This window comes from Macrotis lagotis, chromosome X, assembly GCF_037893015.1.
Source record: "Macrotis lagotis isolate mMagLag1 chromosome X, bilby.v1.9.chrom.fasta, whole genome shotgun sequence".
Lineage (NCBI taxonomy): Eukaryota > Metazoa > Chordata > Mammalia > Peramelemorphia > Peramelidae > Macrotis > Macrotis lagotis.
This window is the reverse complement of record NC_133666.1, coordinates 450,362,424-450,434,512: the sequence shown is the minus strand read 5'-3', so window position 1 is coordinate 450,434,512 and position 72,089 is coordinate 450,362,424.

The window sequence follows — 72,089 nt, the reverse complement described above, 5'->3', positions numbered from 1 at the left end:
GGAAGTTAATTTCAGGGATTCATGGGTAGGGCTTTACAATTATCCCTATTGTCTTTTCTCTTTTTAAATTTGAACCATTTTTAAATTCTTATGCCATTGACAACTTTTTGGATTCTCTTTCCATTTTCCAATGTGTTAGTTATCTCTCCCAACTTTTTGTTAACTGAGAGTTTGATAAACATATTACTATGCCTTCATTAAAGCCACTGATAAAAAATGTTGAACAGCACAGGACTAAGGACAGCTCACTTGATCACTTCAGCGAACACTTCCCTCCACTACAGTCTTGTCCTTCTGGCAAAGATGCTGTAGAATCCTTTATTTAAAAAAATATGAACCCCTTTTTATTTTTTCATTAATATTGGAGTCTTGACCTAAAGTAAAAGTATCTCCTCCAAATGTAAGATTGAATTTTATGACAAACCCTGGCAAATAAAAGGTAGTATGAGACAGGGCCTAAATCCATGATTTTCTTGATACAGGGATCTCCTTGATAAGGTCAGTACTTTTCCTAAAATTTATAGAATTAGATAACTACATAGATCTCTGAGAAGTTAAGTGATTTGCCCTCGTCCATGAAGTCAATGTATATCAGAGACAACTTTCTATTCACTATGTGAAACTATTTCTATCGGAATGATGGACTACAATTCAATCACTATTTATTCATCATTGACTAAGTACAAGACATTGTGTTAGTTTTGGAGACTCTAAAGATGTAATAAGGGACAGATTCTGCCTTTGAAGAATTTATGGTTGAATAATAATGTTACAAAATGTATACAGATAACTTTGATAAAAGGTAGAATGAAATAAATGTAAAGGAATTCACCAAAGTACTATGAGAAAATTGAGGGTTGAGAGATAACTTTCAGTTGAAATGATCAAAGAAGACTTCATGGTAGAGACAGCACTTTCACCACATGATCCTGAAAGAAAGGAGAGACTTTAAAAAAGTAGATATGAAGGAGAAAGGCAAGTAACAGAGAGATATCTTTTGCAGGAATGAGTAAAGTTGTAAGTGAAAGCAAAGAGCTAATAGCACAGGGTGTAAAGGGAAGAACATAGGATTTTATAGTAGGGCTATCAGTAGATATGTTCACAATATGTGAACCAAGAATTATTAAAAGATCAGGCTGATTTTCAAAGAGGCATAGGAATTAGAAACCGAATTGCCAACATTTGCTATATTATAGAGAAAGCAATGGAAGTTTTAAATGCAAATGTGACATGATGAAAAAATTGCAAATGCCAACTTTGGTTACTAATATTTGAATTGCTTGAGTGTAATGTAATCAAATTTATCATTCAACTTTAGTTTTTTCTTTTAACTTTTTAAAATGTAGTATTTTAATATAAGTGCTGTAAGTGACCTTGGAGATAATATAGACCTATCCCATCATTTGACAGATAGAAAAACTGAAGTCCAGAAGGGTTAAGTAACTTGACAAAGATCACAACTGTGAGTAGTAGAGGCAGACTTTAAATAAATCATCTTCTAACTGAATCCCATAATTTGCTATCAGAGCACATTACTAACACATAAGATTTTTTTTGAAATTATTTGTCTCTAAGGAAGAAATTTTAAAATATTCAATAAAGTTCAAAGACTAGATTGATTCATTTAGAACAAATATGTTATATTAAAAGTATTTGAGTTTATATTCATTATCTCTAATGTGAGGATCTGAGAAGACAAATTTAACTAACTTCAAATCCTCACAAATCTTCAGAGATTTTAGTATCTGAATGATGGCTTTGTCATCCTTCATTTACCATAGGATCATTAATCATGAGATAGGGGGGATTTCAGAAGTCATGAAGTCCTATCCCTTTCATTTTTTTTTCAGGTGAGAAATATGAGGATCAAAAAGATCAGTTGAATTGTTCCATGCATATAGTGGTCTGAAGTTAACATTCAAATCTAAGTATGTACATTCACATATGTATATAAATTATATATGTCCTTAACCCTTTTGTGTACCTCTATATTTCTTTTATCAATTTGTATTTAAATTCATTCTTCTTACCTCCTCCACTCACATTTTGCTTTGCTCAATGAAATTTACAATAATCTTCTTCTCCACCAGTTTACCACAGAACAGTAAATTTGTCGGGGGTCTTCACTGCGCTCTTTTCAAAGACCTAGGCCAGACTGGAAAAGTGGTGAGCCTTTGATCAAGATGACAGGAACCCATGGATTCCTGCTGCTGGCTGGAACACAGTCTCAATGACATGTATTTGGTGTCATTCTGATGTAGATTCTGACAGAGGGCAATTTATGGTCCAATTTATGTCCTGACTCTCTTACGAAGGCCAAGCAAGCTATAAAATGTAATAAGAATTTCTTCAATCAATGTCCAGAGGAAAAACAAATCACTCAGTTACTGACACAATATTGCATCAACACTCTGGTAAAGTTCTCACAAGTGTGTGACATGCCCCCAAGCTACACAGACTATGGAGAGGAAAGAGTCTGGCACTATAAGATCACATTTCTAACTCAGTGCCTCCTAAACTTTGCAATAATTGCCAGGTGACTTTTTTTTTGGAAAAAAGAGCAGCCAGTGAGATTGTTACAATTCAACAATTTTACATAAATAGCCAACCTAGGGACTCCTTATTTCCTTTTTCCTTATTTTCCAATTTATATTTAAATAATCTCATCTCTGCTACTCTACTGTGCCTCTCTTCCCAGTCCTACCTCCCAATGTTTACCCCTCCCTAGAACCTTCCACAGAACATTGTCTAAGAGGCCCTTGGCAGATAATTCCAATTTAGACTCCTGATGACATAACTACAATTAGTCCCTGATCACAGTTTCTATCCAGCTAGTCATGGCTTATGTATTTTCACTTCTTTTAGGTATTTTCCATCCAGTTGCATACCATTAAACTCTACTACAAGCCATTGTAGTGTAGATTTCCACAGATGAAAGAAGAGTAGATGGACTATCTAAGAAAACTATGAGAATTTCCCCATTTAACTGGGCATCATGGATTGACAGTTATGCTATTAAATAAATGAGTTCATGTATCATACAAAAACAAAAAAGCATGCATTTATGTACTATTTGGTTTCTCATGTTTGTGCATTGATTATTGGTAAAAGAGAAAAATTACTAGCTAAGGACTTTATATTTGAAAATATTTTTGCCCACAGAACCTTAGCAAAAATATGAGGCAAGTGAGAATAAATGGCAATATAGTAAGATGAAAAAATGGCTAGATTTTATATCAGAAGGTCTACATTTTATTCTTGTCTAAAAAAAGACTTAGAAGCAGCTTAAGCAGCCACTTAGAAGCAGCTAGATGGCTTATAATCAGGAAAAACTTATCTTCCTGAGTTCAAATCTGGCCTCCGATATTTAATATCTATGTGATATTGAGCAAGTCACTTAAACTTATTTGCCTGAGTTTTCTCAACTGTAAAATGAGATGGAGAAGGAAATGTCAAACCACTCCAATATCTTTGCCCCCCAAAAAAACCCAAATGGGGCCAGGAAGAGTCAGAAATGATGCAAACTGAACATACACAAAAATCTGCTACTTGCTCTATGTGATTTTGGACAAATCCTTAACATCTCTCAGCCCCAGTTTGTTCATCTGTAATATTAGGGAGTTGGATTAAAAATGACCTCTAAGATCCCTTCCATCATCAGATCACTAATGGTAATAATAGGAAAAACATTAAAAGAACACATTTGTTCCTTCATTGGGCAGGAAACAAATGAATCTTAGAGCTAGTCCTCTAAGGCAAACAAGTCAAAATTGTATTTGAGCAATTCATCATTCTACAAGTGATCTTCCACGTGAAGGTCATTTTCAGTTGGACCATTTTAGTTATGAACAGTTCTAAATGTTAGGAAGGCAGCTAAGTGGCACAGGTGGGTGGATCAACATTTTTATCAATGATTTGGATGAAGGCATATATGAATGCAAATGAAAAGTGCCCATCACAAAAAAATGACATATATCCGACATGATAAATGTCAGAATCAGTATAGAAAAGAGCTCAGTGGGTATGGAAAAGATCTCAGTGAGCTGGAATGAATAATAAAACAAATGTAATAAGATGACATGAATGTAATAAGAATAATAAGATGTATTATGAATGTAATAATATTGAGTATGTGATAAATAAATGGAAAGTCCTACTTTTTGACCCAAAAAATCAATTTCAAGAATAAAGCATGGAAATTATTATAAACTAAGGAATATCTAGGGGTTTTAGCAATGATCAGATGGGCAGCTAGATGGTAAGGTGAAATAGAATGTCAGGCATAGAGTCAGGAAGACTTATTTTCATGAATTCAAATTCCTCTTTGAAATAGACCACCCCTCTGAAACCAAGATCAAAAGAAATTTAGTAAAGTGGGTTATAACTAATATTTCTGACAAAGGACTTATTTCTAAAATATATAGTGAACTGAGTCAAATTTATAAAAAAAATTAGCCATTCCCCAATTGTCAAATGATCAAAAGGATATGCAAAGGCAATTTGCAGATGGGGGAAATCAAAGCTTGTCCATAGTCAAATGAAAAATTGATCTAAATCATTACTGAATAGAGAAATGCAAATCAAAGTACCTCTTATGTACCACTTCACACTCCTCAGACTGGCCAATATGACCAGAAAGGACAATAATCAATATTGGAAAGGATGTGGGAAATCTGGGACATTAATACATTGTAAGTGGACCAATCCAAACTTTCTGGAAAGTAATTTGGAATTAAATCCAAAGGGCAATAAAAATGTGCATATCCTTTGATCCAGCAATACTACTGTTGGGTCTATACCCTGAAGAGATCATGAAAATGGTACAAAAATATTCATAGCAGCTCTGTTTGTGGTAGCAAAGAATTATAAATCAAGTGAATGTCCATCAATTGGGGAATGGATGAACAAACTGTAGTATATGTAAGTTATGGAACACTACCGTTCTATTAGAAGGAGGGATGGGATTTCAGAGAATCCTGGAAAGACTTGCATGAACTGATGCTGAGTGAGATGAGCAGAACCAAAAGAGCATTGTACACCCTAACAGCAATATAAGAGTGATGATCAACCTTAATGGACTTGCTCATTCCATCAGTGCATTAATCCGGGACAATTTTTAGGGTATCTGTGATGGAGCATACCATCGTATCCAGAGAAAGAACTGTGGAGTTTAAACAAAGACCAAAGACTATTACCTTCAATTTTTTTTAAAGTTGTCTTATGTACCACATAATTTTGCTACCTCCAATTTTTTTTCCTCAAGGATATGATTTTTTCTCTCAACACATTCAATTTTGATCAATGTATAGCATGGAAACAATGTAAAAAATATCAGACTGCCTTCTGTGGGGGGCTGAAGGGAGGAAAGGGAGGATAGGGGGAAAATTATAAAATTCAAAAAATTACAAAAATGACAGGTAGAAACTGTTATTGTATATAATTGGAAAAAAAATGAAATATTTATATAATAAAAGAAATAGACTACTACTACTACTACTACTACTACTACTACTATTTCTACTACTACTACTACTACTACTACTACTAACACCACTATTACTAATACTACCACCACCACCATCATCACCTCTACCACAACCACTACCACTATTACTATCACTTCTACTACTACTACTACTACTACTACTACTACTACTAACTACTACTACTACCTACTATTACTACTACTACTACTGCTACTACTACTACTACTACCACTACTGCTACTACTACTATCATCATCATCACCTTGGTTTAAGGTCCTTACCATCTTTTGCCTAGACTATTATAATAAAATATGAATTAATCTCCATGCATTTAGTATCTTCCCCATTCAGTCTATCTTCCTTATAGCTGATAAATTGGGTTAAAGTATAAACTCTTGCATTTGTCATTAAACTCTTTTCAATCTTTCATTTATCTTTTGACTTCTTCCCACATATTACACTTATGCCTTTGCATAACCACACCCTCTTCACTTCTGCTTCTTTGAACCCCAGGAACCCTTAAAAGTGTCAGATGATACCTCCTTCAAAAATCCTTTCTTGATCACCAGTTATTAGTCCTTTTGCCTCCATGAATAACTCTATGTGTATATAGAATTTATTTATCTAGACAGTATGATCCTGGGCAAGTCACTTAACCTTTGTTGGCCTCAATTTTCTCATTCGTTAAGTAAGATAAGAACACCTAAATTCCAGGGTTATTGTGAGGATCAAAGGGGATAACATAGTAATTACTATATAAATATTAGCCACCACCATAATCATCATTCTTTATCCTTCCCCTCCCCAAACTAGAAACTCCTTGACAAAAGTGACCACATTACTTTTGAATTGATTTCCCCACTGCCTATCATGTAGGATGTAGAAAGGTTTAACAAATACTTGCTGATTGATTGATTGTATCCATAACATAGTAAGTAACAGTTCTATTCTTATGTAGTCAGAGAATGTTTGAAGTATTATGTCCAGATGTCATTTTTTAGGAAGAATATTCACAAACTGGGAGAGCATCTAAATCAGGGGTGTCCAACCTTCTAGCTCTTCTGGTCTGCATTGCCCAACAAAAACCCATCAAGTGTCACCTGCAGAATTCAATACTCATTCATGAATACATTGCAACCCATACCACCAAGGAGCAGAGTAACAAATCAACAGGCTGAAGGTGGACATATCCGATCTAGATGATGAAACCGAAATACTTAGGAGACAAAGATAATTAGGTTAGAGAAGAAATGAACTAGAAAAGTCATAGGATAGAAAGGACATGAAAACCCCCTCGTTTTACAATTGAATGAATGAAAAATCATTTATTAGGAAATTTCTATTGCCAAGCACTGTTCTTCACATTGGAGATACAAATACAAAAAGTGAGATAGCCCTTGACCCAAAAGAGCTTCTTTTAGTGGGGCCAGGACAGAAATATATTGGGAAATGTGACTAGGGAGAGCTGTTGGTATAAAGTCATAGGAATGGTAAGTGAAGCATTTGGAGAGTTGATTGACAAGACCTTTCTAGTAGCTATGGCAATATTGATTTGATTTCCTGAGCAAGACAATAAAAGGGGCGGATTAGGAACAGAGGGAGAATGGGAGGCAGAAGTACATTCAGTGTAGCAGGGTAAGAAGATGGCCTGGGTAGAATATGATGCATGCTGAGGTCAACTAGATACAGTAAGCCATTTCATACTCATTCATTTACCAATCCATACTGCATGAACCCCAGGGTGGAACTGAGTTCTTGAGAACTTGTGACTCAGATTTTGAAGTAGAATCAGGATTTGAACTTAGGTTTTCTGATTCAAATTCCATTACTTTTTCCAATAGATCTTTTCATAATAATTATATTCAAATACTTGAAGGGCTAATGTGGAAGAGGGATAAGATTTGTTTAAGTTGACCCCAGAGTATGTAGGGTAGATGACTCTGGTTGAATGGCAATTGGAGAGAGGCAGAATTCTGTTTGATTTGAGGAAAAACTTTCTAATAATTGAAATATCCAAGAATGGGAAGAATTACCTCAGAAAATAGTGGATTCCCTAAAAAAGAGATCTACAAGAAGAGGCAAGGTGACTACATGTCAATTATATTATAGAAGACCTCATGTTCAGTTATAGATTGAACAAGGTACTCCCTGGGGACTCTTGCAACTCTAAAATTATGTGACTCTAACTTTTCAAAATACCCTCACACCCTCAGATAGAATATCCATGTCTAGGAGCAGGAGTTATAAATTCCCAACCAATAAGAGACCACTCAGTGTGTCTTCATGTCACCATTATGGTCCCCTATCCATTCCTTGGCCTTTAGGGAGAAGGGGCATGATTATATGATATAGCCAATACTGGTATTTGTGTCTATGTCAACATGCATGTCTATCAAATCTTAGTATCATCTTTTAATTCACTTCAAATAATGCATTAAGCTGCTTTAATAAATGTTAAAATAAAATAATGATGATGAAGATAGTGATAAATTAAAATTTTTCAGTCCACCTCTGAAGTCAAGCCCAGATTTAGCAGATAGAAAGGACAATAGATTCCATTAAAAAGTACCTGGAGAAATGACTCACTCACTTAATTGGAATGATGGCCAAGGGAAAAATTCAAAGCAGAACATTTCAATGACTTTAAACAATGGATAAATGCTTCACTTAATCCATTTCAATGTCTTGCCTGCTGTTGTCCAGAAGACCATTCAAAGGAATGCCCCATTATTATCTTAGGTTCAAGTGAAACTGTTTCTTTCTTTTTATGAAAAAAATAGAAACTTCAATTTCTGCATCTTTTACAAAAGCTTCTAGAGGTCATCTTCATTTTCCTCATTTTCTTTTATGAGTTTCCAAAGTTCTGGCCAATGCTAACAAAACATGGTTGTACTTTAAATATTTCTACCATCAGGTATTGGGGTATGCACAAGAGAACATTCAAATCAATCATATCCAGTTCAAGTAGAACAACACAAATTTATTAGTACCTTATCTGCCAGCCAAAATAAAATAAAGAAAAACATGAAACCATCTTTGCCCTGAAAAGGCTTACATTTTATTTGGGGATGCATGAACATAAATAAGAATATACAAAAAAATACATAAATATAATGTAATGAGGAGGGAGGCATTAGCAACTGATGGGGATGAAAACTAGGAAAACTGATAGAAAGATTGTATTGGATTTAGCTCTAACTAGTATTCCAGAGTCCATTATTAAAATTTCAGGGTGCATATTTACATCTCAGGAATCAAAAATTGCTATAAATTAGGACTTGTTTTATTGTTTTGTTGATTATGTAGACTTAAGAAAAATATAATTCTCATTAAACTTAAAGGTATTAAATATGCAATATTATTATTAGCATTTACATAGTGAATTTTTTGCAAAATATTTTGCATACTTTGTCTCATTTGAGGCTCACAACACTCATGGTTTTATGTAGGGACTTTGAAGGAACCTAGGAATTCTAAGGGGTGAGAAAGGGAGAACATTCTAGGCATGAAAGAAAACTTTTGCAAAATTATGAGATTGGAAATGAAATATCATGTGAGAGAAGTACTAAGAAGGTCAGGGGGAATAATATGTGATAAAGTCAGAAAAGTTGGATTTAATTTGATTTATTGTTAATTTATAATTAATTTTTATAACATTAATTGAATGTATTAGTCCCATTTTACAGATGAGAAAACCAAAACTTTGAGAAGTTAGTAATTATCAGGCAGGATGGAAGAATGCTAACCCAAATAGTCTTGTCTCCAAGCCGAGTACTCTACTCACTATATAGCACATGATCTTTCCAAGGATGGTATAGATGGAAACCTGGACTCTTAATTTAGGTAGAAGATTTAAAGTCATAAGATCATTCTTGACCTCAAAAGAAATAATGAGTTTGAGACATGTTGAATTTGAATCTCAACTTTGTGTGAGCTTTTGTATTTTAAATATATATATATATATATATATTACATATATATACATATGTAATATTTTTTAAAAATTTCTGAATTACATACGAAGGTAGTTTTAAACATTCATCCTTTTTCAAGCTTATGAGTTCCATATTTTTCTACCACCCCCCCTTCCTTTACCCCATCCTCATGGCAGGGAATAATCTGATATAAGTTGTACATGGACAATGTGTTTAACATATTTCCATATTAGTCAGCTTGAGAAAGAGTAATTTGAACTAAGGCAAAAGAACGGGAACCATGATAAAGAAAGAAACAAACAAAAAAGAAATTTTAAAAAAGTGAATTATAGTATACTTTGTTCTGTATACAGATTCCATAATTTTTTTTTCTCTATGTGGATGGAACAGGTCTCTCAGTATTGCTCTTGGTCAATGAACTGCTGAGAGCTGGGTCCACCATGGTTAATCATCTCACAATGTTCTACTGGTTCTGCTTACTTCACTCAGCATCAGTTCATGCAAGTCTTTTCAGATTTTTCTAAAATCCAGCTGCTCATGATTTCTTACAAAACAATAGTACTGCATCACATTCATATATCACAACTTTTTCAGCCATTCCCCCCATTTCTATCCCTTTCCATTAATGAGACATGCTGTCAATTTCCAATCCTTTGCCGCTACAAAAAGAGTTGCTATAAATATTTTTGTACATGTGGGACTTTACCCATTTTTGTGATTTCTTTGGGACATTGATATTGCTGGATCAAAAGGCATGCACAGCTTTATTGCCTTTTGGGCATAGTTCCAAATTACTCTTCAGATTGGTTGGATCAATTCACAGCTGCATCAGTGGTGTATGTGTCCCAATTTTTCCACATCTTCTTCAACATTGATCATTTTCCTTTTTTTATCATCTTAATCAATCTGATATGTGTGAGGTGGTACCTCAGAGTTGATTTAATTTGCATTTCTCTAATCAATAATGATTTAGAGTATTTTTACATATGACTATAAATAGCTTTAATTTCTTCATCTGAAAACTGCCTATTCATATCCTTTGTCCATTTATCATTTGGAGAATGATTTGAATTCTTACAAATTTGGCTCAGTTCTTTATATATTTTAGAAATAAGTACTTTATCAGAAACACTAGCTGTGAAAATTGTTTCCAAGATTTCTGCATTCCTTCTAATATTGGTTGCATTGTTTTGTTTGCACAAAGAGTTTTTTTTTTTAATTTAATGTGCATGAAATTATACATTTTGAAATTTATAATGGTCTTGATCTCTTCTTTGGTCATAAACTTTCCTTTTCCATTCTGAAAGTTAGACTATTCCTTGTTCTTCTAATTGGCTTATAGTATCATCCTTTATGTTTAAATACCATATTCATTTCAACCTTATCTTGGTATAGGGTGTGAGATGCTGATCTATTCCAAGTTTAGCATATCACTTTAAATCCCAGAACTTGAATTTTCTCTATTAAATAGTGAGTAGATTGGACTAAGTGATCAAAGTTCCCTCCAGCTTTGAATGCCTGTAGCCAAGTATATGAAGAAAAGGAAGATAGAACTGATGTCATAGATAATGCAGTGGTAGAAAAGACAAATCATGGAAACTGATTGGATTTGATGGGTTCAGGGAGAGAGGAGTCATAAATGTATGGTTCAGTGGAAAGATCAATGAATTTGTATTCAGAGAACCTAAATTCAAATCTAAGCACTCCTTAAAGGAGTGTGCAAGCAATGCAGTCTCATATTCATAAGTCTTAAACTTATCACTCAATTTGTCAAATGAAGGCATTAGTTCAACTAATTTCTAACTCTAAATCCTCACTTGTGACTCTAAATTAAAAAATAGATTTAAAGCTGAAAAGGAAATTGGAGCATTTTCTCCTATGACAGATAAAAATTATGTGTCTTGAACAAGTCAACAGAGGCAGCAGATAACAGAGCTAGAATTGAAATCCACATTCTCTATTTCTGAATCCAATGCTCTTCCAAGCATGGGTGACTGATTGTGAGGATATTGATGTCTCACAAAATTGTGAGGACATTGATGTCTCACAAACACAACAAACAGAAATGGGAAATTTGGCAGAAGGGAATGTGTGTATTTTAAAATAAATGTGGAATACAGAGCAGGCTAGATCAGAGACAGACAGACAGGCAGACAGAAAGCCCATTTTCTCCCACCAGAAACATTTATTTCTGCGTGCACACACACACACACATACACACACACATGTGGAAGAGAGTTTAATCATGTACTTAATAAATAAGAATACTCTTGGTCTTTACCTTGCTTCTCCATATCCTTTTCTTTGGATGAATGGACTTCAGGAGACTTAAATGAAAATGTAGTCATCCAGTCTCTAATGGCATCTTTTAGAAGCACCCTCACCCCAGTGAGGACCTTGTCCATCAGAGGGGGACACTTTGAGATTTAACAGTAATTTTAAAGTCAGGAGGGATGTTATGGATCATCTATTCTAATCAAACCCTTGTGAGAATAAGAATCTCTTATAATTGTCATCTAAGTTTTGTAATAAAACTTCCAGCAAGGGATGATAATTTGAACCTATAGGAAAAGCTTTGTTGGGGGTGCAAGATCAGAGAAAAAGAAGAAAAATGATTTCATCTGTGTAAGGAATACATGCTAAGGAAACTTCCTCCACAAATTTACCTGCTCTGCAATTTGCTGTCTTGGGACAGTGGGGCACCAAGAGGTTAAATGATACAGTCCTAGAGTCTGTCAGAATCAGAAGAGAACTTGAATTCATACCTTCCTGATTCTAAAACTATTTTTCTCTCTTCCAGACCATGCTTGCTTTGAATATAAAGATATTATTAACTAAAGGGAGGTTTATGTATGGTCTTTTTATTTTTCTACACTGTTCCTGTTTTCAATTACTGTAAGAAATATGAAAGCTGACCATGATAAATACATAAGAAATTTAGAGACTGGATTTGCAATGAGAATAGAAAATCTCCAGCAAGTCCAAACATTACTAATATGACATTTTTAAAATATTACCTTAGGAACAAAGTATAGATTACCAACACTGGTGTGATGGTATTGCTCAGAATCTGTTAAATCCTGATGTTTGGGAAAGGCTATATATTTGCCATCTTTTTACAAGTTTGAATGCTATATTCTGTCTCTCTCTGTCTCTCTCTTCCTCTGTCTTTCTCTCTTTTCTTTTTCCTTTTCCTCTTCTCTATCCCTCTCCTTACCTTTCCAGTTTCCTTTCTACCCCTTTCCCCCCCCAATCTTTCTCCTTCTCTCCCTTCCTCCTCATCACTCCTCTCTGTCCCTCTCTTTTCTTTTTTTCTCTTACACAAATATCTACATATCTGTAATACTATACAAAACATGGGCTATATAGATCTTGAAATTAAGATTGTAATAAAAGAAGCTTTGCCAGAAAGATGTCACAGAACACATATTTTAGGGACAAATATAATAGGGGTGGGTCTGAGGGTGGGGAGGGCAGGAGGGAGGCTCAGACACAGTGGGGAAGGCTCAGACACAGATGCCTGCTTAGCCTTAATATTAAAAGAATCTTTTCCACATTATACAGTGAAAAGTTCCTGGATCTGGACAAGGTGTCGGAGGACCTGGATTTAAATCCCGAACCTGTCACTGAACCTTTTAGAAACTCAGTTTCCTCAGTTATAAAAGAAGAGAATTCAATTGTCTTTTCTAAGAGCAAAACTTATTTAATCAGTTCATAAATCCAGACCACTGAATACATCACTAGGAAACAGCCATACCTTTGGGCAACAATTTTCCCTTCCATAACTGTCTTTAATATTTATTTTAGTCTGATTTTTCACTTTTGCTAGAATGCATATTATACAATGTAAGGAAGACCTAGAACATTGGGCAGCCCTATATAGAGGATTAGTAGGGAAAAGGGATATTGGTGAGTTTTGAGCTATGATTCATTGAGGGAATATTCACATTGATGAGATTGGAAATCCATCAAAGTGTCTACAGCCCAGCACTATGGACCCCCCCAGGAATCCCCCTAGGCCACATGCCACACATAGGTTGTCCTTTTCTTGAGCTCTAACTATAAAGGCAAAATGCAACCAATGGCCTAAAATTATTTGGCTTTTATGCCTATTTTAGTTCCCATATATTTTCCCCTCCTAGGGTTTATATAAATATGCTCCTTATGCCAGCAAGGTGCTGGCCTAAAAGCCAGAACTATAAGGCCCAAAGTCAATCAGTCAATCGATAAGCATTTCTTAAGGGCTCGCTATGTGATAGTCACTGTTCCAAACTTCTGGAAATACAAAGAAAGGAAAAAGAAATGGTCCCTCTTCTCAAGGAATCCACATCTTAAGGGAAAGAGAAAACATGTAAATAACTGTGAATCTGATAATAATAATAATAATAATAACTAGCATTTATATAACACCTTAAGATTTGCTTTGCAAATTTTTTTTCATATAGGACCTCAGGGAATTCTCACAATAATATGGGGTAGGGGATATTATTAACTCCATTTTACAGATAAGGAACTGAGGCCAAATGATTTACCCCAGGTCAAACAGCTGAAGCGAGATTCAGACTCGAGTATATACAAGAAAAATATAGAGTGAATGGAAGTTAGTCTCAGAATGAAGATAGTATTAAGAGTATAATAGTAGTAGTAGTAGTCAAAATTTACATAATGCTTACTATGTTCCAAGTATTATGCTTCCCACTTTAAAGACACATCCTTCAATTCTTATAACAATACTACGGGGACCAGCTAGGTATCATAGTAGACCTGACTTCAAGTCTGATCTCAGACACTTAATAATTACCTAGTTGTGTGACCTTGGGCAAGTCACTTAACCCCATTGCCCTGCAAAAACCAAAAACAGGAGCTCATATTATACCCACTTTACAAATGAAGAAACTGAGACTGAAGGGTTAAAGGTCATATAACTAATAAGTATCTGCAGTCAGAATTGAACTCACATTCTCCAGACCTACTCTAGATACTCCTCAGGTAATTCAGGGGACTAGAAAAGGCCTCTAAAAGGGAGAGAAAGAAATGATGTATCACTAGAATAGTTATACATACATATTCACATACAAATATACATATTTATACATATATGTATACACACACATGTTTTTTTAAAGGTAGCCATTCGGGGGGGGGAGGAAAAAAGAAAAAAAAAGAACATTACCTAACCAACTTTATTATATATTTAAAAGGAATAGCAAGTAATGTATAATAGATTTGCAATTTCATGAACAATCATCTCTTTTTTCCATTGTACTGTGTTATGGAAATGCTCGTGTTATTTCTTGAGATCAAAATAAAATGAATAAAATTTTCAAAAAAAAGAAAGAAAAGAAAAGAAAAGAAACAGGCAATCTAGGAGTCAGCAGTGAGGAAAGTGAGACTTCCAGGTAACCAGGTAACCATAACAAAGACAAAGATTCAGAAGCTGGAGTATGACATGAAAGGAACAGTAAATAGGCTGAGGTAACTAGTTTGTAGAGGGAATGCAATATTAAAAAAACTGCAAATGTTGGAAGGGTTAGTGAAGAGCTTTGAAAACCAAAGAAATCCTGGTGGTGAGTCAGACTGCCGGAGGTTTTACATTGACAACTGGGTAGGTGGGAGAAAATGGAAGTGGGAAGACACTAGAGTCAAGGAGACTATTTGAAGGCAGCCAGATCAGAGCACCATCAATCACATTACTTTGATCATATTGATAATTGATATATGACAGATTCATGACTTTGCCTTCATAAGACCTTCCCCCAACTTTCCATTCTGGTCTTCTTGCCATTTCTCACACTCTTCCAAACTAGGAATCATTACCCTGACTCTTCTCCATACTTGAAATGCTCTTCTTCACCACCTCCAACTTCTCATTTCTTTGACTTCCTTCAGACCTCATTTCAAACATTCCTTTATACATGGAGGCTTTTCTGATTCTCACAGCTCCTAGCATCCTCTCCTAAAAAAAATTTACCTTGTATTTATCTTGAATATATTTTCTATGTCCTAATGTGTATAAATACTTATGTTGTCTCTCCAGGAGAATGTAAATTCCTTGAATTCAGAAGTTATTTTGTATTTGCCTTTCTATCTTCTGGTACCTAGCTTAGCTTTTGGAACATAGTAGGTACTTAATCAATGACTAATGATTGATTGATCGTGGGTGCAGAGTGGTTGAAATAACCAATTTATAGCTACTGTGGTCTGCCTGAATAGACTACAGGGTTTGGAGAACCCTTTTCCTAAGTAAGCAGGAACAGAAAATTCTCCTTAGACTTTCTAGAAATGTGACTGTGACGTTTCTATGGAGGGATTCTTTTCTTCTTGCCTCATTCCAAGAGATTCAATTTGTGACAAATTAGAAGCCATTCAGCTTATTGCTTTTTTCAAGTTTCTGATCTCCTAGTTCCAAGGTAGCACTTCATTTTGAAGTTCTCAGCTTTGCCTTTCCTTCCTTCTATGTAAATGCAGAAATAAATTCCTCCAATTTACTGAAAAGGATCTCCCAAAGGACTTGCGGGAGGCAGGAAATTAAACTGTGGTGCTGAAATCATTTCCCCACTCTAACTTTACCCCACAGATGTAAATTTAGGGAATTCCACTTGTCAAAGTCCTCCTTGATGCTGTGAATAATTGGATCCCAATTATTCTTAACCACATTATTCAGGCCTATGTTCAACTTAATACCTAAATAGGTTACTTTCTTTTTTTTTTGCTACCTACTAAAATTCCCAGAAGTAAAATCTGTTCCATTATGCTTTTCAGTGGAGTAGAATTTCTGACTAAAAATGTTTTCCCTCTGATCCAGAGATGGTTCCAAAATCCTCCATGATATTTAAAGCTGTGAGAATTGGCATCCCATTTGAAGCAGGATTACCTTGTAACAAAAATATCCTCATGCAAAAAGAATCCTTGAGCTTTGTACCAATCACTTTAATGCACAAGACATCTGCCTGCCTTCTAATAGCTGTTCCTAATGGTTGCAAAGTCAAAACAGATAGCAGAGTTTAAGAAGGAAAAACACAGGGTCTGGAAAGCACCTCTTTGTACAGGTATCATACTGTATAAATTACATGTTCTTGTTCTACTTTTTAAAGAAGATTTTAAATGTTGTGAACACCAACCACAAGTTCCTTGCACGTTTCAGTTGCTGATTTTTCTGGTATCGTTTTTCTCACAGATTCTCCTTATCCAATTGCAATATTCTGTGGTCAGACCTAAATTTCAGTTTTCTTTTTGGCCTTGTGAGAAAAACTGGAATAGACACAATTCAATCATTACTGAGAGGGAACATCAATAGGTTTCCTGATAAAGTCATAGGATTATAGATTTAAACTTGAAGGAACCGAATTCAACCCACAATTTACAGATGAGGAGACTGAGTCCCAGAAAGTTTGAGAAAGTTGACCATTTATACTGGTAGTGAGGAGCAAAAGCAGGATTTGAGTAGGTCTTTTGATCCTAGAAGCCACCACTGTTTCCCCCATATCGTACTATTTGGAATTGAGAGAAACTACAGTTTCTGCCTGGAAAGGAAACTTCCTATATCTTTGCAGATAAGGGATTGTTTTACAATTAATAGTCTTAGAGAGATGCCTAGTGCACTAAGAAGCTAAACTTAAACTCACTCAGGATCACATAGCATGGAATTGTCAGAGGAAGCACTTGCATTCAGATGTTCCTTACTCTAGGGTCAGTCTTCTGTCCACTTTGTCAAACTGCCTCTCTGATATACAGATAGGCAGGCATAAAACATGGGCCATGTTTGGTAGGGTGTGCCAGCACATGGGGTCTAGTTCTGTATAAGTCAATATGCATTCAATGGCAAAAGAGAAACATTAATTATAATGATCTTGGGTTAGTATTCATATTGTAATTATCTAAGAACATATCAACTAATGATGGTGGGAGCTGGCCAAGAAGAATGGTGATTGAAAAAGAATAGAAAATGAAATTAAAATTTTTGTGTATTAGGGATAGCTAGTTGGTTCAATGAATAGAGTACCAGCCTTGGAGTCAGGAGGACTTGAGTTCAAATCAGGCCTCAGACACTTAAATAGCTGTATGACCCTGGGCAGGTCACTTAACTACAACTGCTTCCATAAGAAGAAATTGTATGTATTAGGTAAGTGTGGGGAGGAACTTTCTACTCATAGATGTTTAAGTTACCTTGCACCCTTATTAAAATAAATGTCTCTAAATATGTTTCCCTATGAGTACATATCTTAGGAGAGACATGACCTTCAGAAAAGAATGCTAGACTTAAAAATCAGAACGGACTATGTTTAGGACCTACCTCTAACACTGCCTAGCTGTGGGATCCCTAGAAATTTAGTGAATCTCTGTGATCAAGACTCCAAAACCATAACTTATAAATGTAATCATGAGCTTTTGTGGTGGAAGGAGTTCCCACACAAGTGATATCATGGATTCAGTGAGCTGTCTCCTCATTGAATTGATGAGGAATGTCAACAGGAATGACCCCTGTAATGGAATCATTAAATGTTCGGTGAAATAATTTGCTCTCTGAAGGAGTAGCATAAGTCAAACTTCCTTTTTTTTAAAAAAAAAATCAAACTTCAATAGATTCATGATTTCAACTTCATGTACTCTCCCACCATTAATGAAGATCTTCACCCTCTTTTTTATATGGTCTTCCTGGGTTACCATGGTCCCAAATGCTCATCATTTAATGATCAACATTTTGATAAATGCATCTCTCTAAACTGAGCTAGAATGGTCCTCAGAAGGCAGACTAAATGTTTCTGGGCTTTCATAGAACCTGGTAGAGCTTGTCTATCACTAATATAACCTTCAAGAAATTGCATACCATGATGAAGTATTAGAATGGAACTCTAGTTCCATCTAGGAAAGTCATCTTTAGAAAGGTAAAATGAATGCAATTGCCAGCCACTGGCAATGTTATTCATGTGTTTGTTTCATGGGATCCCATTTTTCCTTTGCTTGTCTGGATGCAACAGCATGATACATTTTTAGGACAAACTTGAGAATGAGAAAAGTAACATAGGTTAGTTGCAGTCATGAAATTTATGAATGGTTTGTTAGAAACTATTTCAAATGGCAATTCTTGTCTACAAATAATGTCTGCAGAGTTATTATTCCAGGTCTGTGCAAATGGGCAATTTGCTTTGAAATTGGTTTTCATGGACACCACTTCATGAAAGGTCACTTATTCTGTGCTGGTCAGTTATAGTGCAGGTTTATGTTTCATATCTCTGGAGTATGACTAAGAAAGGTTGGGGGCAGCTAGGAAAAAAAATCATACAATGCTCTCTAACTTGGCAACCATACCATTCTTCACTGTTACTCAAAATTACTGGTCAACTATCTTCCCATTTCCTTCCTAAAAGTGTCCTGCATTTTTCATTACAGCAGTTTGTTCTTTCTTCACTGGCCTATTATTAGTCACTGAGTGTCCACCCAGGCCCAAACTTCTCTACAACATGAGCATTTGCATCAGAGAACCCTATGCACTTTCAAATTGAAAACATTTTCTTAAATGATTGATAAAGTTGGCATTGTAGATACAAGCAGAAAATACTAGTTCCTTAAAGATTTTGAAGTCAATTATCAAACTGATGGCCTTGAAAGAAGAGACTATGGGACATTTACAATGATGACCTACATGTGAGAAGTGAAGAAAAAAGATGACGGGGGACAGAGCCAAGATGGTGGGAGGAAAACAGCCTTTCCTAGGAGCTCTCTCCAAAATATTTCAAAAAACCCTAAAATTATGACTCTAATTAAATTTTCAAGAGGCAAAACCCAAAGAAAGATCCAGTGAGGCAAATCTCCAGCCAAAGGTAACTTGTTCTGTTCCACAGGGTTGGCGGGGGCAGCAGCACATCCAGAGAAAAGTTGCTCCAACCTTCTGGGAACAGCCCACGTAGTGACTGGGTCCTTGGGAGCACCAGCTCCTGGCAGCAGAAGCAGTTTCTTGACCTGCCAATCCAGGGAACACAAAGTACAACTTGGAAAATCAGCAGAAAAACATCTGCCAGAGCAAGTGTGAAGCCCAGGACAGCTTGGTCCTTAGTGCAGCCATGGTCCTCAGTGCAGCCCACATCCCAGGAAACAGAAACAAGTCCACAGAGCCTCCCAGCAGGAAACTGCCTGACAGCTGCTTCCAGAGTGTTCAGATCACAGAAGGTAAAGGAGTGGGAGGAGACTGTTGAGGTCTCTCCTCTGTCCCTGGGACAGAATTCTGATGCTTTGTCCATTTTCAGACCCTGGTCACAGTCTGGGCCCCCTCTTACCATAGAGCAGGGATCATCCTCACAGCTCCAGGGCAGAGGAGTGTCCACAGACCAGAGCACAGACAGGAGAGCAGTCAGAGCCTCCCATAAGACCTTGAAAGAATCGAGATCCTTGCAGGGGTGTTCCAATATTACTCAAAAGCTCAGGAAGCAATCTAAAACCAGGGCACAGACTGGGGAAATGAGTAAGTAGAAAAAAAGGAACCTGACCATAGACAACTACTTTGGTCCCATGGACAATCAAAACGCACACTCAGAAGATGAGAAATCCCAAGCTTCTGTATCCAAAGCCTCCAAGAAATATAGGAGATGTGTTTGGGCTATGACAGAGTTAAAAAAAAGACTTTGAAAATCAAGTAAGTGAGGTAGAGGGGAAAGTTGGAAGAGAAAGAGAAATGAGAGAGATGCAGAAAAAACATGAAAACCAAGTCAGCTGCTTAGTCAAGGAGATTCAAAAAAACACTGAAGAAAACATGTTAAAAACCAGTTTAGGTCAAATGAATAAAACAATCCAAAAAGTTAATGAGGAGAAGAATGACTTAAAAAGCAGAACTGGCTAGATGGAAAAAGAGATAAGAAAGCTCTCTGAGTAAAACACATCCTTCAAATGTAGAATGGAGCTAAAGGAAGTTGATGACTTTGTGAGGAATCAAGAAACAATAAAATAATACCAAAAGAATGAAAATCTAGAAGAAAATGTGAAATATCTCATTGAAAAAAAAAGCTGGAAAATCTGGAAAACAATCTGGAAAACAGATCCAAAAGAGACAATTTAAAAATGAATTTCTACAGGATAATTTCCCTGATATTCTAGAAGCAGAGGGCAAAATAGAAATTGAGAGAATTCACCAATCCCCTCCTGAAAGAGATCTGAAAAAAATAACCCCCAGGAATATTACAGCCAAGTTCCAGAACTCCCAGGTCAAAGAAAAATATTACAAGCAACCAGAAGGAAACAATTCAAATATCATGAAGCTACAGTAAATATTACCCTGGACTTAGCAGCATCTGCATTAAGGGCTTCTAGAGCTTGTAATATAATATTCTGGAAGGTAAAAGAGATTGGAATGCAACCAAGATTCAACTGCTCAGCAAAGCTGAACATCTTCTTCCAGGGAAAAAAGATGGACATTCAATGAAATAGAGGAATTTCAATGTTCTTGTTGAAACAGCCAGAGCTAAACAGAAAGTTTGAACTCCAAGTACAGGACTCAGGTGAAGCACAGAAAGGGTGGATGAGAAGAGTAAATTATGATGGATTTAATGATGCTGAACTGTTTGTATTCCTTCATGGGAAGATGATACTGATAGCTCATATGAACCTTCTCACTTAATAGAGCAATTAGAAGGAGCATATATAGATGAGGCACAGGAGAGAGTCAAATTTGAAGGTATAATATATTGTAAAAATGGAGTCAATGGGTGAAAAGGAAATGTGCTGCGAGAAAGGGAAAGGAAAAGTAGACTAGAATAAGATATTTCATGTAAAAGAGTAGAGAAATAGATTTTGCAAAGGTACAGAAGGAGGTAAAGTGAGGGAGGGATGAGGGAGCCTTCATTCTTTTTTTTTTAGGTTTTTTTAGTTTTCTTGCAAGGTAATAGGGTTAAGTGGCTTTCCCAAGGCTAAATAGCTAGGTAATTATTAAGTGTCTGAGGCTGGATTTGAACTCAGGTAATCCTGACTCCAGGGCCAGTGCTCTATCCACAGCACCACCTGGCTGCCCCCGGGAGTCTTCATTCTCATCACAAATGGCTCAGAGAGGAAACAACATACATGCTTAATAGGGTACAGAAATCTAGGGTGGGGGGAAGGAGAGAAAATGGATGGGAGAAAGGGGACAGAGGAAGGGAGGGGGGATGTAGGTGATAGAGGAGAGCATAGATCCTGGGAGAGGATAGTCAGATATAACACATTTTTGTTTTTTTACTTTTTGCACAGCAGTGGGATTGGGTGGACCATGAGGCTAGGTCTCTGAGGTGAGATTTTGGCTTGGGGCCTCCTGGTCCCAGGGCTGGTGCTCTGTCCATTGCACCACTTGCCTGCCCCATAGAACATTTTTGAAGAGGGACAGAGTGAAAGGAGAGATAAAATATACTAAATAGTAGTGGGGAGGAATGGATGGAGGGAATTACAATCAGCAACAGCAACTGTGGAAAAATATTGAAGTAACTTCTCTGATGGATTTATGATAGAGAATGCAATCCACCCCAGACACAGAGCTGATAGTATCAGAACACAGACTAAAGCACAGTTTCTTCTCTTTCTTTCACTTTATTTCTCATGAGGTATTTTTGTTTTTGTGGGGGGGAGAGGGGATTATGTTTACTCTTACAACAAGACTATTTTAGTAATGTGTAAATAAATTAAAATGTGAATTTTTAAAGAAGAGTTAGCTCTGGTAGCATCCTCCACATGAAACCTAATTCTCCTTTAGGGCAGGGATTACTTCATTTGTGTCTATATCTCCAGCACCTACCATAGTGTCTAGCACAGAATAAATGCTAAGAAATTCAAAAAAGACAAAGAGAAATGTGAGAAGGAGAAGGAAGTGGAAAGTCAAAGTGATATACTACATCCTTGAAATCTTAAAAGAAATTGAGACTATACATGATGACTAGAAAAATTGCTACAGCATAAATATTATATATATTAATCTGTGAAGGATTTACATGATATAAATATAAAATATATATAATTATGAAGAATGAAAAGTTATGAAGGAAATCATTATCTATATCAGTGAAATATCAGATTCTTCTAAGAATCCATTTTTATTTGAATTTCTTTTTTAAAAATAGTACAAATATGCTTGCCTGATTCCTGTAGAACTTCTTAGGGTTTTTTAAACTGTAATTGTCCAAAAGGCCCCTTAGAATTGTCAGCACCCAAATATCTGGATGTATGTTAACCTTCAATGAAGGTCTTACTGGTTAGGGGTGTAATTCCCTAAGCAGACTTGATGGGGCATGGAATCATATGACAGTTTTGTATCCAAGTAGCTCTTACTGAATCTACTTAGCTGACTGCCCCAGCTGACCGCCCCAAGAGGAAGGTTGTTCCAACGAGAAAGCTCTTGCCACAGGGAAAGCCATTAAGAGTAGTGATGGTTGGAGTAGGTTTTCCCCAGTGATCTGGGTTAGAGGCTGAAAATTTCAAAGGTAAGTATAGATGGTAATTGTTTATTCAACTTGGGTAAACAGTCACAAATATTTACCTGATTGTATTCCCATTTGCAAATTAAAATAAATGTTTGCTCATATTACCTCATATGCTCATGATTGTGTGTTCTCAATAAATATTTTGTGAATGTAGAAGTAGAACTTTCTGTGTAAAACATTTACCTGACTCAGTTGTATAAGGATTTCTTTTTTAATCTTAGATTTAAGAAGTGAATATAGTTATCATGTAAGAGAGTCTTGAGATCATAGCTCTAGCATTCCCTACTACAAACACTACTATATTTACTATTTATAAAGTATACATGCTGCATATTTAAATGACACTTAATATACACACATAAGTATTCTGTTACATACTGTCTTACAGTATCTGTAAGTGTAACTACCCCTTGAATTTATGTTAAAAATATGAATCTGTGCAATTATTGTAGCAAATTGTAAACGGTTCATGAAATGAAATCTCCCTGTCCAGCTCAAAGAAGGTATATCAGACAGGACTATGTGATTTCTACAGTGCTGAGATTTTTGTACCCACAGACTAAATTTAACTTACAGTGGGTGAGGGGTGGGGTAACAGCCTGTGGAGGAGAAGAAAAAAGAAACTCAATTACAAAAAAAAAAGCAACAAATTGCTTTTCCCCAATTAAACAAATTCATCTTAATCATGGCTCACAGCTATGTCATGCCTCTTCCGATTCTTCTTCAAAATTACCTAGAAGGAGTAATAGAAGGTATCTAATGAAGAAAGAATCCTTTCTCTCATGTAAGCATAGTAAAATCTTCACTACATATGTACAGGATAAATCATCTCCATTACACCCTCCTGGAATCCTAAATTTAGAGTTGGAAGTCTCATATTATAGTCCAACTTCCTCATTTTGCTAAATACAAAACAGGCGCAGAGAAATTAGGTTATTTTCTCAAGGTCTTATTGCTAGTAATGAATAGAACTAGCAATTAAGGCCAGATTCCTTACACATCAAATCCAGTACTTTTTCCCTATTGAACTGCTCTATGCCCTCAGTTCTTCCTGAAACATGTACCATTTTAAGGGAATTGCCCAAGATGACTATGTTCAGTCCTTCCATCATCTCCCAGTCCTACTTTTGACTCTCCAGTTTCCTTTATCATATTCTCCAGAAGATACTATTAATTCCTCTCTTCCCTTTCAAGTTTCCTTTTGGTGTCATCTTTCCCAATTAAAATATAAGCTTCTTAAGGTGACAATCTTGTTCCTTTTATTTGTATTTTGTGCTTTGCATAGTGACCTTAAAAAAAAAAAGTCATTCATTTTGTGATGACATCACCACCACTTCATGACCACATCCCTTATTACCACAATCTTGAGAGTTCATTGCTTAATAAGAAATGTAATGATTCTTGTTCTTATCATAGAGGAGAGGGCATAGACAGGTCAGAAGAGGGGAGGGCCCTAGTCATCTGAAGATGAACAGGTTCCCCTTCCCTTATGTGGTTGTGAACAGTCAGAAGGAACAAAAATTCTTCCTGCCTGGGATGAGATAGTTTGGGATGGACGTGAGATTGCTAAAGAAGGCCATTTATTTATAATACAGCATGTGGAAAATTAGGCCATTGTATTTCTGCACAGGGGAAGGATTCATAAAAAGTCACACAGAATTATTCTTATATAACTGACAATGACATCGTTGTAAGGTGGAAAAAGAACTTTATTTGTCTTACTTAAAATGATATATAGAGCACTTGTCTGTTTATTCCACCGCAAACAGCTTCTGCAAAAACAGCGGGGAATCCCTCGGGGTTTCTACTGATAGTTATAAGTTACTTGAGCAAAATCTCTCAAGCGAGTTGCTGCCTTGCAGGTATCCATTATTCTGAATTCAAGGGCCTTTTTCTAGTTGTTTGTTTGTTTGTATTGTATTTAGTTTTTCACCCAAATTATGTTACATGCAGTATTATCTTTAAAAATAAAAATTGTGTCATCACATAGTTACTTTTTCCTAATGAGGAAACATATATTACAGGATCAAGGCACATGTTGCCAAAGGGTATGTGGGGTGGGTAGGGGGGAAACAGTCAATAAAATTGGTTTTATAATCAAATATGGCTCAGGTTAAAGGGAAGTTAGTTTGATGGATTCAGCAGAGTCCCTTGTAAATAGAAGCCTACATAATTAAACTACCTTAAGAGAGCCTCCCTAGAAACACCTCAAAGGCACATGAGTGACAACCAAGAGCTGAACTCTGAAAATTAATAGGCAGGATGCCCACCTATCGACTTGCCTTTGCCAGCCAACCCTACAAAAGATGAGTCAAGAGGTTCTTTACTCTCCACTTGGATACCCAAGGACATTGAAAGTCACAGATCCTATTATAAAATAGAAAATTAACAAGCAAATAGTCACTTTGTTTCATAATCATGGGAACTTTTTCATTTAAATTATGAAGACCTCAGTTTCCTCAACTGTGAAATGAAGGTAATGATTCTTGTTTTATTCTCTCCTTTCTTTATTATGAGCTTGACAAATATTAACAAACATGAAATTTCTATATTCTAAGAAGACCAGAATAAGGAAGACTGTATATAATAAATTCAATATGATCCTTTCAAGACTGTCCTTCTTGTAGGTTTCGTTCTGAGTTTCCTTCTATCTTCTGTGCAGTAAAAAAAAAAGCTTCAAAACTTTTGCTTTGTCTGAGATCTTGATTACTGTCCCTGTCAGCTGAGACAGAATAGCTCCTAACTTTAACTATGAGTAGGTTTCCTTTTCAAGTGTCCTGCTTATAAACAGCATATTATTGGATTCTGGTTTCTAATCGATTCTACTATTCTCTTCCATTTTATAGGTAAGTTTACTCCAGTCATGTTCACAGTTATGACCTCTAACTGTATATTTCCTTCCATCCTATTTGCTTATAATTCTCTTTTTTAATTCTATCTCCTCCTCAAGAGTCTGTTTTGCTTCAGGTTACTACTTCCCTTAATCTAGCATCCCCTCTTATCCTAGATCTTTTCTCTTATAACTAACTTCTCTCCCTCCTACTTCTCTGCTGGATAAGAAGAATTTCTCTACCCAACTCTGTCTTGTATATTCTTCTCTCCTTAAGTAGCTCAGATGACAATGAGTTTGAAGTGTTAATAGTTCATTCTTCTCCATTCTCACTGCTATTGTACAATTCTTCTTTGTATATTCCATTTATGAAAGATAGTTTTCCCCTTCTTCTCCCTTTCCTTTTCTTCTAGTACAAGCTTCCTTTTTTTATCATCCATTCTTTGAGATCATTCCCAATTTAATAGACTCTCACCTGTGTTCTCTCTAAAAGTGGTGATGACATTTGTCCTTCATTCTCAAAGAAGACCAATGATATCAGAAAGATGATACCAGGACAAGGTACTAAGTCACCAGCCTCACTTCTTCCTTCAGAGTCATCTGGGTCCAGTGACTAGATATGAATCAGGATGACTGGAGACAGTCCTGGATGAAAGACAATCAGAGTAAAGTGACTTGCCCAAGGTTACCCAACTATTAAGTGTCAAGTGCCTGAGGTCAAATTTGAACTCAAGATCTACTGACTCCAGGGCCAGTGTTCTATCCACTGAGCTATCTAGCCAACCAATCTTGCTCAAAATAGACTCCCTCTAAAAGTCCTAATTATGAGTGACAACATGCACCATCTTTCCATATTAAAATATAATCTGTCAAAATTAAAATTATTAAATATTATATTATATTATATTAAAATATAATAAAATGTCAAAATTTCTATTCAGCTCTGTCTTTTCATCAGGAATACTTGAAGATTCTATATTTCATTAAATGTCCATTCCTGTTCCTCAAAGGATTATAGTCAGTTTTGTTGAGTAGATTATTTTTGGTTATAATCTTAATTCCTATGCCTTCCAGAAGATATTATTCCAAGTCCTCCAGTCTTCGACAGTGGTAACTGAAACCTTGGGTGAACCTGGCTATAGCTCCTCAGAATTTCAATTCTTTCTTTTTTTTGTATGCTTGAAGTATTTTCACCTTGGAAGTGAGAATTTTCAGTTTTGATTTCCTGGGAGTTTTTGTTTTGTAATCTTTTTTCAGGAAGTAAAGATGGATTCTATCCATTTTTATTTTACCTTCTGATTCTAAGATATCTGGACAGTTTTCCTTTATTCTTGAAATATGTCTAAACTCTTTTTTCCTGATCATAACTTTCTGGTAATTCAGTGATTCTTAAATTATCAATCAATGATCTATTTTACAATTTAGTTGTTTTTTTTCTATGAAATATTTCACAATTTCTTCTAATTTTTTTGACCTTTTGACTTTGTTGTATTTTTTTTTGTCTCATGGAGTCATAACTTCCACTTGGTCAAGTCTAGTTTTAAAGGAGTTATTTTCTTCAGTAAAATTTTGTACCTCTTTTATTATTTGCTCAATTCTGATTTTTAAGTTCTCTTCTTCGCAATTTTATACTTTTATAAAACTACTAAATTCCTTTTCATAATTTTCTTCCATAAGTCTCATTTCTTTCCCCAATTTATCCTCTGCTGCTCTTATTTTATTTTTCAAATCTTTTTTTTCCTCTTTATCATTTCCTTTAACTTTCTAGGAATTCCTGTTGGGCTTGTCTAAACTACATTTTTCTTTGAGTTTTGGTGTGTATCTATTTTCAAGTTATTGTTTTCTTCTGAGTTTGTGTCTTAAGCTTCTCTGTTAACTTAATAGATTTTTATGGTCAATTTCTCTTTTTATTGTATTCTTGTTTTTCTAGCTTGCTTCTTGACTTTGAACTTTATATTAGATTTTGACTCTGATCACCTGAGTAGGAAGAGATCTAGCTTAAACTTCTTTCTTTTATTTTCTTTTGCTACTTTCACAGCTCAATTCAGAGGCCTATAAATTTTTGATCCCTCTAAAGTAATGTGATCCAGAGACAAGTCTATTCACTGCCATCCTCATCTGTATACTGCAAATTCCTTTCCCATTTTGGGTCTGCAGACTTATGCATCATTGATTTTCTGTAGACTGTTGCTGGACTCAAATGCAATTAGTCCTCTCAAATGCTTTGCATTTCCAGACGTAGTGAACTGCTGGCATTATTTCGACAATTTTTGTTTTTTCCTGTTATGAGCTATTTCTTCTCCTAATTCTTTCTTCTAGAAATTTTTTTTTATTTTTTGCTTTATTTCTGTTAGGTATTTATGTAGTCTTTGTGAAAACTCCATTTATTGCTTTGAGTCTCTATTTACAGCTATTATCAGGGAGTAACTTTCTTTGCTTGGGGTACCTTTGGCTCTGTTATAATTCTTTATAATGATCTGTATCTTCTGGTTTCTTCATTTCCTGGTTTCTGAATTAGGGCTTCATTCTAGGGCTAGACACTCCATCCTAGTTTTCAGTAGGTTGGTCCAAAGCCCATGAGCTCTCCTGGGTTTTGGCAAGGATCTTCACCTCCTTGTAGTAGGGTTATTAGCCTCTTTGGATCTTTTATATTCAATACACTATATTTTCAAGTCCCTCTGTGAATCCTCAGGGCAGAGTGCAAGGGACAGCTGATAGGTTTGTACTGTCCTGGTCTGATTGTTACTCCAGCCAAAAAACATTATCCTGCTGCCTTTCCTGAATGCCTCAAAGGTCCATCTTGTGACTTTCTAACAAACCTGTGGATTTTTCAAAGCTACCTTCTTCACTTACTATTGATATCAAGATCTTTCATGCTACATATTTCTGGCCAGTTTTCTGTATGCTATGAAGTTAACAATTTGCTTGCCTTAGCAGTGGTGCTGGTTTTTCTGGAGGGCCCCATTTTCTGTTATCTTTGACTGCTGGCTAATTATTTTGTATGGTTCTAAGGCAGAAGAAGTCCCTGCAATTGTTCATTAGATTTCTTGATCCTTACTCAATGAGATGCTACTAGTTGGACTGCCTGCCTTCATTAAAACAATAATCTTCATTGTAATAATATTCTATTACATCCATGTAACAGAATTTATCTAGCACCCTTCCCCCCAATTTAATGGGTTTGAAAAGGGGAATATCTACTTTGAAAAGGGGAATATCTACCCCCAGCATGTAAAGACTTCCTTCCCCCCCCCCCACCCCACTGGAATGGGCAGATGAAAACAATTTCTTCTGATGACCATGAAGGCAACTTAGAATCTGGCTTAGAAGCTTAGAATTTGGTCAGACATCAAAGCCTCCAAAGTCATCCCCTGCATCCTGGGTCATGGCCAGTTATCTTGACTTTTGTCTTGCCGCTGGACTTCAATGCTCTGGAAGAGAGAGTGAAGCTGTCAACTTTGTGCAACTTTGCCCCACTTTAATCCAATCATTTGCAAGTCAAGACATCACCCAGTGAAGTCATTGGTCCTTTTCAAAAATGAAGGGTGAACAAGTCTCTTTCTGGCTCCTAGCTGTTACAAAAAGTATTGTTTTGAGTATTTTTGTACCAATACTTCATTCTTTTCCTTTTTTGTTGGTTGAAGTTTATGCCTAGGAGTGTTAAAACTGGGTTGAAGGACACACACAAACACACACACAGAGTTTAATGACTTTTATTTCATTTGAAATTGATTTTCAGAATAGTTTACCCATTTCACAGCTCTCTTTGCCAAAAGTAGGAGGCTTTGTGTTTCACAGTTATAGCTCTGTAATCAATGAAGCTGAGATTCAAATTTCTCAAGTCAATTAACCTGAGCCTCAGTTTCCTCATCTGCAAATGAGAGGAATAGACAAGTTGACCTCTGAGGTTCCTTCCAGTTTTATAGATCTGTTCATCTATGCATCAATGTATCTGTCTTAAAATAGTTGTCACTTTCCTAATCATAATTCAACTTGTAATCCAGTGCAGTGAGAAAAGCAATTTACAAACTTTGAAGTCCAATAAGAAAATGAGATTTTTAGGTATAATATCTTCAGCATCTGTGTACATACATACATACATACATACATACATACATACCATACATACATACATATAGGATCTTAAAATGAAAGTCCTGCCCTTAATCCTGCTGGTGAAAAAAAGGGTGTAAAATCATGAATTAAAACTTATAACTTTGGAAAAGAGGAAAGAGAAACATTACAATAATGGCAACAATTACACTGATAATGATGACATATGTATATTTTGTCATAAGAATTATTTTTCTTGAGATACCAATAGTAAACCTAATTCATGGGAATTAGAAAGCAAGCCTTTTTATTCATTGTTATCAAATACTTATTTCATCCATTTTGCAATTCCCTTCACCTGTCTAGTAAAAAAGAGAAAGGAATTGCTTCTAGATTGACATATAAAGTCATTTTTCCTTAGAAAATAGCAACTGTCTCACAGAGCCCAAATTGCACATGAACTAAATGTAGGAAGTAAGGTCATTTATATAAACTTCATCTAGTAAAGCAGAGGGTTTTTGCTTTTGTTATTGTTGTTTATTTTAATAATCCAAATGTGATATCAATGTGTAGCATTATCACATGCAACATAATATAACCTATGATATCAAAGCATGTGACATCACCTATGACTTAAAACATCATCAAAGTGATTAACATGATCTAAGGATGTGATGCTTCTTTTACAATGAAGACACCATTGACCCACCAACACTAAGACATCCTCTTAGTGGTTTTTTCCAGAAATAGGACTGAATTTGCCCTGATTCATCCATATTCTCACCTGGGAGCCCTTGTTCTTCACCACAGGTATTTTCAGGATGATTGGCCATTGTTAATGGCCATGGATAGGGCAGGGTAGGATGCAAGTCCAAAGTACAGAGCAAATCTAACAGTCACTTGGGAGTTGAGATGGCAGCTTTGGCCACTTTTACACAACACTCTTGGGTGGGTAGATAGCCTTTTTATAGCATTCACAAAGACCTACTGCTATCAGAATAAAGGTAAGCAAAGAAGCTTTTCTTATAATTTCTCCCTTGGGTCTAAGGCTACAGCACTCTCACTTTATTTTATTCAATTCATAAGGTATTTCTGTGACTTTTTTAAAAAGGAGATATTACTTTTCTAAAACCCTTGGATTCTGGATATTTATGAATCTACTTTTTGGGAAAAACCTTTAGTATTTCATCACTCTTTAGATGAAAAGTTATGCTAGGGCAGCTGAATGACCCTATAGAGTACATAGCCCCAGATCTGGAGTCAAGAAGACTCTTTGTCCTAAGCTCAAATCTAACTTCAGATACTTCCTAGCTGTGTGACCCTGGGCAAGTCACTTAACCCTGTTTAGCTCACTTTATCATCTGTAAAATGAGTTCAGAAGGAAATGGCAAACTATTTCAGTTTTTTTACCAGGAAAATGCCTGAGGAGCAGACAGAATCAGATATGACTTAAAAAATGACTCAACAGTAACAAATGTTTTCATAACAAGAACATTTGGAGATATGTGTTTTTTAAATGAATTCTTTAATTTCATCTGATTTTCCTTTCTATTAGTCAGGTACAATTTATTCACTGGTGGTTAAAAAAATCATAGCACCATAGATAGAGAGCTGATAGTGACCTTAGAGGTCATATAATTCAAGCCCCTTATTTTATGGATGAGTAAACTGAAGCTCAGAGAATTTTAGTAATTTGCTCAAGAACACACAGGCAGTAAGTAAAAAAAATTCCCCTATCTTCTTAGGATTCAATCTTAAATTAAACCACAGTTTTTCTTGATTTTTTCATTAGTTTTCATTACCCTTTGGAGTTATAGCAGGACAATGTGGGAGTCAAATATTGTCAAGCTAGGCTAAGAGGTGTTCCTATCAAATTATATGGCTTGGAGATAATACTTCCCACAAATAATAACCTTAAATTCTCTGCTGGTTATCCATGAGTGCATAGCTAGTAGGTGTCAGAAGTAGGGTTTGAATCCTTGTCATTCTCACTATTCTCTACATCACATTTCCTCTTAAAGCTGAGCAATGCAATGTAGTTGTCAGAAAGATCTTTGTTTCTGTTCAGTTGTTTGGGTTGTGTCCTATTTTTCCTGGGATTTTTTTCAGGGGGGGAGGGGGTTTGTCATTTTCTTCAGAAGAGGAAACTGAAACAAACAGGGTTAAGTAACTTGTCCAGGATTACACAGATAATAAGTATTTGAGCCTGGATTTGAGCTCAGGTCTTCCTAATCCTCTCTCCACTGTGCCACCTAGTTACCCATAAAGAAAGATGGGGATGTATCTGGAAACAAAAAATCCAAAAGGTAAAGAGGCAGAGAAAGATATGACTAGAGAAAAATGTGGAAACTGTCACTTTTAGTACTCAGGATCCTGCTCCTGGAGGAGAAGGTGGTAGCAATTGCTAAACCTTCATACCTAAAAATAGAGAAGGCTGGGCAGGCTGGACAGACTCATCACAAATAGAATGAGAACTCTCAACCCCAAAGGTTGGAGTTAGAAACCACAGAAATCCTTACAGAAAAAGTGATCAGTAGGTGGTAACCTTAAATGACCAGACACAAGTAATTCAATTAGGGGAATCAAAGGGTAAAGAGAGCTGGAAGTTTATTTATTAGGGGCAAATGTGTGTGTGTGTGGGGGTGGATTCTGGATGGAGTAAAAGGAATGGATAAATGGACTGTATGTAATGCTTGTATCAGGAATTAAAACAGTCAGCCTCAGCAGAGTGAGTTTTTTAAAGTCATATTTGATATAACACAAAAATTTGGACCACCATTTCCATTCAGAGTGGAGTGGATAGGGGACTGCTTTAGGAGTCAGGAAGACCTTAGTTCAAATCCTACTTCTAACTTTTTCTGGCTCTATGACTTAATGGCAAGCCATTTAACCAGTCATGGTGCAGGAAAACTAGGATTAGAAGATATCATTCTTCATTGGCATTCATTCCAATTAAAAAAAAACCAAACTTTTCCACTTACACTGGCTCTCAGGGACTACCCAGTTACTGATGCCTTATGCTTCTGCGCCAGGTAGTTAGCCACCTCATTTAACCTGTAGTTCTGGCCTTAGGTAGCAACCATAGAAAGAATCACTGCTTCAGAAAATAGTTTGGCTCAGTGTCAAGGTCAGTCTCCCTCTAGGCACCTGCTACCCAGATTCAATGTCTGAGATCTCTGACTTTTATTCTGTTCATTTATAACCTTTTTTTGCATCATGTACATCTTTGCCAATCTGGTGAAGTCATTGGGCCCTTTCTCAGAATAACATTTTTAAATGCATAAAATAAATAAATAAGATTACAAAGAAATATAGTTATCAACTTTTTTAATTTTATGAATCTCATATTAATCATTTCTGCCTAAATCCTTTTGTGCCTGGGTTACTGATATGGAATATTGGGATTATATCCCTGACTTCAGTTAGCCAGTTTCTCTGCATTTGGGATCTTGATTCCTGTTGCCTACAAATTCTGAGTCTTTCTTCTGAACTTTTTGTTAATCAGTCAACAAAAACTTATTTCATGCATACTGTTTGCCAGACACTGGTGATACAAATAGAAGAAATAAAATTATCTTTTTCTAACAAGGCACTCTGAGATAGCAAGGATATAAATAAGTACATACAGAATAAATGCAAAGACAAATATAAGCAAATATAAAGTAGTTTGAGGAGAGTATAATCAAGGAAGACTACTTAAATATGGTACTTGAATTGCATCTTATAAGGAGATGAATACTATTGGAGATGCAGATGAGGAGAGAGTGCATCATAGGCATGGGAGGTAGGTAATACAAAGATTCAGAGGTGGTGAATAGAAATTTGTTTTGAGGAACAAAGAGAAAGTTAGTTTGTCTGGATCCTAGATTGTGGGAGAGGGAATAATATATACAAGATTAGAAAGGTAATTGAGGCAAGGTTGGGAATGGTTTTAAATGCTAAAGCCAGGGGCTTTAAGAGGCAATAGGAAGTCACTTGGAGTTACCTGAGAAGTAGGGTGATGACATAATCAGATCTGCACTTAAGGGAAATCACTTTGCCATCATTGTGGGAGAATGGACTGAACTGGGCAACAAACTTGTGGCAACAGATCAATTAAAAGGTCATTGGAATGACTGAAGCAAGAGGTGATAATGGCCTGAACTAGGGCAGTAGCTCTGTAAATAGAGGAAAAGGAATTGTTATGTGAGAAATATTTTGGAGATAGAAATGGCAAAATTAAGCAATTAACTGAACATGTAGGGTGAGAAAGAGTGAGGGGACAAGGATATTTGGGCATGTTGATCTTGAGAGGTCTCTTGGAAATCCAGTTTGAAATAAATATCTGATATTCAATGAATAATTCAGGTTGAAGTTTATGTGAGAAAGGTTGAAGTTCAGGGATAGTTAGATAAAACTCCAGCACACCTCTGAGAATACTTGATTTAAAAAAATTAATTTTTTAGATTATCGAATAAAACAATATCATAATATAGTATAATAAGGATAATTGTACATGAACTGTAAATCTCTTATGTACAACTTGCTGTTCCTTTTAAATATATAATAAAGTTATGCAAATTTCTATTTTTTCTTATCTTTTTCTTCCCTTCCCATCTTCATCCTAGAAAATACTTCCATTACATAGGTGTTAAATGAAAACTTGTTCTATACACCCTTTTCATCAGTCCTTTCTCTGGATGAAGATAGCATCACTCTTCATATGTCTTTTATAGTTCATTTGGGTATTTATAATAATCAAAATTTCTTTTTTGCTCAAAGTAATTATTTTTTTAAATGGTACTATTTTTATTAAAAGATAAGAACACTTGCAAATAGTAATTGAATGCCTCACAGAGCTTAAAATGGCCTTGGAGTGATATCTAAATGCATCTTATTGAAAGGAAGAATGAATCTTTTTAGGACAGAACTAAAATTTGGAATGTCTCTATACTTTTACTAACTTTTTGCCAATCTCTGCAAGTCACAATATTTTAAAGCTGAATAAATTGAACTTTAGAGACTAATTCCCGATTTTTCTTAACTTTATCCTCCTTTTTGAGTTCAGTCTGAGTATTTTTTTCTCAAAGTCATTCTTAAAGTAATATTGCTGTTACTGTAGACAATGTTCCTCTTGGTTCTGCCACTTTGACTATTCATTATTTTGTGCAACTCTTTCCATATTTTTATTTTTATAATCTTATTTAATATTTTATTTTTCCCAATTACATGTACAAACAATTTTAACATTCTTTTCCTTTTCAAGTTTTAAGTTCAAAATTTTCTCCCTCTTTTCCTCCTCCCATTGAGAAGGCAAGGAATTTGACACAAGTTATATATGTGAAGTCATGTAAAACACATTTCCATGTAAGAAAATACAAACCAAAAAAAACTCCAAGGAAAATAAAGTTCTAATTTTTAAAAATTTTTAAATTATTTTCTATAATTCTTTCTCTTGATATAGACAGCAAATCCTACAGAATTGTATTGGATCATTGTATTACTGAGAATAGCTAAATTATTCATGGTAGATCATTATATAATATTGCTATTATTGTGTACAATGTTCTCCTGGGTCTATTCATTTCACTTTGCAGAAGTTCATGTAAGTCTATCCAGGACTTTTTTGAGACCATCCTGCTCATAATTTCTCAAAGCACATCAATATTCCATCATAACCATATATAATTTGTTCAGTTATTCCCCAAGTAATGGGCATTCCCTCAATTTCCATTTCTTTGCCACTACTAAAAGAACTATTCTAAATATTTTTGTATATGTGGATCCTTTTCCTTTTTTAATAATCTCTTTGGGATATAGTAATGGTATTGCTTGGCAATCTTTGCCCTTTTAGCATGGCTCCAAATTGATTTTCAAAATGGTTGAATCAGTATGTAACTTCATCAAAAGCATTAGTATTTTAATTTTCCTATATCTCTTCCAACATTCTTCAATTTCCTTTTCTGTCATATTGTCCAATTTAACAGGTGAGAGGTAATAGCTTAGAGTTGATTTAATTTGCATTTTCCACAGTAGTAGTGATTTAGGACATTTTTTCCCATGACTAGGCATAGCTTTGATTACTTCATCTGAAAACTGACTGTTCATACCCTTTGACCATTTATCAATTGAGGAATAGCTCTTATTTCTATAAATTTGACTCAGTTTTCTATGTTTGATATATGAAATCTTTATCAGAAAGACAGCATAATTTTTCACAGTAATAATAGCAATTATATATTTCCCTCCATCCTATTTCTCCCTTGCCTGTCCTCTCTCTCTCTCTCTCTCTCCCCCTCCCTCCCTCCCACCTTTCCCTGCTCCTTTTAACCTGTCCATGTTCAGAAGATTTTTGCTTCTGCTTTCACCCTGCCCCACCTACCCTCCCATCTATCACTCCTGCCTTCTCTTATGCCTTTACCTTCCTACTTTTCTGTGGGGTAAGATAGATTTCTATACCCAGTTGAATGTTCATTATGCCCTTTTGAAATCATTTCTGATGAGAGTAAGGTTCACATGCTCCCCTCCCCATTTCCCCTATTTCCTTTTCTACTGTAAAATCTCTGTCATTCTTTTATGTCAGATAATTTATTCCATTCTACATTTTTCCTTTCCCCTTCTCCCAGTGCATTCTTCTTTCTCATTCCTTAATTTTACTTTTTTATCTAATCATACCATCACAGTCAACATACACCTCTGTTTTCTGAGAAAATTTTTAGGAGTAATAAATATCATTTCCCTATGTAGGCATAAAAAACAGTTTAACCTTATCAAATACCTTATAATATCTCTTTCCCTTTTTTTGTTTCTTTTTTAATGTTTCTTTTGCTTCTTATATTTGAAAGTCAAATTTTCTATTCAATTCTGATCTTTTCATCAAGAATACTTGAAAGTTCTCTATTTCATTGAATATCCACTTTCCCCCCTGAAAAATTATACTCAGTTTTGCTAGAGAAGTGCTTCTTAATTGTAATTCTAGCTCTTTTACCCTCCAGAATATCATATTCCAAATCCTCTGATTCTTTGGTGTAGAAATTGATAAATCTTGTGATACCTGACTATGGCTCTGTGAAATTTGAATTGTTTCCTTTTGATTATTTTCAGTATTTTCTTCTTAATCTGGGACATTTGGAGTTTGGTTATAATATTCCAGGGGATTTTCATTTGGTGTTCTCTTTTAGGAGTCATCAGTGAATTCTGTTAGGGCAGCTAGGTGGTGTAGTAGATAGAGTACCAGCCCTGGGGTCAGGAGGATCTGAATTCAAATCTGGCCTCAGACATTTAATAATTATCTAATTATGTGACCTTGGGCAAGTCATTTAACACCATTTCCTTGCAAAAAAAATCTATTTTATCCTTTGTCTCTAGATTATCAGGGCAGATTTTATCATGACTTTCAGGTAGCCCAATAATTCTTAAATTATCTCTTCAAGATCTATTTTTCAATGAGATATTTCACTTTTTTCTATTTTTTTCATTCTCTGGACACTGGTTCACTACTTCTTGATGTCTCATAAAGTCTTTAGCTTCTACTTGTCCAATTCTAAATTTTAAGGAATTATTTTCTTAAGTGGGCTTTTGTATCTCTTTTCCATTTGGTCAGTTCTACTTTTTAAGAATTTCTTCTCTTCAGTGAATTTTTGTATACTTGTTCCATTTGGTCAATTCTGTTTTTCAAGGCATTCTTCTCATTGGATTTTTGTGCAACTTCCATTTTCTTCAGATTTTTTGTACATCTTTTACCAAGCTATTGACTCATTTTTCATGATTTCCTTGTATCGCTTTCATTTCTCTTTCCAATTTTTCCTCTATCTCTCTCAACTTGATTTTCAAAATCCTTTTTGAGTTCTTCCTTGACCAATACATATTTTTCTTTGAGGTTTTGGATGAAGGAATTTTGACTTTACTATTTTCTACTGTCTGTGTTTTAATTTTCCTTGTCACCATAGTATCTTTCTACAGTCAGAATTTTTCTGTTGTTTGCTCATTTCCCAGAATGCTTCTTGAATTTTACTCCATGCTAAAGTGGGGCTTTACTTTCCAAGTGAAGGGGGGAATTTACTTTCCAAGCTATCCCAAGCTTCAGATTGTATTTGCAGTGTTTTCTGAGGTAAAGTTTGTAATTTTTTGGCTCTCTTATACTGTGCACTAGCTTGTGAGAAACCACAAGCACTCTTTTCAACCCCAGGAACTGTGACCTGGATCCCTATTCACCAACAGTCACAAGCTTTCCTGTGATTGAGACCTAGATTCAAGTTTAGGCAATACAACATGGTCCCAGCCCTGGTGCCAGCACCTAGTAAAACTCCTTCTTGACTGGATGTCTTATCACATGGGCTGAGAAATCTGGAAAATACCACTGTTGCCACTGTTTCAATGGTATCCAGGACTGCACCTGGTTTGCTGGGGATAGGTCTGTGCTTTTATGATCTGTGGAACAGACTTTCCTGCTTACCTTATAAGTTATCTTGGGCTGGAAAATTGTCTCACCCCATTTAGGGGAGTGGGGAGTCTGGTTCGAGAATTTGTTTGGAGTCATTATTTAAAGGTATTTGGAGTGGTTTGGAGCTTTTATTCCACCATCTTGGCTCTGCATACTTCATGCTTTTCTAAGATCATAGAGCTCATAATTTCTTACAGCACAGTAGTATTCCATCACAATCATGTGCTACAACGTGTTCAGTCATTCCCAATTGATGGGCATTCCTGTAATTTACAGGGTTTTTTGGTTATTGTTAAGAAGAAACTAAGAACACTTTAGAACATATAGGTTCTTTTCCTTTTTCCCCCTCATCATCTTTGGAAATAGTCCTAGAAATATTTTACCTTTAATCTTACTTGTGACACCCTAGGTAGGTCTTTTAATGACTCAGCTCATTCTTCATCTGTAAAATGGAAATAATAATAGCACCTACCTCTTGGAGTTCTTAAGGGAATTCAGTGAGCTAACATGTGTAAAGTACTTTGAAAACCTTTTCAAAGTCTATATAAATGCTGTGATTACCTATTATTTTATCCGCCCCCCCACTATGCCTCTGATGCTTTTCACTTGATCTCCAGACTTTTAGATATTGTTTTACTTCTTGGAAATTAAATGTCTACCTACTCTTCTTCAACAGTACAGAACTTCTACCTCTCACACATTCAAAACTCCAGTCTCTACTCCCCCCTCCCCAACCGTATATTTATCCACCCATTCCTATACTTATTGACCTTCTGACTACAATCTGTTGCTCTCTTGTTTCTGGATGACATTTAAAGGCTCCACTTTAAACCAAACAGATTTCCAAAGCTGACCTCTTCTGCAGTTATGCTGCCTATGCTGTCTGACAAACCTGGGTATTCCATCATTCACTGTAGAGATAAAAGGGACCTTAAACATCTCCTGATTTGATTCTTGCTTTTTTACAGGTCAGAAAAACCAAGACCAAGAATTGTTAAATCACTTGTTCAAGGTCACAAAGTTAACAGCAGAGCTGGAATCTCAGCCCAAGTCCTCTAAATTGAAAGCCAGTGTTCTTTCCATTGTACTATACTGTCTTTTGAATGTGTGTGTGTGTGTGTGTGTGTGTGTGTGTGTGTGTGTGTGTGTGTGTTTGAGGTATAAACAAGGTATAGATATCATTTCTTAGGTCCCCCACATAGAACTCTTCTGAAGGTTCTCCATGTGAATTTGATTACAGATTGTTTTATCAGTCTTTGCGCCTGAGCCAACTGCACCCACAGTAGTAGTATAGTGAATTCCATTTTACATCATAATAAGTTTTATTGATGCCTTATTACCAGGAACAAACTTAAAGTCTTTGTTTTACTTTTCAAGTAATTTATGACTTCACATTTTTCTTCTCTTCTATTAAACCTTATTCCCCTCTACATTCTCTAAGCTCCAGTGTCACTATCTTTGCTATTTCTTACATGAAACAACTCATCTCTCAATTCTAGTATTTTTTACTAGTTATCCCCCATTTCTGGAACTCCTTCCCTCCTCATCCCCATCTCCTGACTTCTGTAGGTTCTAGCTAAAACTTCACCTTCTGAAAGAAGTCTTTCTGGATCCTCCTTAAAGTTAATGACTTCCCTTGAATATTATCTCCAACTGACCCAATTGATAATATTATATCCAATTGAGCAATATTATCCTCCAACTGATTTTATGTTTAGGCATGAAGACAACCATTCATGGTGAAACAAATTCCTGGCTCAAAAACCAACCAACCAATGAGGATTTGAGGCATTCTTATCTCATGTGGGACTTTTTTTTTAATTTTCATGTAAGTGACTAGCAAAAATGTCTACATCTGTTGTACTACTAGCAAAAACTAACAACTACTGCATGACTACAGGTAATATTTTCTATATCTTTTCTGTGTTTTTGCATGGTGTCTCTCAGTGGACTTTAAGTTTCTTGAGAGTAGAGACTTTTTTTAAAAAAAAACTTTCTAGGTGGCTCAATGGATAGAGTATCGGCCCTGGAATCAGAAAGACCTGAGTTCAAATCCAGCCTCAGACACTTAATAATTATCTAGCTTTGTGACCTTGGGCAAGTCACTTAATCCCAGTGCCTTGCAAAAAACAACAACAACAACAACAAAACTTTCCTTGTATCCTCAGTGTTTGGAACATAGTAGTTGCTTATAAAATGTTTATTGACTTGACCTATTGATTTGATTCCATTGAGTAGGTATTTAGAAAGTGTCTATTAATTGTGATGCTATTTGGTAGGCCCTGAGTATATAGAAACAAAAATGAAACATTGGGTGCTATCAAAGATTTTATATTTAGGCATGAAGACAACCATTCATGGCTAAATAAATGAAACAAATTCCTGGTTCAAAAACCAATCAAGAAGGATTTAAGGCATGCTTATCTCAGGTGGACTTTCAAAAAAATTTTTCATATATGTGACTAGCAAAAATGACTACATTTGTTGTACTACTAGCAGAAAATGACTACTACTGCATGACTATAGGTAATTTTTTAAAAACTATCAACATTTTAAAATGAAAAATTAAATTTTTCTGATATTAAAACCTGGGTTAGTCTATCAAGTGACTAATATCCTGCAACAAATGACAATTATATAAATTATTTAGACAGTCATTTCCACACAAATAATGATATTTTGTTCCAAATAATAATGGGCTTAATGAAAGCTATTTCCATGACTAAGGCAGTTACTGGAGCCTGTTTCCTTATTGTTTTCTCCCAATTGTTCCTATTCTGTCCTCTACTTCCCTTCCTCTATTTCCTTTCTTTCCTCTCCCTCCTCTAAGACTTGGAAGGTAAGCTGAGAAAAGTCTGTGGTTGAAATTTATCAGAATGAAACTTGTGTTATGCTGAAATTTATACAGTTAAAAATGGGAAAAATGTTGTTTTATGACAATTAGTCAAGAGATAGTGTTAAAGAGAAAGGGAGGGGGGCAATTGACTGTTTTGACCAAACCTCCTTAGGTTGGTATTTGGTGGGGTCACCCTGGTCTTGGGAATGGATCATACCTTTTCAGGTTCAAATAGATTCTACTGTAGAGAAGAAATAAGGCTCTGAGGGATCATTTCACACTTATCAGAGTCATCAGAGACTGATTAAAGAAAAAGAATATCAATTTTAAAATTTATAATGGGCAAGCATGGTGATGCATGGAAAGAACACTCTAGGAATGTTTGAATACAGAGGACATGTATTCAAATGATATTTGGAATCCATACTACCTATGAAAGTTTGGGCAGATTACTTAACCTTCTGGGGTATCAATTTTCTGTAAAATAATGATTCTAGACTAAATAAATGCCCTCTTAGTTAGAATGCTAGATTAGATAATCTCAAAGGTTTTTTCCCAGCTATAAATATGATTCTGTGAATTTCACTCCCCCTAAAACGATTAGTGGTTTCTCAATATCTACTCAACAAAAGCCAAACTCTATAGGGCAACTCAAGGTCCCATGTAATCTAAATCCAATCTATTTCTTCAGTCTTTTGTCATATCACTCTTCTTCCCAGGCAATCAAAATTCACCGCCTCCCATAAATATTTCAAATTCACCCAAATGACTTTTATCACATTGGTGACTATGTCCATCTCTCAACCCTGCTCATCTCATTCTCCAAGGCACAATTCAAAAGTCACCTCTTCAGTGAAACTTTGCCTAATTCCTTTAGATGGAAGTGCTCCTTCTACTCAGTCTCTCACATTTTGTACTCATCTTATGCATTTATGATATTCTAATTTGTATTCCATTTTTCTATGTACATGTCTAATCACTTCTATTTGGTTTGCGTGCTCTTGAGTGCAGAGACTGTGTCTCATTTATCTTTTTATCTGTCCCCAGCATCTAGGACAGTACATTTCACATAATATAGTCACTAAATAATTATTTGATGATTGATTGATTGAATGGATGATTACAATTTATCTTACATTAGTTACATGTAGATTAGTGTCTCCCCAGGTGGGTTTGGGGAGATCCCTTAGTCCCTTGATGAGATTTGAGAGACTCTAGTCTCATCAGTAAAACATTTCCATTTTCATTCTTGGGGTGGGAAGTTTCTGCAGATGATTAATCTCATCCATTTTATATTGATTCTTATTAGCTACAGTTTCACAAGGTGCCGTTTCCTGACCTTGTCCCTAAAGTCTAGAGGTGTATCTTTATGTTGCCCTATGTACTAACTTCAGAATCAGAATATTATAGAACCTCAAAACTCATAGGGATCTCAGAGACCAACTAGCACACCTGTATACAAACAGGCATCCTCTCTTTAACATATCCAACAAGTGGTCTTCCAGAATTTGCTACAAGACCTCCAGTCACAAAGCAGCCCATTATATTCTTATTTAGACTCAGTTTTAGGAAGCTTTATCCCAGTGGTGGAATTTGAATAAATTAACAACCAGTTCTCTGCCCTAATGACCATTTTAAGTATACAAAAAGATATATCTGAGGTAGTTTAATATTTTATGCATTTAATACACAAATAAGAACAATAAAAGAGGTACAAAAAACTAGATTATGTTATATTACTCACAGTAAGCAAATGTATCCTTATGGAGTAAAAGCAGCCACACGACCACAGTAACCAGTGTTGGACCATATGCAGATCCAAAACTCATTCTACCTTCCATGGCTTCTTAAATGAGTGATAAGATAACCCTTGAAATCTATATTTCTGTTGGCTCATTGGGTCCCAACTTCCTAATGATTTCACTGTTTGGGGAAAACCAGTGCAGTCATAATATATCGAGGGAATTTTGAGCATAATACAAAGCAGAAACAAATGATAGCTTGTCACCCCCCCCTTCTCCCCCCCCCCATTGTTTGACATTTTTTCTCTTTACAATATATGTTTGTTAACTGAAGTAACAAAAATGAGGGAATTAAAATATAGTATTTCCTCAAAGGTATAATGAGTTTTAAGAAATGAATAAATAAATATTATAAGTGTAATTCCTTCAATTTTCTTCACCTATGGATGGAATGAACCTTGCTATGGCACTTAGAAAACACTGTTGTGCAGATGAACATTAAAAAGAGTAAGGAGGGATGGCTAGGTGGTTCAGTGGATAGAGCACTAGCCCTGAAGTCAGGAAGACCTGAATTCAAATAATAATTACCTAGCTGTGTGACCTTGGGCAAGTCACTTAACCCCATTGCCTTGAAAATACAAAAACAAAAAAAAGAGTAAGAATGCAAATTTGTGATTTCCACATTGGGGAGTTGCCCAGGTACCCATCTTAGAGAGAACACTGATTAAAGGCTCCATTTTAACAACCAGTCCACTGAACTCAACATAAAATTAGGTATCATTGTTGTTGAACCAATAAGAACCAGCTGAATTCCACCACTTCCCTTATGTATAAAATTAGTAAATTAGAATGGAATTAGAGGATTCTTAATTCAAGTTCTATGAACTTATTTATTTTAATATTCTGATTACTGTTTTTCAATATAATTCATTTCCCTTGTAATACTATATATTTCATTTTATATTTTTAAATGCATGGTTTTGAGAAGGGGACCATAGAGCTGCACCTGATTACCAAAAGGGGTCCATCAGCAGTAAAATGCTCTAAGTGTTATATGGCCAGGGTAAAATATTGGGGACCAGGATCTCCCCTAAAAGCAATCCATGTTTAGATTTGTTTGTTTCTGTGTTTGTCTTGTTTTGTTTGCTATTATGCCACTTTTGATGTATATTGAGTTTTTGTTCCGTTAAAGTCCCCAGGTTATTTTCAGGTAAACAGAAAAGAGTGAAGGGTAGAGTAAGGTAAGAAAAGGTACTCTCTTTTGAGGCCAAAATCCTGTAGCTAGGTGGGAAATAACAAGGTGGCTAATCTGGGTTCACTCCTTAAGAGAATCTGGGAGGAGTTCTCCAATGTTGATTAGATACCCTTTCCAATCACAAGGATGGAGGGACCCAGTTAATAAGAAGTACTGAGGAGGTGTGAATCTCAGAGCTGATTTTGATCTTGCAGGAAACTGAGTTTCTGGAGACAATGACAAGATCTAGGAGAACAGCTAAGAGAAATGTGGAGGCACATCTCTCTTGTCCATGAGGATGGCATGAGAATTCAAAAATAATTTTATATGCTCAGGAAAAAATTGAGGGCAGTATTAAAGAACTCTTTCAAAAAGTAAATTTATGTGCCAAAAAGCACAAAATTGAGGATAGTATTAAAGAACATAAAAAAGTAACTGGAATGAAGTACAGCCAAAATAGAGAGTGATCTATTTTATGTTGTTTTTATAATAATTTGATGTCTCTGGTATGGATATACAAGTATATATGTGTGTCTTTATATATCCATCCTGGTGACATGTTTGTATGTTTATAAGTGTGTGTATTTAAGTCTCCTCTGTATATACATCTGGGTTTAATAATTAAAGGGAACCTATGTTACAGATATTTTACAAATTAAGACATCTGAAATGAACCTTGAGACATCTGGCAAACTTGTCCTTTACTGGTCTCTTGCAGTTCTAAAATCCATGTCATTTGGATATGTTATCTCCCAGTTTGATGGAAAACAATATATGAACTGCAGTCTTTTAAGCTTCAGTGGAAGGAAAACATATGAATAAATCTTTTAGCAGGGTAGTTTCTCCATGTCTGTCCCCAGAGCTCCCATTTGATACACAGCATATAGCTTACTAAAGACACCCTTAAATCCATTCCTAAATCCATCTGGTCAGGGCCAAGTTGCAGACGAGTACCCTATGACTCTGATCAGTCACCCGTGTTTCCTGCTACCTCAATGAATTTTAGATAAACACATAGGAACACTTGTTTAAACACAGTCCCCTGAAAAGGAATTCTGCCTTTTAGTTCTTGCCAGGGGTTTGGGTTTTGTATTTTTTTTTGGTTGTTGTTTTTGTTTGTTTTTGCTGTGCATTCCCTTTCCCCTTTAGTGAAAAAAAGAACCTGAGATTGAATGAAATTTAACCAAAAAGATGTGTAATTCTTCATGGGTGTGGTTAAATGTCTAACTTCAGTGCAAACCATGTTTGTGCATTTACATTCTGATTTCCGGATTTAAATCTACCTTGATCATAAAATGAAAACAGTGTGATTTATCACTGGATTTCTTGACCAGCACAGTAAAAGTATCTGTGAATGATGCTTTGTAATTATAGGAGAGTCAGCATTTAGAAATGGATAATCTTGTCACTTTCTAACTATATTTTTTAGCACTGGGAATGGGCTAAGCAATAGATGAGGTACAAAGTAATATTAATTCTATCACATCAAGTAACTAGATTTCCTTAGATCAATTCATCAATACTACTATGGTGAAAGACTAGTATCTGGAGTCAAGAAGTCTTAGGGTCACATCCTGCCTCTGATACATACTTGCTTTAAGATCATAACTAAATTACTCTCTCTAGTCCTCAGTATCTCTTTCTGAAAAATTAAAGGCCTGGATCACATGGTTTCTAAGGTCTCTCCCAGTTCTACACCTATAATCTTATCATCCTATGAGTTTCTGATCAGTGGTTGGGGAGAATGAATTTCCATATCCATTAAATAACAAATCCAGATCAAAAGAAAAGTTCTAATTATTTTCAAATGAGTTTTTTTTAAGAAGGAAGATTAAGTGTTTAATCAACAGCAGGCTCTGGCAAAAAAAAGTCTTCTGTTTTTTTGTCCAGAGAACAGAGTTCAAATAAGTCCTTTAAATGACCAAAAACTGATTAGGGCCAAGGTAATCCTATCACGGCAACATATGAACAGCATCCTATCACATTAGCAGTGTTTATCTCATATTGTGTTTGCCTTCATTTTCACTAATATAATATAAAAATGTAATGATGTATAAGTGTTTTTTAATGTTATGTAAGTGAAAACAGGTGGGTAATTTACCACTGGCTCTACAGAGTAGTGCTGGCATTTCACAAAGACTGCTATGAATGCTTCCCCAAACTCCTGACTTTTCCCCTTGGGTCATATTTCAGTTGCCTTTTCTGTTATGGTTGATTTCTAATAGTCCCCATGACTTGGTCAAGTCACATGAGTCACTATGCCACAAGTCAATGAATGAATCTTCAGTGTGAAGTTAAAGATAGTTGGACAGTGCTATCCACGTCAACAGCAAGCATCATTCCCACAGAATCCAATCCAATAAATAAACATTTATTAAGCACCTTTGACATTGTGCTAGGCATTGAGGATATAATGATTAAATAAAAAAGATAAACCCTGCCTTCAATGAGTTTACACTCTAAAAGGGCAGGGGACAACAAGAAAAAGGAGATAGGAAACAGGGGAATGGGACCCCACAGAGTACCCATTGGGGGGGTAAGAGAGAATGATGGCATCTTGTTCCATGGAGTTGAAACTAGGCAAGGCATCAGATGCAAAGTGATAATCCAGTTTCTGAAATCTATTAAGGAAGACAATGAGAGAAAGTTTAGTACTCTGTCCTCTAGTCCTACAAATCAAGGAGAGAAGAAATGGAAGGATGTGAAGTCAATCAAGGCTTGAGTTAGCAGCATGGGGGTGAGTTTAGAAGTGACAGGAGCATCTTGTTCCCCAAAGTTGAAAACGCAGAGCAGGGCAGCAGATGTAGAGTGAACAACAAGCTGGAGAGGGAACAAGAGGACTAAAGTAGGTTTCTTGAGCATTGACCAAAGTCTATTTTCCAAGTTTATGTCTTGGATTAGAGCAGTTACATTGCCTAAGTAGCTTGCCATTGCCCCCTAAAACATTTCTGGAAGCACAGGTCATTGACCTATGCTTTGCAGAAGTGACAGGGTAGTCCAGAGAGTATTGATTAGTCATTATTTGTCCAGGAAGTCCAGGGAGGGTTAGGAAACCTCCAGTTCTTCCTACAAAGGCTTTTAACAGTCATGTATACAAATGTTTTAATAGTCATTTCTTTGTTAGCTATTAAATAAGCATTTGTTTAGTGTTTATGTTTTGCCAAGTACCCTGCAAAGTGAAAGCAAAAACAGCCCCTGTTCACAAGAAACTTACATTCTATTCTAGAGGGTGAGATAAGTATAAATTAAAAGGTACTATATATGTATATTTTATATACACATGTATATTACTATACACATGTTTACATACATATTATAAATGTGTAGTTTATATAGACATGTCCATTGCATATGTGTATATCTGTATATATGGAGAGAAAGAAAGAGAAAGAGGAGGAAGGGATGGAGGGAGAAGAGGAAATAAGGAAGGAAGGAGGGAGGGAGGAAAGGAGGGAGGAGAGCAAAAGTAATCTCAGAGAAAACAATAGCAACTAGCTAAATACTATTCCAGAATTAACCCCCCTCTTTATTTTTATTTGTCAAGCTAAGAAATCACAGAAAGCCTTTTTGCATAATCTGGTAAACTGATGAAAGATTGTATGACACATCTGAAAAAGCCTGAAGAAAGAAAAAGTTGTGTTTCTCCAAATGGAAAAAGATTCTCTATTCCCATAAAATATCATTATTCTGAGGTGCTGTTTTCTCAGACTTTTAGGTCTTTCCATTCCCTTGTCCTTTTTTGTTTTTAATATAACATATTTTGCCTACCTTTCCACCTTCATAAATACCCTACAGGAGAAAAGAAATTGTATCCAGACAGGAAATATGGGAATAGAATCTTCTCTACCTTCAAAGTGGTCTCTATTTTGACCTTAAAATTAAAAACTTGTTTGTGAGAGCTATAGGGACCAAGCGGGGAAAGCATACAATGGTGACTGCTATTTAAAAATATAATTGGCAGGGAGCAGCTAGGTGATGCAATGGATAGAGCTTCGGCCCTGAAGTAAGGAGGACCTGAGTTCAGGTCCAGCCTCAGACACACAATATTTGCCTAGCTGTGTGACCTTGGGCAAGTCACTTAACCCCATAGTTTTGCAAAAAAACAAAAAGAAAAAAATATAATTGGCAGGCTTAGTTTTAGTGAGTAGAGTGTGTGTCAATCAGGAGCTCTCTCAGATCCCCAACAACTCCAAGCTTCAGACCTCTTGTTTTCTCTGTCAGTAAATGGCAGAACAACCAATATCATTTGTATTGGTAACTCAAGATAATTATTTTAGGACTGGTATTGTTTAGCCTGTTTAGGCTAAAGAGAACAGTCTGCAAGAAAATCAACAAAATTATTGTTTGGCAAGAAGAGGAACTTAAAAGGGAATCAGTGTGTATAGGGGAAGAGACCCTTAGGACTAGGGATGGACTAGATGATCCCCAAAGACCCTCCAAGCTCTAAATCTATGAATCTATAATATACTCCAGAATTTAGAACAAGTGTATACAATACAGACCTTAGTAAAAATATTTTGTGATGAACTCAAATGTCAGAGATGATCACATTAACATCCATTATCATATATTGTAAGTCCCCAGATATCTAGATTGACTCATGATAGGATCACATAAGTCCCCTCAAAAATCATAATATTTTAGAGCTTAAAAAAAATAATGGAAAACAATCTAGTCTAACATTTTCATTGTATAGAAGGGACACAAAGAAGTGAAGTAGAGTCAACAAAACTAAGGGACCCAAATCTCATTGGTCAAAGATTTAGGGCTAGATGAGATGATTTTTTCCCCTAGTTCCAAACCCTCATAGACGAGGAAACTAAAGGTCAGAAATATTCAAAATCATGTAGGTGACAGACAAAATTCAAACCAGATCTTTGGTTCTTTGTTCATTAATCTATACTGCCAACTTGTGAGATTATTTCAAAAATACTTATTGAGCAGATACTATATTGAGGCAAAGTGAAGCATTTTTAAAAGTATAAAATATAACCTCTATCTTCAAGGATTTTATAGCTTCTTTTGGGGCGTGAGGGAGAGATAAAAGATATATTCCAAAGATGAAATAAAAATAAAAATAGGAAGTAATAAGTACCAAATTAGTGATATAGAACCCAAATTTTAAAGGCTACAGAAGTCAGGGACTTCTGAAATTAGAGGACCTGAATTCAAATATCTTAGATGCTCACTACCTGTCTGTGTGTGACCTTAGGCAAGTCAGTTGATATCCATGAGACTCTACTTTCTCATCTACAAGAAGACACAGTTGTGTAGTATATGGCTTCTGAGGTTTCTTCTAGTTCCAAATCTATGATATTGCCATCTTATCATTAGAACTTTGATAGATGGAAAAAATAGTGAATGGCATCCTACATGGAAAGGGATGAATACCAGAAATGAGAGTAATCATAGCTACTTTTGAAGAAAAAGATGTTTAGTTTTTCCTATAAAGAGCCTTGAGTGCCAGGTTACAAAGTTTGGATTTTAGTCCTCAGATAATTCTGGTTTTAAGGAGTAGAATATGTAAGGATAATCAAGTCTGAGGGAGGTCAAACCTGATGACAGTTTGCAGAATGGATTAAAATGAAGAGACTAGAAACAAGTCAATGATATATATACCATGCTACAAAGTAAGAGATCAAGTGGTCCTAATCTCACCAGTTCACTTGATATCCTATTAAATTGCACCCTCAAGTTGTACTACTATTGTCACTGCCATAAATGATTTGGTATAATGAGAATCACATAAAATAATAGATATGAGAGTACTTTGATTTTCTAAATTGGGCCTCTTTTATAAAAAGAGTCATGTTTCATTTTTCCAACATCACCACCAAAACGTTATTTAGAGGGGCAGCTAGGTGGCACAGATGATAGGGTAATGACCCTGGAGTCAGGAAAACCTGAATTCTAATCTGGCCTCAAATATTTATTTAACTGTGTGACCTTGGGCAAGTCACTTAACCCCACTGCCTCGCAAAAACAAAATTAAAAAAAGTTATTTAGAGCCCATCGATTTTTTTCTGTCTCTTCAATATCTCTTGTTTGTACATTGTTGGTTTCATGTAGTCTCCCCCATTAGACTATGGTGTCCTAGAGTGAGGGATTATTTTTTTGCTTTTCTTTATAATTTCTTCTGATACTTTCATTAATCAGAGGAGATTTTTAAGGCTTCCAAATTTGGGACTGGATCCCCAAATAGAAAAGACAATTTATACCATTATCACCCAAAGTTTAACTTGGTTCTCAACTTCTTAAAACATCTGGGTTGGAGGAAACAGTGTTCTATTGATCAGAGCAGGTGAAACAGCTATCTTCCATATGCTTCAGAAATGTATATTCTAAAATGAACACCTGCATAGTCCTATAAGAATAAGCTAAAATGTAGACAGAAATATTTCATGGAGAACAAATGTAATAGCAGAGATATAGCTAATAGCAGCAACATCACATGTTTTATCTTGTGAATTGGAGTCCCACGAAGGAAAATCATCATCTTACTTCACTTAGTTATTGAAGTTTCCCTGGAGGAAGAGGTGACTCACAAAATCACAGAAGGTGAGAAAAGGGCATGAGGTGAAGAGACGGGAAGAGGAACACCAAGGATTAGAGTAGGGTGGGAGAGCTAGACTGTCTTAGTGGAAGGGATTTAATAGAAGCAATCCTATTAAACAAGTATTTATTAAGCTTGGATTTATCAGTGATAAGTCTATCTATCTTCTAACACTGAGGTTAGTCTTTCATTTTCAAAAAAGACCATAACCTCAGGGAGGTAATGCCATGAATGTGAATTGGATTTGAGTGAGGAGTTGCTGTGCTAAATCACCAGACTTTCTCCTCCAAAATCACATGGGTCCAGAATGGCTGGATATGGATGCAAGGCAATCAGGGTTGTGGCTTGCCCAAGGTCACAAAGCTAGTAAGTGTCTGAGGCTTGATTTGAACTCATATCCTCCTGATTTCAGGTCAGCACTTTACCCACTGTAACAGCTAGCTGCCCAAACACTATCCAATGTGTCTATCACTATTGTTTTTTGAAGATACAGAAAAACATGGTTCCTGACCCCCCCCCAAGAAGTTCATATGTTAGGTGGGGAGATTGAACAATTATTATCATTATCCCTAGCCCCCCAAGAAGTTAATATTTAGTTGGGAAGATTAGATTATGATGATGATGATGATGATTTGTAAAGTTATTCCTTGACATTCTCAGGTTTCACATTCATGGTTTTGGTTGCTCTAGGATTGACCATTGATAATTAAATGGGAATTTTGGAGAGTTGCAGCTCTGTAGAAAATTGTAGATGACCATGTATGTAAAGAAAACTAAAAAATTAATAAATCATAAAGGCATAAGTACTATATATTATTAACCTATTTTATAATTTACAATCATAAGTATATATATTTTATATATATATATATATATATATATATATATATATATATATATATATATATATATATATAAATTCATTATAAACAGTTAAATTTTGTTAAAAGTTCTGGTATGCTAAAAAAAAAAAACCCATGGGCTACACATTCTCTTTGGGAATGTCTCTTCTTTGTCTCTCTACCTTCCAGACTCAGTTACAGACTTTTTTCCTGTAGTGAGCCTTATATCCTTCGCTTTCTTAAACTAGAAAGACTGTAGAGTGTTGTGAGAGACTAAACTGTCCCACATAGACAATGCAACATATTATGGGTACAATGTGTTGTTTTACTTGTTTTGTGTGTTTTAAAAATATGATCATAATTATTAAAAATAAAGTTTTGGGGTGGGGTCTAGAATTATTTCAGTGTTTTGCATTCACAGGTCTCCTTTGTCCCTAAGCCCAGTAAATGTCAAGGAATGACTGTATTACTGATAGCTAGATTTATATAGAACTTACAGTATGTAAGGCCCTGAGCTAAGTGCTTTATAAACATAATCTCATTTGATACACTGATCCCAATGAGTTAAGTATTCTTATTTTCCCCCATTTTATGATTGAAGAAACTGAGGCCAATAAAGGTTGTGTTTGACCCAAAGTCATCCAACTGGTAAATATCTAAGACCAGACTTGAACCTAGCTCTTCCTCTCTTCAGCCCCATTGTTCTATCCACAGTACTACCTAGCTACCTACATTAAAAAAAAAACCCCAAAAATCCAAGTTAGTATAATGGAAAACTAAATTTTGTGATATAAAAAAAGAAATGCTAGAGGTGTTCTGAAGATAGACCCGAGCAATTAGTCAAGAATATATCTCTACTTTCTCTCTACTAGCATCTTGGACTACACCCCTATAGTCAATGCAGGCTCGCAGATCTCACCTTTCTTGCCTTATTTTCCATGAAGTCTTTCTTGACTGACTAGTCCATCTTTGAAACTTCTATATCTGATCATTTTGGAACCTTATTTTCCTTTGAGTTGGAAAGGAAACTGTGTACAACTGGAAGGGTGAATAAGTCTTCTGAATAAGTAGAAAGGTAAGAAAATTAAGGGAGAGAATTGGGGAGGGTTTTTAGAAGGTTATGTGGATTGTAACTGGGGGTGTTGAGGAGAGAATGGGTGGGAGGATGGGAGTAGAAGATAAGGAAACAGAGATGATGACCAGACAAAACGACTTATTTTGGAGCTGGTGGCTGAGAAATGATAAGTGACTTGCCACCAGTATATGTCTTTCAGACTTCAAATCCAACATTCTATCCATTATACCATGCTGGGGAGCTCAATATTTAATCTTCTGGGCACAAAACAAGGCTGGCTGACATTTATATATTGATTTCATGTTTTACAAAGCACTTTGCATATATCATCTCATATATCATCTCTAAAACAAATACTTAAGTATTAACTCCTTTTTACATAAATGTCCTCACTAGGAGTTTCTTCCCCAGTGAAATGGAAAATAAACAAATGGACATAATAATACTTAAACTGGCCACCTCATAGTATTATTGTAAGGAAGGGGTGGCTAGGTGGCGTAGTGGATAAAGCACCAGCCCTGGAGTCAGGAGTACCTGGGTTCAAATCTGGTCTCAGACACTTAATAATTACCTAGCTGTGTGGCCTTGGGCAAGCCACTTAACCCCATTTGCCTTGCAAAAACCTAAAAAAAAAAAAGAATTATTGTAAGGAAAACAATTTCTAAGCTGCTAAAGAAACATGAGTTATCAATATAATCACCTCTAGAATGTAAGCTGCTTGAGGGCAGGGACTGGGTGTGCTTTTTCTTTCTATTTCCAATGCTAGGGAGATAGTTTGGTTAGTTTAGTTTAGTTTAGTTTAGTTTAGTTTAGTTTAGTTTAGTTTAGTTTAGTTTAGTTTAGTAGTTTTTCAGTCATGCCTTTTTGTGACTCCCTTATGGGATTTTCTTGACATATGTATTGGACATCCTTCTCCAGCTTATTTTACAAATGAGGAAACTGAGGCAAACAGAGTTAAATGATTTTCTCAGAGTCAAATATCTAATTAAGTGTCTGAGGTCAGATTTTAATTCAGGAAAAGGAGTCTTCCTAACTCCAGGCCCAGCACTCTAGCCACTGGGTCACCTATATATATAGTAGATACCTAATAAATAAAAATAAATAACTATTAGATGAAATTACAAATAGCCACTCTATTTGCTATGTAGCTTAAAGAAAGTGGGAATTCAAATTGAGCCTAAAGGAAAATGGTGGTCAAACGGTGGTAAAGTCACTATTCTCCTGAAGTAACCACTTTGCCCAGTCATCAGAAGCCACCTCTGGAGCCTGTACTTGCTTCTCTCAGTTAGTCAGTGACTTCCATCTTCCACATGCTGAACTGGACTCAAAGGAGAAGGGGCAAGGTGAACTAATATATTTCATAAATCCCTAATTTGATGAGATTGCCTTTGGGTAAGAAAATTTCAAAGGTTGAGTTAATTTAAGACAATTAAGATGCTTATTTGTTCTCATGTAGTGCATAAAAGTACATGGGTGAATTATCAAACTGACAGTGCACTTAGTAATGAATGAGAAGAAATGTCTTCACAGAAATATGATTCATGAATAAAAACTGACACAATTAAACTCCAGACATACACAATAATTCAAAATCTTTTAAAACATACTCACATACTTCTGTATTCTATTCTGAATCATTTGACTACATGAATGATGGAAAGAATAAGGTCAGAATAGACCTTGAGCAGCCATTTAGTCTTTTCTCCTGCCTCTGGCCACATCCAATCAGTTTTAATAATAGTTGATATTGATATATCATTTTATGTCAATGAAACATTTTTTATACATGATCTTTTTTGATCCTTATAACAACCTTAAAAAGTAGGTACTGGAGCTATTAATATTCCATTTATAGGTGAGGAAACTAAAATTTAGAGAGGTTTAGGGACTTAGCTAAAGTCACAGAGAGATTTAATACCTATGTCTTCCTGACCCTGCATCTTCTCACTGTACCAACCTGCCTCTCTACTGTCAATAAGGAGTTGAACCAGAAGTCTACTTTTGCTTCTGTGATGTTGTTAATCATAATCTTGTTTTTATGCAGTACTTTAAGATTCACAATGCTATATACATACATATATATATATATATATATATATATATAATCATCTTTCTCACAATAATCTTTTGAGGTAAGGTGCTTTTATTATAATAAATATTTTGTAGATGAAACAGTGATTTACCCAAGGTGATATAGTGCCTGAGACAAGATTTGACCTTAAGTCTTCCCAACCTCAAGTCTGTCACCTCTATCCTCTTCATCATCTATTTGTTCTGGATATAAACTATTCAACTGCCTTTGTGATATTAGACCAGTCACTTGACTCCTCTGATCTTCACGTTCCTTAATTATAAGATTAATTTGTTATAGTTTCTTCTGAGGGAGGACTAGATTCTGTTGAGATTCTGTAGGGTGAACTGTCTCTGCATACGATAAACAATGAAGCTTAAATTATTTTCATGACTAAGAGTGTGTTGGAGAGTCAATGAGGAAAATTGCAGGATTATAGACTTACAGTTAGAAGTCATCTAGTTTGATCCCTTTATTTTAGAGATGAAGAAACAGAGGTTTGCTTCAAAGTGCTACACAAAGATTACTGTAGTTGGCTACAATGTAAATAGCACCCCTTCATTTTCCTCTCCTGAAACAGAATATAAGTCCTCTGTCCCTGGTCTTGGTATAATGCTTCACATTAGATATATCCCCTTTGATTTGCTGCCTTGGGAAACTTTTTCCATTCTTGGAATATCATGATAGCAGAATTATCTATAATCAGAGGAATAAGCATGCTGCCCAGTGGGGCTAGAACTAGATTGAAATGTAACTGGGAAATATCAAATAAACAAAAATGCAATAGAACATAGATAGTGTTGATATGGGATTTTCTTTTCTTGAATAATATTTTCTTTTCTTTTCCAATAACATACAAAACAATTCTTAAATATAAATTCAAAATTTTAATTTTTAATTTATGGAATAAAATAAGCTTTTCTATAACATGTATAATTAAAAGATGATTGCACATGAAACTGAAAACCTACTCTGCACAAATTGCTGTTTCTTTCAAAAATACAGCAAAATTATCATGTAAAGTTCTTCCCTCCTCTCCCATCCTAGAGATGGCTCCATTAGATACAAGGAGGGTGTTGGTGTGTATCATTGTGTGTCTCTGTGGATGTGTGTATGTTTGTGTGTAAAACCATTCTATACATAATTCTATTTATCAATTCTTTCTCTGGATAAAGATTGTGTCTTTCTTCATATGTCTTTTTTAGTTAATTTGAATATTTATAATGTTCAAAATAACTTATTTACTCAAAGTTGTTGTTTTTTTATTGTGTTCAAAATTCTCTTCCTCCTTCCTTATCCTTCCCCCTCCCTGAGACAGTAAGCAATTTGATAAAGGTTATACATTTGTAATCATGCAATTCATAATATATGGTTTTCTAAGTCAGTATGTGACCCAAAGGGATTCTTTGGTGCAATTTAGTGGCCTTCATTTCTAGTTGAGTTTGACCCTACTATTCTATATGATGGGTTACACAGTGTCTTGTTGCTCTCTCCTTGCTACTGCTCAAGAACTTGAGGCTTTGTCTTGTGATTGGATCTTGAAAAATGTGCCTCTTCTCACAGAAAGTCATCACAAAACTACCCCTATGCTCTCAAGGCTGTCGTCTCATTTTGATAACTATTTTCTTGGAGATTATGAGGGGTTTTGAGGGTACAAGTGATATCCAGGTAGGTGATTACAGGTTCAGAATCCAGTTTGGTAAGCAAGAATGCCTGAAATCTCTAGGAATGGATCTCTTCTGTGGTATCTCATGGCTCCCTGGCATTGTTAAATCTATCAGCACCCTTTTCAGGAATGCCTCAATGCTGTTATCCTCTTCCCTGGTTTATCTTCCTTGAGAAACTCATTATCTGTTCCCCTTTGTTCCACTACCTTCACCCATTTTTCCATCTGTACTCCTCTGATCCAAATCTCCCTTTGGGAGAGAACATAAGTTTCCAACTTCTCTCTGGCCCTGCTGATAATGGGTACTGTCCATAGTCCCTTGGTGAAGGGAACTACTCCCAAAGACTGGAAACTGCACAAGCCTGAGAAGACTTCCAAGTCTCACTGATTGTTTGAATATTAGGTGGTTTCCCAGAACCTAATTAAGTCTGTATCAGAACAGTAACTCTTTAAAATGCAACTATTCTATAAGGTACAATCACAAATGGATAAGTAGTCAAAAAATCCAAATAAATGATTCTCAAAATAATTGTAAACTATTAATAACTACATATAAATGGGCATGGCATAGTCTCAATTGCTAGGGAGACTGAGTGGAGGTATAGTAGTACCAACTGGGTCCATATTAAATTTTGTATTAATATAGTGAGCACTCAGAAGTGGGGAGCCAACAAGTAGCCCAAGGAGGGAGGGACAAAATGGACCAGAATGGAAAGGGAACAAGTCAAAGCTTAAAGGAGTGGCTTCTATACTTCTACCCTAAATGAGGTGGGGGGAGGGGAGAGTTAACCCCCCCCCCCACACACACACACACATTAACAAACACATATGACAGGAGGCAGTGGGATGCAGTGTAGAGCCTACTTCAAGAATTAGGTATTCCTAGGTTCTAGTCCTCCCTTTGGCACATACTGTCTTCAAGATTAAGTGCAAGATGTAAAATCTTTCAGGGCTCTAGGCAACTCCCTCAGGGCATAGATTTTAGAAAAATTACTATTCTGCCTGAGTAAAGGAAATTTCCTCATCAGAAAAGTCCTTTAATCAACAAAATGATAAACCTAGTCCCTATCTATTGCTCCAAATCACTAATTATAAGAAAAATACAAATGCAATCCTGGGGTTTCATCTCACATCTAGCAAACTGGTGAAGTTGACAAAAAATGAAAATAGTCTATGTTAAAGAGGTTCTAGAAATATAGTATTGGTGAAGATATGAATAGTCCAACCATTTATATGAAGAAATTTATTAATATTCTATACTCTTTGAACCAGATATTTCATTGCTAAGGAGTTAATTATAAAAAGAAAAGTCTTATATGCACCAAAATATTTATTGTTCTTTTTTTTTACAATAGGTATGAACTGGGGGGAAAAATAGCTATCAATTTAAAATTGCCTAACCAGGTACATAAATGGAATGGAATGGAGGAACAAGTGGGATAAATTGGTAAATATAGGAGATCTAAAAACCAGGGCAGCTAAATGGCAAAATGGATAGAAGGCCAGACCTGAATTCAGGAAGACTCATCTTTCCAAGTTCAAATCTGACCTCAGACACTTACTAGCTGTCTGATCTGGGCCAGTCACTTAAATCTGCCTCATTTTCCTCATCTGTAAAGTGAGCTTTTCTTTGCCAAGAAAATTCCAAATAGGGTCGCAAAGAGTCAAAAATGATCGGAACAAGTGAAAAACAGCAACAAAGGTGATATTAAAATCATACATAGCTATTTTAAAGACTATATCCATTCAAAAACAAATCTTTCTGATTCCATCTCTTTAGCATTTCACATAGTTATCCCCCTTCTCTCCATTCATGTCACAAATATTCTTGGGCCCACATCACCTAAATTATTGAAAATAAACCTTAATGGATTTGCTCATTCCAACAGTGCAATTATCAGGCACAATTTTGGGGTATCTGCAATGAAGAATACCATCTGTATCCAGAGAAAGAATTGTGGAGTTTGAACAAAGACCAAAATCTATTACCTTTAATTTTTTTAAGTTATCTTATTGTGTAATTTTGCTATCCCTTATACTTTATGTTTCTTCCTTAAGGATATGATTTCTCTCTTATCACATTCAACTTAGATCAATGCATACTATGGAAACAATGTAAAGACTAACAGACTGCCTTCTGTGGGGGGTGGGGGAGGGAAGCAAGATTTGAGCAAAAATTGTAAAATTCAAAATAAATAAAATCTTCCTAAAAAAAGAAAACAAATCTTCTAATTGGTATATCTATTTACAACCTTGCCTCTCTCTCAAACTTCCTCTACATGGGTGCCACAGAGCTGATTAACTCATTCCTTTGCTTAAGAGCTTCAGTATATCTAGACTGAGAATAAAAACTCTCCAGCATTTAAAAGTTTTCACAATCTCCCTTCATCCTATCTTTCCAGGTTTCTTTCATATTACTCCCTCTCAAACATTTTATATTTCATCCAAACTGGTCAACTTAGTACATTATATTTCTTCTTCTTCACATACCTTTTCACAGACTATGTTCCATGCCTACAATTCCTCACCTCTTCTCCTTGGAATCCCTTCAAGGTTTAATTCAAATTCCCCTTTCAACAAAAAGGCTTTCAGTAGTTAGTGTCCTTTGATTACTTGATACTATTGTGAATATATTTTGTTAGTGTACCACATTGGTCTCCCACCATCACTTTGCTGAGTTGTTTCTGTCATATCCAACTCTCTGTGACCCCATTTGGGATTTTCTTGGCAAAGATACTGGAGTGGCTTACCTTTTCTTCATCAGCTCATTTTGCAGATGAAACCAAAGCAAAGAGGGTTAAGTGTCTTAACCAGGGTCACACAGCTAGTAAGTGTCTCTGGTCCTCCTGACATTAGAAGCAATGCTCCATTGCAATGCAGCATCTGGATGCTCACCACCACCACTGCTAGTAGAATATAAAAACTCTTGGAGACTAAGAATTATTTAATTTTTGACTTCATATCTCTTAGGTCCTTAGCTCCTCAGATGGGAAAAAATACATATGTACATACATATACATTTATGTATGTATGATACATATCCGCTATATAGTACAATGGTCCTGGAGTCAGGGGGACTGAAGTTCAGATCTGGTCTCAGACACTTGCCACTTACTATCTGTATGACTCTGGGTACACAGATTTGCCTCACATCCAGGGTCATATCCAGTTATTTATATCTGGCCACTGGACCCAGATGACTCTGGAGGAAAAAGTGAGGCTGGTGACATAGCAAAGTATCACTTCACTCAATTCCAATTCACCTGTTTGATCTTCTTAGCGAACATATTACAAACACCAACAACAATTATAATCTAATATGAGACAGCCAGGAAGCTCACTGGGCTTGGAATCAGGAAGACCCATCTTCCTGAGTTCAAATTGGGTCTCAGATACTAGTTATGTGATCCTGGGCAAGTCATTTAACCATATTTACCTTAGTTTCTTCATCTGTAAAATGAGTTGGAAAAGGAAATAGCAAACCACTCCGGTATCTTTGACAAGAAAACCTCAAATAGGATCACAAAGAGTCAGGCATGACTGAAAATGATTAAGCAAATAAGCTAGGAAAAGGAGGACACAGCTGAGACAAAAAAAAAATCATCCAAGTAGTTTGTGTTTTTCTTATTAAAGTTTATAAGATTCTTAAGAGTGAATTGTTTTGTCACCTGATTTAATCCTGATTCTGAGTTTTATATATTTATAGACTTTCAATGAACTTTGAGTAACTGATTTATAGGTACAAATATCCATAAATTCCTTAGAATGAATGACCCAAGTTTGACATGTGGTAAAGTAGCAACTAATATGCAATTTCTGTGACACAAACAATTTTCAACATTCATAATAAAGATCTACATAGAAGAATTAACTTATGTTGCAGAAAGACATGTCTATGGTATAAATTTATGAGGAATTTTCAGCTTAGATTAAGATGCAGACAAAATGAGTATACAAAATAAAAATGTAAGAGAATTTTATGCAAATATAATTTCTTTCTATATCAGCAGCAATTCTTTGTTTTAAATGAAATGATTTAAAAGTTAGTAAGAAATCTAATAATGAAGGCAACTTTACATTTTTCCTTTAGAAAATTAAATTAAACCATCTCTCATTTTGATTAGAGAGAGGGTGGAGAAATATTCTGAAAACAGTGGTATATGGTTATTTGTTTGCTTAGGTTTTTTTTTAAACAATATAGGAGCTTTCCAGTTTCTCAGAAAGATTCATTCCCTGAATGATGTTTTGTCAGGCCTGGAATAAGCATGTGTTGGGTTTTCTTTTTTTATGTCTAATTAAAATCTTTAAATTCTAATAACAGAGAGTCTACACTGACTTTATTGATGATGGCATGAATGGTAGCCCAATTATACATGTCATATAGTATTAAATAAATTCTTTAAGTAAGCCTACAATTATGAAACTTAAGAATCTATAAATATTAATATAAATACTATCCAAGGAACTTTGGGGATGAAAAACAAGAGCCTATATTATGAAACATACTTTTCATTTACATGAAGACTAGGATGGGTCCCTCCTTGATCTGTCTATATGATTGCCTCTTTATCTCAGTATTAACTTCCTGAAAATTATCTTTTCTTGACATTTCTAGCCCACATGATACAATGTGTCTATAACTACCATGCTTCATGCAATTACCTTTTGAATTTCCTTCTGTTTTGATTCTTTGGAGATTGTGGTATTCCAGGGCAGCAATGTAGCAACAATATATGCTTTGGATGATCTCCATATATATTAGTGTAATCTGAAGGACAGACAACTAAGCTCCAAAAAAGCTGCTCCAAACTTTTGTTTCTCATCAAAAAATACTTTTGTAGAGAAAGTGAGAGAGATCCTTGGAGAGGAAGATAGAAAATTCTGTTCACCTCAGTCAGCGACTTAGCACTTTTCCGTTTTTGTTATTCTAGTCAGAAGAAATTTTGACAGCTGGCTCATATGGTGTGTAGAGATGCACGTTTTTACTCTTAATTGAAACATACAAGAGAGTCTCCTAGAAAAATCATAAGCCTGAAGGTGTGGTATTGGGAGAAAAAGGAGGAGGCATGAAGGGGAAAAAAAAACACAAGATTTCTCACTTCATACCCTGGCTGTCTTGCTCTATTACTTTCTATGATGAGAAAAAATGTTTAAGGGGCTTTTTTTTTTGGTAGTAGGTCAATGCTCTTTCTAAAGAGAGGCAGTAGGGAAAGAAGAATGACTTTTGGGCTATCAAGGAAAATCTCAGATTTATTAAAAAGGAAAGGGTAAGAATAAGGTGGCTTTGGACCACCAGGCTCCTATAGCTTTCAATGTGTGCTAAATAATATTTTAAAGGCAACTACAGTTATCTTTTTCTGATTTGTAATTAGGGTGGAGGTGGCAACTTTTGGAGTGAAGGGACCTAAAAAAATCACATTTTAAAAAAATTTACTAAAAGCATAAGAAAATTTCTGACTCCATGAAAACTCAACTTTTAAACTTTATACTCTACCGATCCAATATGTCATCATTAATATTTACCTACTTACACTGAGTAGCATGAGCTACTAACTTTTTAAATCATTTCATTTAAAACAAAGAATTGTTGCTGATAATATAATGAAATTATGTTTGCATAAAATTCTCTTACATTTTTATTTTGTATGCTCATTTTGTCTGCATCTTAATCTGAGTTGAAAATTCCTCATAAATTTGTACCATAGACATGTCTTTCTGCAACATAAGTTAATTCTTCTATGTAGATCTTTATTATGAATGTTGAAAATTGTTTGTGTCACAGAAATTGCATATTAGTTGCTACTTTAGCACATGTTAAGGAAAGAGGAGCTGACATTTTTTATTTTTATTATGGTACAATAATGTTTACAAATCATTTTCCAGACATGATCTCATTTGCTCCTCACAGCAGAAGGCAGGTACTCCTTATTATTCTGATTTTACAGATAAGAACAAAATCATAGTTAAGAGACTTGCCCAAGAACACATGGTCTATCAATATCTGAGACAAGATTTGAGTTTGGTTTTGCAGAAACTAAATAAAAGCTCACTCTGAATCACAATACTGATACAATAAATTTGACCAAATAGTAAACAATTGAGGGGAAGAAAACAATGGCATAAAAAAAGAATTAGTAAAAATTAGAAAGAAGGGTTAAACTAAAAGAACTGCTCTAATGGAAGTTTTTCAAAGAAAAGGATTGTGCAAGGTAAATGTATGGGCAAATATAGATAAGAATTATATGATGGGCAGGTATGGATGAATTGTAATTGGTGTGTTAATACTCAAATGGATTAGATCATCAATACATTATTCCTGTGGGCTAAATTCAGACTGCTGCCTGTTTTTGTATAATCACAAGTTTAAGAATGTTATTTTTTATATTATTATAATATTGTGCCTTGGTAAGTTTGCACATGGAATATTATATTCTGTTCTGGGACCAAATAAAAAGATAGGTCTCTGACAAGTTGAAAACATCCATAAAATGAGGAGATGCATAGAGGAGGCTAATAGGCTGAGGAAAATGGCAGAGCTAAAAGAAAGAAAGATCTTGATAAAGGTAAAGATAAAAAAATTTGGTAGATGTGATGAAGTAGGAAAGGTGGATGTATAAGGATGTTTGATTCAGATGATGAAGGTATAAGTTTTATTTTATGCATTCATTTATTTTTAATTTATAGAATAAAACAAAAATTATGGAATAAAAGCATTTCCATAACATGGCATAATAAAAAAAGATGATTGCATGTGAAACTGAAAATCTATTATTCATAGCTTGCTATTCCTTTTAAATAGTTATCAGTAAATTTCTTTTTTCCTTTTTTTCTTTCTCCCCCCACCCTAGAGAACACCTGAAATATTAAAGGTGGAGCAACTCCAGTGACTCAATCTGAGTCAATAGTTAAGCATGGCAGCCAAAACAGTGAATGACATTTTTTTTTGTGAAGTAATGGTGTTAAGTGACTTGTTCTGGTCACACACCTAGTAAACATCAAATGTCTGAGGCCAGATTTGAACTTGAGTCCTCCTGATTAGGTGCTCCATTCAATATGCAACCTAGCTGCCCCATTCATCCCATCTTAAACTACAATTAAGAAAGGTGTAGTGGTAGCTCTGTACTCTGCCTTCATCAAACTATATCAGAAATAGTATATGGTGTCATAGATAAGAGTTCCCTGCCTGAAGTCCTTTTCCTGAGTTAAGATCTGACCTCACCTATTTATTAGTTGTGTGATCCTGGGCAAGTCACTGGCAATGAGGAACTGTCTGCTTCAGTTTCCTCATCTGTAAATTGAGCTGGAGAAAGAAACAGTAAACCAACCACCTTAGTACTTTTGCCACAGAAACCCCAAATGGGGAAATGAAGAGTCTGAGACAACTGAAACAACTCAGCAACAACAACATGATGCCTTCTTTTCATATTGTAGGAAGGACTTGATAGACTAGAGAGCTCCCAGGGGATGGAAATTGGTATGGTACAAAGTCTTGGATCCATGGCACATGAAGCTCCATTGAAAGAACTGGGGTTATTTAGCCTAAAGGGAGACTTTGGGAGGGGAAGAAAGGAGATGACTACTTACTGTACCGAGTAGCAAGAAGACAAGGAATTAAACTTCTGTTTGGCTTCAACAGGCAAAATGAATAAAATAGGTGGAAGACAAAGAGTGTTTAATGTCAAGAAACAGAATGGATTTCCTTCTAAGACAGTGGACTCCTCACTAAAGGACTTCAAGCAAAAAGTAGATGGGCTCTTGTTTAATATGAATTAGGGAAAGAATTTGGAATGGTCCTGGGGTTTCCTTGGTATAGAGAACTCCAAGATGAGAAAATTGCCTTTACTAATACAGGTTGGCACCTTCTTTGCAATTAGTTATCTTAGAGAGTCTGTCAACAGGCATTTATTAAGCACCTATTAGAGACCAGGTCAAACAAAGAAAGGCAGAAGGGCTGGGGCAGGGGGGGTGGAATGGGGAGGGAACCTGACTGATCTTGGAGTTCAAATATCTAAAGAAGAAAACAACAAAGGATAAATTAGCTATAACCAAGTAAGGGAAGGTGCTAGTATTAAACAAAATCAAGAAAGGAGGTGAGATTTTAGTTGGAACTTGGAAAGAAGCCAAAGGAGGGTAGTAGCCAGAGATAAGGAGGGAGAGAATTCCAGGCATGGAAACTTGGAGATCAACCAGCAAGCTATTGAAGTAATCTAGGTATGAAGCAATGGATAACTGCTGTAGAGAGGTGTCAGTATCAGAAGAGATAAGGAAGGGGTCATATACTAGAGATGTTAAGAAGGTAAAAATTGACAGACCTTCACAATATATTGGATGTAGTGAGTGTGACATAGTGAGGAATTAAGGCTATACCTAAGTTTTGAACCTAAGTGACTGGGGCAATTGGTGGTACTCTCAAGAGTAGGAAAATTAGGAAGAGAAGAAGGAGAAAGGAGAAAGATAATTAGTTCAGTTTTGGAAATTCTGAGTTTAATAGGTTTACAAGACATGCAATTCAAGCATCTGATGGGCAGATGAAGATGTAAGACTAGAGGTCAAGAGAAAGGTTATGGATGGATAAGTAGATTTGGAAATTATCTGCATAGAGATATTAATGGATTCATAGGAGCTGATAGGATCACTAGATGAAATAGTATGGTTGGTTAGTTATCCTTCATTCTCAAAGGATTGAAATGACTTCAATATGTTAGAGTCAAGTCACAGTGTGTCCAATTGTGATTGATCAGACCAATACAAGCTCAGAATTCTCTATCACAGGCTGGGAACATATAGGACATCAACCTGCATATGTAAAGGCAATTTTCTCATCTTGGAGTTCTCTATACCATGGAAACCCCAGGACCATTCCAAATTCTTTCCCTAATTCATTTTAAACAAGAGGCCATCTAGTTTTTGCTTGAAGTCCTTTAGTGAGGAGTCCATTGTCTTCTAAAGAGACATATGGGATATATGAATTCTCTAAATTTGCCCATCTCTCATTTCTTTTGAGTTACTTAAATTCTAGTTTGCTCATAGAGCACAAGAACTTCTCTGACAAGGGCACACCATGCTTGGCATTCCTGTGCCAGTGTCTCCCATACCACTCAACCAAATCTAAAGATCTTAAGAGATTGCTTAAGTATGTCCTTGTATTACTTTTTTCTGATCACCATGTGAGTGTTTGCCCTGTATAAGTTCCCCATAAAAGAGTCTTTTTGAAAAGCATACTTTTGGCATTTGAACAACATGACCAGACCATCAGAATTTCACTATGTTTGGTTGAGTTTGAATGTTTGGCAACTTAGCATGATGATTTCAGCCATGTTGTCAAGCACTGGAAATGAGGAAAACTCATCATAAAGGTCAGCTACCTCACTAATGGTAATTTCTTCAACTTGAAAAGGCTACAAGCCAAGACTAAAGTGGAAGGAGAGTTGTTATATGATTTTCTGTTTGCAGAAGATTGTGCACTCAATGCAGTTTCTGAATGGATCTATTGTTTTCTGCTTATGCTAATTTAATTCTGAAAATTAAGAACACAAGTGCTCCATCAGTCAGCATCACATCATTCATATATGGAACCATCAGTTATAAAAATGAAGAAGTTTTGAATACTATAGATAAGTTCACTTACTTTGGCATTATACTTTCCAGGGATGGATACATTAATAATGAGGTTTATCCACACATTGCCAGAACTAGCTCAATTTGAGGGAAGGAAAGTGTGATAGATAAGAGGTATTAGACTGACTAACAAACTGAAGTCTACAGAGCCATGGGGCTGACCTCATTGTTGTTGTCTATGAAACATGGAGAGTCCACTAGGGATGTGCCAGGAAATTGAATCTCTTTCATTTAAATTGTCTTGAGAAAATTCTGAAGATCTCCTAGTAGGAGGAGATACCAGATACTGGGTTCATTTCTCAAACCAAGTAGTATAAAGGAAAAGAAAAGAGGGAGAAGAATAGAGCCTTGGAATATAACCACATTTGTGGATGTGAACTGAATAAAGATCTATCAAAGGAGACTTTGGAGTGGTCAGACAGGTTAGGTTAGAACCAAGAGAGGGTATTGTTACAAAAACCCAGAGAGAAGAGTATCAAGGAGAAGAAGCTAACAATGTCAAAAGCTACAAAAAAGTTAAGGATCAAGAAAAAAAGGCATTTTATTTGGCCATTAAGAGTTTAATAGAAACTATAGAGAAGGCAATTTTAGTTTAATGATGAGATCTAAATACATATTGCAGAGATTTATCAGAGGCACTAAACAGTTAAGGGATTTATCTAAAACTACATAGTCAGTATCAGAGGGAGAACTCAAACACAGGTCTTCTTTTTGATATTTCTTGCTGTGCTATTGTTACACAGAAGATACTTGTTTAGGTATGGGATAACTTTTGTGGTATCATGGAACCCTTTCATGGTCTGGTAAAGCCTATGATTCCCTTCTCAGAATAATGTTTTTACATTCAAAAACACATGATTACAAAGAAATGTTATTGAAATACAGTTAATAAACTCAAAAAAAAAGTTCATGGACCTCAAGTTAATAACTCCTGGTAAAAATTGCCAGTGGATAGCATACTACAAGTTAGGAACACCTGAGTTCAAATCTGGTCTTAGACAATTATCATCTGTATGACACCAGGCAAAGTCATTTAACTCTATTTGCCTTAATTTCCTCATCTATAAAATGAGTTAGAATAGGAAATTGCAAACTGCTTCAGTATCTTTGCAAAGAAAATCCTAAAACGGGGTCAAAAAGGGTCAACCATGACTGAAAATGACTAACCATCCAAAATAACAACTGACATCCTAATGCTATGATTTTTGTAATAATAATAATGATGATGATGATGATGATGATGATGATATAAAACTGTGAGGTTTGCAAAATGTTTGACAAATGTAATTTCATTTGAATTCTTCACAAGCACCCTAGGAAGAAGCTTCTATTATTATTCCCATTTTACAGGTAAATAAAGTAAGGGAAACAGCAGTTAAGTGACTTGCTCAGGGATATACAGTTAGTAAATGAATCTTCTTGACTCCCAACCCACCACTTTATCTACTCTATTACCTGGTGACCCACTTCTTTTTAACATACTGAATGGACATTCTCAGACTATTCATCCACTACATAATTTTGACTTATACTTCAAATGGTTCAAAGATTCAGGATTTCATCCCTCTGTTTTCAAAACCAGGTCCACTTCCATGCCAAAACAAGATGTCAGAGCAGTACATTAATGAAAACCAATTCACTGAAAGAGCAAAAATACTTCATGAGATACAAGGATCAAGATGAAGGTTGTTTCCCATCTCCTCTCCTCAATGTGGAGAGAAATGCAACCCAGGTTTCAGTTATCATCTCTAACCACCTTTTCTACTACTTGATTACATAAACTAAATTTACAAGATTTCTGGCCAAGATGGCAGAGAGAAGACAAGAACTGTGTTAAGTGCTCCTCTTTCCCCTCAAAAACAACATGGAAGAAACCTCTTGACAGAAATTCAATTGACTAAACCCAGAAAGAGAAGCTAGGAGAACACCTACCAAGAAGGTTTGTCTCAGGGGACTGTGGGCTAACCAGGAGACAAGAACAGAGGATCAGCATGGGGACAGAAGCTAGAGGAAGCCAGAGGACCAGCCTCAGCCACAGAGGCTTTGGTGAGTGGCTGAGCTGTGGAATCTTTGGCAGGGAGGAGAGGAAAGACAGGAGGGTGAGTTCCAACACAAAGAATCGCAGAGCACAACAGGCCTGGAAAATGACCAGCTGGGAAAGGGACTTGGGCTCCATACTTTTAGTGGAACCTTCTTCCCAGAATGAATGGTAAGGTTCCCCCACCCCCTCAGGCTCAGGTGTAGGCAACAGAGTTCACTGAGCTGAAAAGGAAATTAACTCCCTCCACCAGGACCCAGGCCAGTGTTCAAGGTCAACTCAGAACCTGCAGCTGAGGGCCTCCAACACCTCAGAGAAAGCAACCAGCACCCCCTACTGGCCAGCCTCTAGAATTACTAAACCAAGTGAACAAAACCTCTAGGGTTTTCAAAAGCAAATCTCTGAGAATCACCCCACCCCCAACACAAGATCCTAGGAAGATGAAGAAAGGGAAGCAGAAAGGGGGCGCCATGGAGAAATACTTAGAAGAAATAGATTATAAGAGAGATCTAGCACTTCTGAGGAGAATATGAATTGGTCTCCAGCCCAGAAAGACTTCCTTGAAGAAGTCAGGAAGGAGTTTAAAAGTCAATTAGAAAATTGGAAAAAGAAACTCAAGAGAAAATTAACATGTTGCAAGAGATAATTAACATCTCACAACAAGAAAACAATTCCTTGGAAAATACAATTGGATAAATACAAAATGAGAATAATTCTCTCAGATCCTCAATTGGGCAAATGCAAAAAAGAAAATAATTGTCTCAAAACTGCACTTGGGCAAATGGAAAACTCCTTCAAAAATAGAATTGGCCAACTGGAAAAGGAGTTGTAAAAGGTAAATGATGAAAATTCTTCTCTTAAAAAAAAGAGTGGAATTGGTGGAAACTAATGACTTCATAAGACAACAATATTCTGTTAAGCAAAACCAAAAGATAAAAAAATAGAAGAAAATGTAAAATACCTCATCAGAAAAACCCCTGACCTCAGGAATAGATCAAGAAGGGACAACCTGAGAATTATAGGCCTTCCTGAAAACATTGAAAAGGAAAAAAAAGCCTGGACTTAATATTACAGGATTTAGTGATAGAAAACTGCCTTGATATCATGGGCTATTGGGATAAAAACTCTCTTTGATAAAAACTGCTGGGAAGGGGGTGGTTAGGTGGTGTAGTGAATAGAGCACTGGCCCTGGAGTCAGGAGGACCTGAGTTCAAATCTGGCCTCAGACACTTAATAATTACCTAGCTGTGTGGCCTTGGGCAAGCCACTTAACCCCATTGCCTTGCAAAAACTAAAAAAGAAACAAAAAAACTGCTGGGAAAATTGGAAATTAATATTGAAGGAACAGATTAGACCAACACCTCACACCCTATACCAAGATAAGATCCAGATGGATACAGGATTTAGACATAAAAAACACAATATTATAATCAAACTAGAAGATCAAGGAGTAGTTTACCTGTCAGATCTATGGAAAGGGAAGCAGTTTATGACCATGGAAGATATGGAAAACATCATTAAAAACATATTAGATAATTTTGATTACATTAAATTAAAAAGCTTTTACACAGACAAAACCACTATAACCAAGAACAAAAGAAATGTACTAAATTGGGAAAAAAATTTACAACTAGCATTTCTGACAAAGGGCTCATTTCTAAAATATATTGAGAATTGACTCAAATTTAGAAAAAAAAAACCTAGCCATTCCCCAATTGTCAAATGATCAAAGGATATACAAAGACAATTTACAGCTGAGGAAATCAAAGCAATCCATAGTCATATGAAAAATTGCTCTAAATCATTACTTATTAGAGAAATGCAAATTAAAGCATCTCTGAGATACTACCTCACACTCTCATACTGACCAATATGATTATAAAGGACAATGATCAGTGTTGGAAGGGATGTGGGAAATCTGGGACACTAATACATTGTTGGTGGAGCTGTGAACTCATCCAACCTTTCTGGAGAGAAATTGGAACTATACCCAAATGGCAACAAAAATGTGCATACCTTTTGATCTAGCAATACCACTACTGGGTCTATACCCTGAAGAGATGATGAAAAAGGGTAAAAACATCACTTGTACAAAAATATTCATAGCAGCCCTGTTTGTAGTGGCAAAGGACTGGAAATTTAAGTGAGTGTCCTTCAATTGGGGAATGGCTTAACAAACTGTGGTATATGTATGTTATTGAACACTATTGTTCTATTAGAAACCAGGAGGGATGGGAATTCAGGGAAGCCTGGAAGGATTTGCACGAACTGATGCTGAGCAAGATGAGCAGAACCAGAAAAACATTGTATGCCCTAACAGGAACATGGAGGGTGATGAACAACTTTGATGGACTTGCTCATTCCATCCAGGGACAATTTCAGGCTATCTGCAATGGAGAATACCATCTGTATACAGAGAAAGAATTGTGGAGTTTGAACAAAGACCAAAATCTATTACCTTCAATTTAGGAAAAAACCATTATCTTATTATCTAATTTTGCTATCTCTTATACTTTATTTTTCTTCCTTAAGGTTATGATTTCTCTCTCATCACATTCAACTGAGTGTATACTGTGGAAACATTGTAAAGATTAACAGAATGCCTTCTGTGGTGGGGGGAAGCAATAATTAGATAAATTTTGTAAAACTCAAAATAAATAAAATCTTTCTAAAAAAATAAATTAAATTTACCCTGCATCAAAATAAGGATAATAAATTGAACATACATTAAACGACTAGTGAGTGTGGGGATCTCTGCCTTTCCCCCCACCCCCCCAGGATAGCACTACTTCCTTATATCTTACCTTTGTACCTAACCCCTGGCTAATATTTGAGAGGGAGGCATTAATTTCCTATTTCCTTGTTTTGAGGGAAGCTAGGAGAACCACAAAGGGGTATTCATAGGCTCTCAATATCACAATCTACAGTCTCAATTTATTGAATCATTCTGGCCCTTCCTAGCTGTTTTTTTTCCCCTTCCTACTTTCAAAAGGATTAACAGTCCTTGGGTTTAATGGTTTTTGGAGCTTTTTTTAAAACTTAATTTACTATAAGGAAGATTATTATTGGAGGTGTAAAGGGTACTAAAGATATTCAACAGCGATTTCATCCAAACAGTGGACACAATCTCCCATCATTGTGTCCACTCAACCTTAACTTCAACTATTTTCTGGGTCCTATCAGGGCATTCTTTTCTATGTACATCAGCAATGATTTTAAAAAGCATTACCCAAGTACCTAAAAACAGATTTCATGCTGCAAATACCTGACAGGTTTTATCACATAGAATTTTTTTAAAAATATATTTCTCCTTTCTAATCCACCACTGTTGGTGAAATTTTTTTCAGATGATTATAATAAGCACTCTTCATAGTTGACCCATGAATTATTTGGCTCTATTGCTGAAATGTCAGACAGTCAACTAAGAAAAGGAGTACAATTTAACTAACAAACTCTATTCCCAGAGCTGTGCCAGTGGAGTCTTGACGACTTCCCTTGAGAGAATACTTTGTAATCCAATAGTTCTCTGAGTCAGGTTTTTTTTTCCCTTGACATTCAACCTAAAATTTTCCTTACCTGAAATCATCTCATTATTCCAAAGGATACCCCTTGCAGCAGGTGAAGAAGGAATTTCCCTTCATAGGAGTAAATTCCCTTTTTTGGGAGAATTTATCCTGGGTATTTCTGTTATCAGTGACTGGGACCAACTGAACTGATTATTTCTACAAGACAGGTACAATGGCATAATGATTAGGAGCCTGCTTTTGACCTAGAAAGGACAGGGTTCAGGTCCTCTCTCTGATGTGTGTGTATTCATATATGTATGAATGCATGAAGGTATATATGTTGTATTTGTGCATTCAAACACATGTACATGCATATATTAACAATAAACATCTATATCTATATACATCTCTATTCATATGCAAACACCTCTATACCTTTATATATATTCATACATGCATGAACATGTGTGGATGTATGTATGCATATATGTGCATTGAGTTATGTATGTATGTATATTCTATGTGACTTTGGGTAAGTTACTTCACTTCTCAGTATCTAGGCAACATTCTCCAGTATGTCCAGAAATAGGTTAAAAAATTTTTGGAAAATATTTAACAGAACATATTAAAATACATTAAGATAACAATGTTCATATATGATTTTCTAAGTCAATAAGCAGCCACAGGAATCCTTATGTACAGTTCAGTCATGAATTTCTATTTAATTTTGACAGTCTTGTTCTAGGCAA